This window comes from Macrotis lagotis, chromosome 4, assembly GCF_037893015.1.
Source record: "Macrotis lagotis isolate mMagLag1 chromosome 4, bilby.v1.9.chrom.fasta, whole genome shotgun sequence".
In the NCBI taxonomy this organism is placed as follows: domain Eukaryota; kingdom Metazoa; phylum Chordata; class Mammalia; order Peramelemorphia; family Peramelidae; genus Macrotis; species Macrotis lagotis.
The window spans coordinates 49,486,031-49,558,119 of record NC_133661.1 but is presented as its reverse complement, the minus strand read 5'-3'; the positions used below and the strand labels follow the sequence as shown (position 1 = coordinate 49,558,119).

Here is a 72,089-nt window from a genome sequence, read left to right as displayed (position 1 = left end):
CCTAAAGCAGGGAAACTATATACCTAATTCTGCAGCCCTTAGAAAACAGGGGTCTTTCTTTCCTCCCACCTTGTCCATCACGGTGATCGCTGGCTACCTTCCTGCTAGTGTGTCCCGTCATCCCATCTAGCCGGTGACCTCCCTAAGGAGTCAGAGGACTTAGAGCTGGAAGACACCCGACGCTCGGCCTAGGCTAATCCCCTCGTTTTACAGATAAAGACACTGGGGCTCCACGCGATTAGGCCACTTGCCCAAGGTCACACAGGTAATAACAAACCGAGCCAGGACGGGGGGCCAGGCCCCGGCTTCCCTGCCCGAGCTCCGCGGCGGCCCCCGCCTCCGCCTCCCCGGGGCTGCCCAGCCCGGGGCCGGACCCCAGGGCAGTTACATTGTAAACCTTTCTGGAAAGACTGCGCGGGGGCCCCGCGGCCGGGGCGCCCTCCGGCCCACGCAGGCCGGGCCCGAGCTGCCTCCCCCGCGCGTGCTCCGCGGGGAGGCCCGAGCCGGGCTCCCCGGGGCCGCAGGGGCCGAGGGGCGCGGGGCCGGGGCGCGGGGCGCGGGGCCGGGGCGCGGGGCCGCAGGGGCCGAGGCGCCCCGACGCGGGGCCGGGGCGCGGGGCCGGGGCGCGGGGCACGGGGCCGGGGCGCGGGGCGCGGGGCGCGGGGCCGGGGCGCGGGGCTCGGGCTGCTCGTGCATTAGATGCGTCCGGGTGGTGCCCCGGCTCCAAAGCCGGCCCGCGGGGCCCGCCGGACGCCCCCTCCCCCCCTCCGCCCCCCGGGCAGGGGCTGTCAGGCCCGGGGGCACGCGCGCAGGAACAGGGGGGGGTTGTAGGGAGAAGGCGCGGGGGGCCTGGCAGCGCCTCGGGCCCGGGCAGCCGCACGCAATGGGGGAGGGGGGCACCGCGCCAAGGGAGGAAGAGGAGGGAGGGATGCGGGAGAGGGGCGCCCGCAGCTTCTGCACCTGCTGCGGGCGCCGCCCCAGCCCCCTCCGGGGACCCCCCCGCCCAGGGCCAAGGTCACCGGGCTCTCTGCCGGGGGCAGGGGCCGGCCCCGCGCCCGCGCCCCGCCGCAGAGCCCGCACTCACCCCGAGCCGCTCCGCCGCAGCAGTGGGGCGGGGACCGGGAGCTGCCCCGCGGCGCGGCCAGGCCGGGCGGGCGGCAGGCGCGGGGGCTCCGCCGGCGGCTGCGGGCCCTGCTCCGCCTGCGGGGCGCCGAGGGGGCGGGAGGGGGCGAGCGCGCGCCCGCCGCAGCCTGCTCCGCGCGCCCGCGCCGCGCCCCCTCCTGCAGCAGAGCCTCTCGCGAGACCCCCCACCTGCTCCGGCTGTCGCGAGAGGCCCGACGCGGCTCCGCGGCGCTGTCCGAGGTGCTGCCTCCGCCGGGCCTGCAGGGCGCCGGGCCGCCGGCAGGGGGCGGCGCGGGGGCGGAGCCGAGGCCAATGACGAGGGGCCGAGTGGGAGGGAGAGACCGGCGGGGGGGGGGGGGGGGGGGGCGAGCTGTGGCGCACGCAGCCAAGTCAGTCCCGAAGGGGGGAGGGGGGGAGGGGAGAGAGGTGGAGAGAGAGATGGAGAGAGAGATGGAGAGGGGGAGGGAGGGAGGGAGGGGAGAGAGGTGGAGAGAGATGGAGAGAGAGATGGAGAGGGGGAGGGAGGGGAGAGAGGGAGGGAGGAGAGAGGTGGAGAGAGAGATGGAGAGGGGGAGGGAGGGGAGAGAGGGAGGGAGGGGAGAGAGGTGGAGAGAGAGATGGAGAGGGGGAGGGAGGGAGGGAGGGGAGAGAGGTGGAGAGAGATGGAGAGGGGGAGGGAGGGGAGAGAGGGAGGGAGGAGAGAGGTGGAGAGAGAGATGGAGAGGGGGGAGGGAGGGGGAGAGAGGGAGGGAGGGGAGAGAGGTGGAGAGAGAGATGGAGAGGGGGAGGGAGGGGAGAGAGAGATGGAGAGGGGGAGGGAGGGGAGAGAGGTGGAGAGAGAGATGGAGAGGGGGAGGGAGGGGAGAGAGAGATGGAGAGGGGGAGGGAGGGGAGAGAGGTGGAGAGAGAGATGGAGAGGGGGAGGGAGGGGAGAGAGGGAGGGAGGGGAGAGAGGTGGAGAGAGAGATGGAGAGGGGGAGGGAGGGGAGAGAGGGAGGGAGGGGAGAGAGGTGGAGAGAGAGATGGAGAGGGGGAGGGAGGGGAGAGAGAGATGGAGAGGGGGAGGGAGGGGAGAGAGGTGGAGAGAGAGATGGAGAGGGGGAGGGAGGGGAGAGAGGGAGGGAGGGGAGAGAGGTGGAGAGAGAGATGGAGAGGGGGAGGGAGGGGAGAGAGGTGGAGAGAGAGATGGAGAGGGGGAGGGAGGGGAGAGAGAGATGGAGAGGGGGAGGGAGGGGAGAGAGGTGGAGAGGGGGAGGGAGGGGAGAGAGATGGAGAGAGAGATGGAGAGGGGGAGGGAGGGGAGAGAGAGATGGAGAGGGGGAGGGAGGGGAGAGAGGTGGAGAGAGAGATGGAGAGGGGGAGGGAGGGGAGAGAGGGAGGGAGGGGAGAGAGGTGGAGAGAGAGATGGAGAGGGGGAGGGAGGGGAGAGAGGTGGAGAGAGAGATGGAGAGGGGGAGGGAGGGGAGAGAGGGAGGGAGGGGAGAGAGGTGGAGACAGAGATGGAGAGGGGGAGGGAGGGGAGAGAGGGAGGGAGGGGAGAGAGGTGGAGAGAGAGATGGAGAGGGGGAGGGAGGGGAGAGAGAGATGGAGAGGGGGAGGGAGGGGAGAGAGGTGGAGAGAGAGATGGAGAGGGGGAGGGAGGGGAGAGGGGGAGGGAGGGGAGAGAGGTGGAGAGAGAGATGGAGAGGGGGAGGGAGGGGAGAGAGGTGGAGAGAGAGATGGAGAGGGGGAGGGAGGGGAGAGAGGTGGAGAGAGAGATGGAGAGGGGGAGGGAGGGGAGAGAGGGAGGGAGGGGAGAGAGGTGGAGAGAGAGATGGAGAGGGGGAGGGAGGGAGGGGAGAGAGGGAGGGAGGGGAGAGATGGAGAGGGGGAGGGAGGGGAGAGAGGTGGAGAGAGAGATGGAGAGGGGGAGGGAGGGAGGGGAGAGAGGTGGAGAGAGAGATGGAGAGGGGGGAGGGAGGGAGGGGAGAGAGGTGGAGAGAGAGATGGAGGGGGGAGGGAGGGAGGGGAGAGAGGGAGGGAGGGGAGAGATGGAGAGGGGGAGGGAGGGAGGGGAGAGAGGTGGAGAGAGAGATGGAGAGGGGGAGGGAGGGGAGAGAGGGAGGGAGGGAAGGGAGAGATGGAGAGAGATGAGAGAGGGAGGGAGGGGAGAGATGAGGGAGGGAGGGGAGAGAGATGAGAGAGGGAGGGAGGGAGGAGAGAGATGAGGGAGGGAGGGAAGGAGGGAGGGAGGGGAGGGGAGAGATGAGGGAGGGGAGAGAGACGGAGAGAGATGAGAGAGGGAAGGAAGGAGGAAGGAGGAAGGAGAGAGATGAGAGAGGGAGGGAGGGAGGGAGGGGAGAGATGAGGGAGGGAAGGAGGGGAGGAGGGAGGAAGATGGAGGAAGGGGAGAGAGAGATGGAGAGATGGAAGGAAAAGAGAAAGGAAGGGAAAGAGAGAGGAGAGAAAGAGGAAGAGAGAGATAGAGGGAAGGAATGGAGAGAAAAGAGGGAGGGGAGGAGAGAGGGAACAGGGAGGGAGAGAGAGAGGGAGGAGAGAAAGAGGGGGAGGAGAGAGAAGAAGAGGGAGAGAGATAGAGGGAAGGAGGGAAGAGAGAGAGGACAGACAGCTGCAACAGAGAACAGAGACTATGACACACGAGCAGATAAATCAATCAAGAAAGAGGTACAGCAGAAAGGGAAGGAGAGAGGGAAAGAGAGAAATAGATGAGAGGGAAAGAGGGGTGATAGATGAAGGAGATATCCTAGGAAATCTCATAGAAATCTTAGCAAACATTGTGATGGAGATGAAGGGAAGAGAGAGAAAGAGAAGAAAGGGCATGCCTCTGGACTTCCATTTCCCCATCTGTAAAACAAGGAAGATGGATGAGATGATTTCTAAACTTTTTTTCCCCCCTCTAACATTCTTTAGCAAGAAAAGACTGATCCAGCAAAAAGCTGGGTGAGATGGGGCAGAAATAGTGACAGAAAAGGAGACAGGGAAACATGCAGAGACAGAACCTGGTAGACCACTGGGTGGGGATAGTGAGACAGAGACTGGAAAAACAGGCAAGTACAGAGAGAGGGGAAAAAACATGGAAAGACAGAGAGCAAGGGTTGATAGACACACAGAGATGCATAGAGAAAGCCCAAATAGTAGGCACATATCTGGGTGGTCGTTGTTTCTTATTTTAAATGGTATTTATATAGTATATAGATTGTCAGATTTCAGTCATCATCAGGGCAAATCACCCTGTTGCTCCTCATACACCCACTTTCAAACCCCTCTCTCAGGCCACCCACACAGTTCTGGGTCCTGAAAGGAAATTTTCTGGGGGAGGGAGACACTGAAAGGATTCTTTCCCAGGAATAAGGGCTAATTGTCTGGCTGAGGCCCTACCCAGATGGACCTTGATGCTTCTCTCTCACAGCTGCTTCAAAATGGAACAGTAGAGAGAAGGAACTCCTAGGGAGATTAGGATGGATAAAATCACCACAGAAGAGATGTAAATCTTTCCATTTTATCAGGAAAAGAAAAGAAAAAAAAGTAGGGAAGGGTAGCTGAACTTTTGGATTCTTATATTACGCTAAGATTTACCAGACATTTTGAAAAATGGCTGAGGACCAATAGATAGATCCAAGTTTCAACTCTGACTTGGATACTAACTTAAAATATCATTTCCTATCTCTGTGCCTCCATTTCCCCATCTATTAAATGAAATTCAGAATTGCTAAATGTTTTATTGGGGGGTTTTTTGGTCCAAAGCTGTAATTTCATCAGTATAGGAAGCCAAATGCAGATATAACTGTTACTTTACAGGTTTACTGGCCTGGTGTGCAGAGAAGTTCAGTGATTTGCATGTGGCCACACACCAACAAGTATCAGTCAGGACCAGCTCTTCATGACTCCCAGACTAGCATAATCGCTATGCTACCTCTCTGACTAGGAAAGTCAAATGAGATAATGAACCTGAAAGTGTTTTGTAAAGCATACTAAAGTCCTGGCGACATTAGTGAGAAAGCCCAGGGTGAGGGATTTTCAAGACTGTTTCTCCCTACTTCTAAGAATCAGTGGGGGACTCCCGACCACAAGCAAGCAATAAAAATCCTATACTGGCCATCAAAAGATGCCAGCAATCTTTGTCTTTCATGGGGAGGTAGGTGGGCAGAACTGTGTGTTAGCTCATTCTTGGCGTTTTAGAACTAGGACTTTTTAGTGGTGCTTTTTAGTAAAGCCTTTATTACATCAACCAGAAGACTGGAAAATTAACATAGTAATAGGAATACAAGAAAAGTCCTCACCAAACAGATCATATAACTTAGTGGCTAAGTCTAAGGTAGCGGAGCTTCTAAGTCACTGAAAGGTTGTGACTTGCCCAAGGTCATAAAGCTGATATTGCAGAGTACATGAAACTATAGATATTAGAATTCAGGTCATAATGTTTGCTAAGGTTTCTATGAGACTTCCTAGGATACAATAAAGAGATATTTGCTTTCTTTCAAGTGCCATTTTTGCTCTGGGGAATTAAAATTAACCTATTGCTTGCTGGAAAATATATACATACTATACACATTTATAAATATTTGCAATAATGAACAGCAGAGATAGAGCATCAGACCTGTAGTCAGGAAGACCTGAATTCAACTCTGGTCTCAGTTACTTCTTAGTTGGATATCTCTTGTCAAGTCACTTAACCCGTTTGCCTCAGTTTTTGTGAGGATCACTGGTAAAATATATGGAGAGCACAATATAGTGCTTAGAATACAGTGACAGTTACGCAAATGCTAGTAACTATAATTACAATTATTGTGATAATTATTATTAATGCCCCTTTTCCCAATAGGATCTTTGTATATTCAAAATATATCCTCCCTCCTCTATAAAATTTCAAAAGCAAATCTCTCCTCCTATTCTCTTTTTTAAATAATCCAAGACCACATCTTCACAATGATAAGGCAATTAAGAGACTGGACCTTCTGTCTTGTATACCTATGTAGATTTAAAGATTTCTCTCTTTCTTTTGCTTTCAATCCTAAAATGAACCAAGATCTCCCTTGTCTCCACAATTATAACTTTATGGATGATTGTCTGTCTGAGCCCAAATGGAGCCAGAATTTCTACAGTTATAGATAAGATCCTCTACATTCCCCTTGTTAGTCAACCTTGATTATACAAGGAACACTCCAATTTAATTTCTCTCATTTCCACATGCAGGAGGTAGATGAACATGAGTACTATAAATCTTGAGGATACATCTTCTCACTTGACAAAGTGATCACTGAGACCAAAGAAACATAGCTGCTGGGTTTTGTAAATGGTGCCCCTTAGGCTGTATTTTATTCCCTGACTTAATGGAAACAACAGGATGAGCTTGACTGATTCTATCTTGAAGGAGGCCTCTACCATTGTAGAGATTTACTGCCTACATGAGATATTCTGATAAAAACTAACCTCTGCAAAATGCATTTTCCCACTAGAACAAACCTGACCTTTTGCAACTTCTGTGTCCCCAGGGTTTGCGTATTTATCCATTTTCATTCTGCAGCAGAATGCCACTGATTGGCTGAATACTCTATAAATGTCCCTAAAAAGCTATAAAAACCCAATCTATAGTCTATGAAGTGGATGCTATTACCAGCCCAAGCATTCTTCCTTAGTGCACTAATAAATTTCTTTTTTCCTTTCTGTCTGGCTACTCACTTTTTGACCTCTAGTCTTATAGATTTCATAATAGTTGAGATTCTCTTTGGGTTCTCATGGAACCCAGACTGTGATACCCATCAAGCAGTTACAGTATTTAAAGACCCCAAAGCATAGATCTGGAAGTGGAAAAAACAGAGAATTCCTTGTTCCTTCTTTGTCAATCCTGAAGCCCCTGAAAAAGAGCATTCATCTATAACATGAGTCAGAGATTAAGAATTTTTGTATATCAAGGAGGAAACTTAAAAGAAAGGGAAGGAAGATATCTTGGAAACTGTCATACCACCACTCCAATATGGATGCAATGTGGAGGACCATAGCACTCCCTCCTATCTCCAGTATGCTTAAGACCTTTACTGTTATACACTAATATCTTTTAATAAGTGTCATTTATATATGTAAGTCTTCTCCTTTTCCTTCCTTCCATCTTCTTCCTCTTCCTCCTCCTCCTCCTCCTCCTTCTCTGGGTTAAGTGACTTATCCAGATTCACAGAGCTAGTAAGTGTCTGATGCTAGATTTTAACTCAGGTCCTCCCGACTCCAGAGTTGGTGCTCTATCCACTGAGCCACCTAGCTGCCCCTCTTTATACATGTAAGTCTTGTCTTTGTCTTTACTCTTTTTTCCTTCCCTGTTGTGGACACTGAGTTATCACACAGTCATTCATTTGGATAGTACTTTGATAGGAAAGGACTTTGATACTAAATTAAAATGGAAATCAAGACTCCTTATTTTAAGCCCTTAGAACTCACATAGAGCCCTCATTCAAATTGCTGCATTGGATAATCCTAATTCATCTTTTAAACTTCAGATAGACTTTAAACCCAGATCTTAAGAATTTTAAATCCAATACTCTATCTACTACTCCCACTCAGCCTCTCAACAAAAGCTTTAAAGATTGTGTTTTTCATCATGTCCACTATATAGCCTTCCATTGCAATTTGGGTTATTTGTAGTAAATGTATACTTTTGTATAATTTTGACTTACAAAGATCACCATTATTTTCAGCCATGTGGAGTAGCTTTTCCAGTAGCAAGTAGTTTGGAATCATTGATTCCTTATTATCATCCACATCATCCTAAATCTGATGCTTCCTCTGGTATCTCAACTAAGTCCAAAGGGCTTTTCTCATTTCTCATCCTCTCTTACTTGTCTCCAGCTTTTGATAGTTGACTGCTCCCAGCTTATGGATACTTTCTCCTTCCTTAGCTTCCTTAACATTGCCCTCCTTCTCATGCTTCTTCATACCTGTCTGACTGTGCTTTCTCAGACTCTTGCCCAGTCATCATGTATCTCTGAAGCATAGGTGTCCCCAAAGACTGCCTTCTATTTTTCTTTATTTATATTCTCTCTCAATAATCTTATCAAATCACCTCTAATGACCTCTGAGAACCTCAATTTTTTCATCTGTAAAATGGGAATAGTATGACAGTTTCTTCACAGAGATGTCATGAGGATCAAATGAGATAATGTATGTACATCATTTTGCCACATCTATTGTCCAAGGATAATCCTAGTTAAATGCAAAGAAACTCATCACTATAAAATTTGGGGGACTAAAAATTCATAAAGAACCATCTACCAAAGTGGTAAGAAGGTTGTAGTTTCCATACATAAGAGTAGTGCTCATATGAAGTCATGGCTTTTCCAAAGAATCCAAGTGATTTACAGGAATAAATTACTTAGTATTTCACATTATTTCAGCAGGGTTGGTGCTGTTTCTACCAGTTAAATTCAATTTAGCAAACATTTTACTTATATGCAAGGCACTACGTTGACACTAGCACAGATGGCAATCCCTCTGTAACTCAGTAGATAGGATTCAAGAGTTGCCACAAATAAAAACAAAATCATCACCCCAAAGCTAACTTGCCAACTAGACTCGCCAAAGTTAACTACATTTGTTCTTGTATAAGAGACACTTAGCTGCGGCGACTAGGTGGCACAGTGGATAGAGCACTGGCCCTGGAGTCGGGAGGACCTGAGTTCAAATCCAGCCTCAGACACTTAATAATTACCTAGCTGTGTGGCTTTGGGCAACCCACCTAACCCCATATGCCTAGCAAAAAACCTTAAAAAAAAAAAGAGCCAAATAGCCCATCACCAAGTCAGGACTTGAAGGCTTCCCAGACTATTAGGCTGCCCTACCAAAGCTTGTACTCCATCGCAATAACTCTCAAGAGCAAGAATCAACTCCATGCAATGATGAGCAATTTTTATTTATTTTAAATTATTTAGAGTAGTTTTATATTAATAAGTGTATAAATATATGTAGAGCTCTTTTCCTTTTTATCCAAGGATAAAAAGATTCTCATCGGTATAAGATTGACTACCAGGTGATTAATTATTTAAGATGAAAAAATGGGAATAGCAAAAATTACTAATATATCACATTTAGCGAACTCTTTAAGGTTTGCAAAGGACTTTACAAATGTTATATCTTATTCTATCCTCACAATAACTCCGAGACATTTGTAGCAAAAAAGTGGCAGCCAAGTAGATGCCTATTAATGGGAAAATAGCTAGTTATGCTACAAGAATGTAATGGAATATTACTGCATAGTAAAAAAAATGATGAATGTGAAAAATGCAGAAATTTGTGGGAAGAAACATGAAGTGATAGGAAGTGAAGGAAACAAAAGCAGGAAAACAAGATATACAAAAGCTACCATATTATAGGTAGCTAAGTGGCATAGTAGAGTATTGGGCCTGAATACAGGAACTCCTAAGTGTTACCTCATGCACTTACTAGTCTTGTGACCCTGGGCAAGTCACTTAATCTAATTGCCTCACTTACTCAACAATAAGAAAAACTGAAATTGAATCCTATGTAATTATTATGACTAGTATTAGCTCTGTGGAAGAAATATGAGTTAGTTTTTATCTCCTTTAGTTCTGATTCTTCTTTCACAACATGACTAAGTTATTAAAAATGATTTTGCATATACAACCTATTTCAGATGACTTGCTGCCAAGGGGAGGGGGCAAGAAAGGATTGCGGTGGAACTCAAAAACTTACAAAAAGATGAATATTGAAAAATATCTGTGTATATAATTGGAAAAATAAAATAAGAATAAGAATAAAATGGAAGCGATATGAAAGCATATCTTCTTTACTTGTTTGCTGATGTGAAAGATTATGGGTGTGTAACTATATATTTGACATGATTGATGTGTTGGTTAGTTTTGAAGAATTCTTTTTAAAAAATTTTTTTAATAAGGTTGACTCTGGGAGAAAGAGATATAAGTTGGAAAATAGTGGTGATATGAAAGGAAAAGATACCAATAAAATAATTATATTATTAAATATATATAAAATTTTAAAATAAATACTTTTCCAATAAAGTTGAAGCTCAGGAGAAAAAAATAACCCAAGGTTCAATAGAAGGAGCCTAATTGAAGCCTAATGAAAAGAGGTACTTCTTTAAATATTTCTAGCAAATAGAATTTCAATAACTCCCTTACAATCCCTTTTTTTTGTCTTTTGTCTCTGCTTCTTGCACCAAACCTCTGCTTTTCCAAACACATCAATACCACAGCAACCCTATACTGGTTATACAATATGAGAGGCAAGATGGTATGGAGGGAAAAATCAGAATCAGAAGCTCTGAGTTCATATGGCCCCTCTACCACTTTCCCATCTGTGTGGCCTTGGGTGAGCCACTTCCCTCAGTTTTCTGATCTGGAAAATGAGGAGGCTGAGTATCCAGTCCAACAAAACTCAGTCTATTGACCATTTATTGTCTTTCACTGACCTGTCAGGAGTCTCTTCTTTGCATTTGGATGCTTGTAATCATATGGGTACAATTATGCAGACCCATAAAAATAAAGCCAAAGAGGAAGGAGGAATGTTAAAATGTCCAAAATCCCCCCTCCCCCAACAGGGATTACCCAGGGCTTCAGGTATTATCACACATGCCTGGGGATTCAGCTAGAATGAACTGCCACATTCTCAATCCTCTCTTGGCATAGATGTTGTTTCCTAGCTATCACCAAAGAAACCAGCCAGCAATGGGAGTTATGAAAAGGCACCAGGATAATATTCAGTTCTTTTCACATTATGCTGTCCGTGGTCCTTGAACACAGGGAAAAACCTGTATAATTGAAAATCACAGATTATCACCAATTTCCATTTTTATTGTTTCAGCCTTCATTCCCTTTCTCAAAGGACACCAGTTCATCTGGAAACGAAGAGCTCTAAAAAATTGCCCTTCCCTTTTTTTTTTTCTACTCTTATTAGCCTCCTGGAGAAGTACAGAGATAGAAGAGGAAGAAGAGATATAGAGGGGCCTAGATAATCCACAAGTTGAATACAAGGCAGCCCCTCTTTGCCCTAACTAGGGTTGAAACAGCTCAGATTCATTCCAATTATTCTGAAAATCCTGGAAGATGGAAGGAAGGCCCTTTTAGAAAGATGTGATAGAACAAGAATACTCCTGCATAAAAACAGGGGGTTCCCTCTGAGAAGGTAGGATTTGAGGGTTTAACTCAAAAATCAGTCAGAGCAAACCAGATCCCAGGAAGCTAAGGAGGAGAAGAGAAGGAAATGGGAGAGCAGAGCCAAGAAGAGATGAAAAGTCTTGCAGTGGATGCGCATAGCATGACCTCAGTCAAGGAGAGAAAAAGAATTTTGAGCAAGAAGTGGGGTAGAATGAGGAACCCAATCCTATCCTGAACTCAAAAATCATCTTTTCTAGTAGAGTAAAAATAATGTGATTTCTGGAATCAGAATACTTGGATTTATATCCCACCTCTGATCTGTAATCTTGAATAATAACCAAAAAAACCAACAATAATAGTAATAATAACAATTAGAATCTTAAGGTTTACAAAGCATTTACAAATATCATCACATTTTACCCTCACAACAACTCCAGGAGATAAGGGCTGTTCGTTTGGTTTTTTTTTTTAGATTTTTTTGCAAGGTAACGGGGTTAAGTGGCTTGCCCAAGGCCACACAGCTAGGTAATTATTAAGTGTCTGAGGTCGGATTTGAACCCAGGTACTCCTGATTCCAAGGCCGGTGCTCTATCCACTGCGCCACCTAGCCACCCCCTATAAGGGCTATTCTTAACCTCATTTTATAGATAAGGAAAATGAAGCATATAAATATTATGCTACTAGCCCACATTCACAAAGCCGATATCTGAAGTCAAATATGAACTCAGATCTTCCTGAATCTAGGTTCACTACTCCAGCAACTACACTACCTTAAGCTCCACAGACCTCAGTTTCCTCAGTTTCCAATAAAATGAACCAGATGTATTGGTTGACCTCTAAGGTTTCTTCCAGTTCTAGACCTTTCTAAATGAATTCTGATAATTACTCAATTGTCTTGAACATAAGAAACACCTTTTTGTCCCAAGATTTGGCTTTCATAAAAATCCAAATCAGTCTCTTATAGGGCACGGGTGGGGAAACTTTTTTCTGCCAAGGGCCATTTGTATATTTATAATATCATTCATGAATCATACAAATTATCAACTTTAAAATTAGCCTACTATATCTGGTCAAACATTTAATTAATTCAACCCTAAAAAGCTCCTAGATTTATTGAATTTTTAAGACCCACCTGCAGATGCCTTGGCAACACCAGACCAAATGATTTCATTTTGCCTTATATGACCCAGGAGCCAGACATTCCCCACCTGCTCTGGGGATACAAACTTCTAGTGCAAGAAGGAGTTAGGAGATTGAGTCTGGAGGAAGTGAAACATGTATAAAATGTTTTACAAGTTTCAACATACTGTATAATTGTCACAAGATCATAGATTTAGAACTAGAGGGACCTTACTGACCAGAGACTCTAATCCAATCATTTTATAGATAAGGAAACTGAGACAGAAAAGAAGTAAAATGATGTCTCCATGAACAAACCATAAAACCAACCTACATTCAAATTTTAGTTTGATTCAGACCACCTGGAATCATCCAAATCGCCAAACTGAGAGACAGTGTGGTATTATGGTAGAATGAGTCTTGGATTTGGAGTGAGCCAAGATCTAGATTTGATTTCCCATCACTTTTACTCCTTACTAACTGTATGACACAGGTGAAACATCTTACCTATTTATCTATCTGTCTATCTATCTATCTGTCTGTCTGTCTGTCTGTCTATCTATCAGTTTTCTTATCTCTAAAATGGGAGTGGGGAACAATACCTGTCATGCTTACTTTTTCAGGTTAGAATCAAATGAAATAATACATATAAAAGAATTTGTGAATCTTAAAATACTATATTGTTGTTCATCCTTTGTTTTTGTTTGTTTGTTTGTTTTTTGTTTTTTTGCAAGGCAAACGGGGTTAAGTGGGTTGCCCAAGGCCACACAGCTAGGTAATTATTAAGTGTCTGAGACCAGATTTGAACCCAGGTACTCCTGACTCCAGGGCCCGTGCTCTATCCACTGTGCCACCTAGCCACCCATCCTTTGTTTTTGAAGAGGATCCATGCCATCATGGGTGATGTCTTGACTTAAGAGGGAATTGGATTTAAATGAGGGAGAGCTACACAAAGCTATCAGTTTTACTCTCTTCCATAGTCACTGAATTCTAGTGGCAGAACAAAAATCAAAGCAGCCCAGGAGACAGTGAATGACCTTGGCATCTTTGAAGTCTGACCAAGTTCTAAGACATCTATAGTGCCTGCTTCAGCCACTTTAATGGCTATTGAAACAAATGTTCTCAATTGATCATTCAACCAGGGGAAGTCTTTTATCATTTTAATGGGTATTCTTGGCAAAAATACTGGAGTGGTTTGTCATTTCTTTCTCCAGTGGATCACCTTTGACAAGAACTCTTAACCATGACCAATCCATCTTAGATAATACTAAATGACATGGCTCATGGTTTCCCTGAGTTAGGCAAGCCCATCTGCTACAATAAGGTGGTGATCAGGAGGGAGGCACATAGTAGATCTTATAAAAATACTAGATATGATTATCATTTTTATTACATATGTTTCATTTTACACCCTGATACCTTGACTTCTCTGTTAGGAGATAGAAAACATACTTCATCATTGGTCCTCTGGAATCATCGTAGTCGCTACATTTCTTAGAGTTCTTAAGTCTTTCAAAACTTTTGTCTTTTTAACATTGTTTTTATTATATTAATTGTCCTCCTGGTTCTGCTCACTTCACTCCATATCAGTTTATTCAAGTCGTTTCAGGTTTCTTTTGAAACAGGTATGAAGAGGCTATCCCAGAGTCCATTTGCTTCACCTCTCTCTGAGAGAGGTACCCTTTGAGATTTAGGGTATCTTTTCTCTAATTCCATCAGCTTAAACCTATAGGCCGATTGTATTTCTCCCACACACACTAGTAAGCAGCAGGTTCTAGCATCCCAGTTCCACGTAATCAATTAATGCCAACTTCTAGAATGCAGTGGTAAATTTGAAGATATAGTAATAACTGAAGTAATCAACCCCTCTAATACCTCAAGTATATGTTCTGTCCTATAATATCCTAGGTTCTAGGAAGAATAGGCTCAAATTTGGTGGAGTTTCTACATATCCCTGGCCATATGGAGTTCTCTTCCAAATTGGGAAGAGACCCAAAGGTACTCCCTTACTCCTTGGGAGCATTTATACTAAACTGGTTGAAAAACCTGGATGCTAGGATCTTGAGATAAGACACCCAGAGGTTAACTGTCCTGAGTCTCAAATGCCTTCACCTAAAATGGAAAAAGAACAATTGAAAAGCAAAGGATCAAGGTATGTTTCATGCTGATCACATTACATGCTGATCACAGAGGGGAGAGGTCAAAGTCTGATTATTACAACTTTAGCTTTCACTGAATGTCATCTGCAAGAGTTAAACCAAGAGAGAACTGTCAAAGAGAATGAACAAAGTTCTGGTTGCCTGTGAATTTTGAAGACATTCCTCCAGTTATTGCCATGATCAAAAAGGCTTTTCCTAACCACTTGGTTAGCAAAATGAAACCATTTAATAAATGTCTTCTATTACACTTCATAGCTCTCCTGGTAGCAAACTCCCCAGTTTTTTCCACATGAATGGTAGCTGTCAGAGATGTCTTGCACATATGTCAGTCTCCTGTTGCACTCCAAAACCATCCCCTTTATCATTTCTTACAGCACAATAATATTCCTTTGCATTTGTATTCCATAATTTGTTCAGCCATTCTTCAAAAGATGGGCACTGCTAGTTTCCAGTAATTTGCCACAATAAAAGAGCTGCCATAAATATTTTCATAATATGGGTCCTTCTCTCTTTTTTTAAATCTCTTTAGCATATAAGCCTAGTAACAGTATCAAATGTCAAGGGAAATGCATAAATTAGTAACTTTAGGGCATCCAAATGGTTTTCCAGAACTGTTGAAACTATAACATCTTCACAAGTATTGTACTATGACTATTTTTTCATAGTCCCTAACATTTATCATTCTCCTTTGCCATCTTTGCTGATCTTATATCAATATCTCAAAGTTACTTTAATTTACATTTTTCTAGTGATTTGGAGCATCTTTTCATATGTTGATAAATTGGATTTCTTCTTTTGAAAAATACTTGTTCATTTGGAACTAAGCCCAAAGGGTAATAAAAATGTGCATACCCTTTGATCCAGTAATGCCACTGCTGTGTCTATACCTTGAAGAGATGATGTAAAAGGGTAAAAACATCACTTGTACAAAAATATTCATAGCAGCCCTGTTTGTGGTGGCAAAGAATTGGAAATCAAATAAATGTCCTTCAATTGAGGAATGGCTTAGCAAACTGTAGTATATGTATGTCATGAAACACTATTGTTCTATTAGAAACCAGGAGGGAGGGGCGGCTGAGTGAGATGAGCAGAACCAGAAAAACACTGTATACCCTAACAGCAACATGGGGGTGATGATCAACCCTGATGGACTTGCTCATCCCTTCAGCACAACAACCAGGGACAACTTTGAGCTATCTCTGATGGAGAATAATCCAGAGAAAGAATTATGGAGTTTGAACAAAGACCAAGGACTATTCCCTTTAATTTAGGAAAAAACCTTATCTCTTATTGTCTGATCTTGCTATCTCTTATACTTTATGTTTCTTCCTTAAGGATATGATTTCTCTCTCATCACATTCAATTTGGATCAATGTATACCAAGGAAACAATGTAAAGACTGGCAAACTGTCTTCTGTTGGGGGGGTAGGGGAAGGGAAGTATGATTAAGGGAAAAATTATAAAACTCAAAACAAATAAAAGCCTGGAAGGATTTGCATGAACTGATGCTGAGTGAGATGAGCAGAACCAGAAAAACACTGTACATCCTAACAGCAACATGGGAGTGATGATCAACCATGATGGGCTTGCTCATCCTTCAGTGCAACAACCAGGGACAATTTTGAGCTACCTACAATGGAAAATACCATCTGTATCCAGAGAAAGAATTGTGAACTTTGAACAAAGACCAAAGACTATTACCTTTAAATTAGAAAAAAAAAAAGCATTATATCATTATGTAATTTTACTATCTCATACTTTATATTTCTTCCTTAAATATATGATTTCTCTGTCATCACATTCAACTGAGATCAATATATAACATGGAACCAATGTAAACACTAACAGAATGCCTTCTGTGGGGGGGGGTGTAAGAATGGGGGGTAAATTGTAAAACTCAAAATAAATAAAATCTTTCTCTAAAAAAAAGAGAGTTGTCCAACATTCTCCTGGTACCAGAGTAGACAGAGTACTTGGAAGATGACCCCTGGGTACTAGTTATAAAGTGTATTAAGGGAGGAGTTTGTGTGAACAGAGGACAAGGAGTGTGCCGGAGCAGTCAGAATGAGAAATTAGTGAAAAGCACCCTGTGTGAGCTGAAGAAATGTGAGTAGGTCACTGCTTGTAAGAGAGAAGCGTGGGCTTTAGGAGTAGGCGCCTAGGCTATTGGAAGATGGATATGGATCCCTAAAAATCTTCTAGAGTACTTCCATTTATAAAGCATGAAGACGATGAGGCAGAACACACAGGGTGGCTACTTCAAACCTGCATCCAGGCTCAAATTTGAGGTATTCTGAGTCCCAAGTCAGGATCCCAGAATTCCAAGTTGAAAGATTTCCACTGAAGAGTAACTTTACTGGGTGTGGCTAGGTGGTGCAATGGATAGAGCACTGACCCTGGAGTCAGGAGTACCTGAGTTCAAATCTGACCTCAGACACTTAATAATTACCTAGCTGTGTGGCCTTGGGCAAGCCACTTAATCCCATTGCCTTGCAAAAACTAAAAAAAAAAAAAAAAATTTAATTCAGTGAGGCAGCTTAGTGGTTCAGTGGATAGAGCAAGGGCTTTGGTTTAGGACCTGAGTTCAAACCTGGACTCAGACACTTGTTAGTTATATGACCCTGGGCAAGTTACTTAATCCCAATTAAAAATTAATGTGGAAAAAACTCAAAATCCTTAGAGTTAAAAGGAACTTGAGCACCTGTCCCAACCTTCCATCAAAGATAATAATCCTTGTTAGGCAGTCATCCAGTCTCTACTTGACTACTTTGGGGAATGGAAAGTTCACTACTTCCCAAAGCAACTTGTGTATATATAGAGTACTCCATTGTCAAGACCAAATCTATGTGGAGCCAAAATCTCCCACTCAGTACCTTCTGTCTTAATGATGTTTTTTCGGTGCTCTTCAGTCACATGGAACATATCAAATGTTTCATCTTCAAGATTGGCTTATCATGTTTCTACCTGTGGAGATCTTTCCCTTTCTTTACTTTACATCGTAATTTATCTTGCATCTTTTTAATGCACTTAATCATGTACTATGCTATAATATATTCATCCATATTTATGGCTTATCTCCCTTCTTAGATATCAATTTCATAAACTCAAGTATTAAGTCTTAGCTAAACTTTCTATTTCTGCAGTACTTTTCCTACAATATTTCTGCAATGTAATAAGTATGTTCTGGGCTAATTATGCCTAAGTCAGGGTGTTATATCTTCCCAACAGGGCCTAAAGGGTTTCCTGGAGTGGTTTTACGATGCCTGTCTAATGCTATCAGCTGAATCGTCATTCAAGATATGCCCCCCATTAGCCACCAGTGATTAGCATCTCATTTTCATTTAATCAATTAGCATCAATTAGCTTTGACAAAAGGATATTTACTTCAAAGATATGGTGGAAACAAAAGTACAAATATATCCTCAACTATCTTAGAACTATACTGTCCTCTATATACTAGTGTGTTGAAATCAGTTCAAGTGTCCATTGTTAATGAATGCTTCAGTGAGCATTTATATTTCAGAAATGAGCATACTCTACAAATCAGGGCTTAATTTCTTATTTTGTTGTCTTAAGGAAGTTTTTGTAGAAAACATAATAGAGATCAAATTTTAAAATCTGTCATTTTGTTTTTAGAAAATCAGTTGCTAAATATTTCTCTGAACAATCCTGGTCACATGTCAGCCTCAGAGGTGAAAGACAACATGAAGGAATCAAACCAAAAGTGGAGGAATAGAGAAAAAGTCAAAATGAAGAAAAATTCCAATGCTTAATAAGGTCTTTGAAGTCCCCTCTTAACTCTACAACTGTTGTCACTCAAAAAGGTTTGTGTCTAACAGACAAAACAGGCCAGAACCATTTACAGACTATTTATAATGCTGCTGCTTAGAATTACAATTCTATAACAATCCAATTAAATAAAATATTAACTCTAGAAAACAGGAAATAGGTAAAAGTATTGACGTTGACTTTGATTACCAACATTTCCAAGAGATGTATAGATGATATAAAATAGTTGCCACAAGGATTCCAAGAGAGCACTGGAAAAAACCTAGATCAGCATATTGCCATGATAGAAGTCATGGCAGGCAAAGGAAATACTAGCTCATTTATAAAATATTACAGAAGAAGATAATGGAAGTTTTGAGTAGTTTCATTTCATAAACAATAAAAAGGAATTGAAGGGGAAAAAAATGAGCCTTCAGAAAGTTTGACCAAATCATATCACCTGAAGGCATTTGTAAGCAGAGACTGAAAAGAAAAGAACAAATAGGCATGAAATTGAATTGGTTTGCCAGAATTTCTATAGTAATCACATCTCTCTATCATAGATAATAATGGAACCTCTATATTTGGTTTCAACCACTTCAGTATCCAAGATGTTAAAATCAATGTAATGAATTAAGAATGAGTGGAAAGTTCAAGTTAGAGAACATGACAGACATCCTAGTCTGCCTTCCTACTTAGTGGGTAGGAATAAGTATTTAGCCTAACTCAGCTTTACCCATTAATTGACCAATTTTCCACCCAAATGTAGTCTCCTCTCCTCCTCACTCCCCATCCCTGAGCCCTGCTTCCTCTCAATCTTTCTTGGCTTTCAATATTTTTTGAGGTCTACAGTTGCCTATAGCATGAACTCGTGGCTTTCTCTCCTGAAGCCACTAGGGGGCAGCAAGGCCTACTGTCTCCACATGCTAAACCCATACAAGAGCTCCAGCTTGTTGGATCTGGAGGTAGGCTCAGCCCCTCAGCTGTCATTCACAACCTGCTCCTGCTTCCAGAAGACCCAGACAGAGGTCACCAGATCCCACCTGCCACAAACCGATCCCCTTACACTCAGCCTGAATACTACCAGATACACGGGCACAGGAGAAGAAATAAGGAATCGTGCCTGGAGTTCTGGACTTTAATCTTAAAAGACCCTAGTTCAAATTTTGCTTCTAAAAGTTCCCATTTGAAACAGCCTGGTCAATCATTTATACCTCTTTGAGCCTCCATTTCCTTATCTGTCAGATAAGGTTGAGGAATTAGGTGACACAGTGAATAGAGTACCAGGCTGGAGTCAGGAAGACCTGAGTTCAAGTTACTTGACCCCATTTGCCTCAGTTTCCTCATCTGTAAAATGAGCCAGTGAAGGAAATGACAAAATACTCTAGTATCTTAGCCAAGAAAACCATAATTGGAGTAACAAAGAAGAGGAAATGACTGAAAACAACTGAATGTCAACAAAATAAGGGTTGGATCTAATGATCTTTTAAGACCCAGTTCAAGAATTTTGATCCCATTACTGACCACAATCTTAACAATAGATTGATTTCTAATCATGATGAGTTTCACCCCTTTAAACCAATCAGAGATTGACTTCTCTCTTTTAAAAGTCTGTACTAGGAGCAGCTAGGTGGTGTAGTGGATGAAGTACTGGCCCTGGAGTCAGGAGTCTCTGAGTTCAAATCCAGCCTCAAACACTAGCTGTGTGGCCTTGGGCAAGCCCCTTAACCCCATTTGCCTTGCAAAGAATTAAAAAAAAAAGGCTATACTAACTACTTAAAACTATATATATATATTTAGATTTTTTTCAAGGCAATGGGGTTAAGTGGCTTGCCCAAAGCCACATGGCTAGGTAATTATTAAGTGTCTGAGTTCGGATTTGAACCCAGGTACTCCTGACTCCAAGACCCGTGCTCTATCCACTGAGCCACCTCAGCACCCCTAAAACCATATTTTAAAAAATTGTCCACAGATTGACTACTAATCCTGGCTAAAAAATGGCCCCAATTGTGGGTATAAATGGATTCCTGACCTTAGTTATAAACTGACCACCACTAACTCTGTTTTAGCAGCAAGCCAATTAATGACAGTAACTCTTACTGACTCTCTCTCTCTCTCTTTTTTTTTTTTTTTTTTTTTTTTTTTTTTAGTGTTTTGCTAGGCAATGGGGTTAAGTGGCTTGCCCAAGGCCACACAGCTAGGTAATTATTAAGTGTCTGAGGTTGGATTTGAACCCAGGTACTCCTGGCTCCGGGGCTGGTGTTCTATCCACTGCGCCACCTAGCTGCCCCTCTTACTGACTCTTAATCCTGGCCACAGACTGAGTCCTAATCACAGACACAGACTGCTCATATTCCCCTTTACTCTGGTTTTGATTGACTTTTTCATTTATTTATTTATTTGTTTGCTTATTTATTTATTTGCTTGTTTATTTATTTTAGTTTTTGCAAGGTAATGGGGTTAAGTGGTTTGCCCAAGGCCACACAGCTAGGTAATTAGTAAGTGTCTGAGGCCCCATTTGAACTCAGATACTCCTGACTCCAGGGCCCATGTTCTATCAACTTGTACCACCTACCTGCCTTGATTGACTTTTGTTGGGGTTTTTTGTTTGTTTGTTTGTTTGTTTCATGTTTTTGCAAGGCAAATGGGGTTAAGTGGCTTGCCCAAGGCCACACAGCTAGGTAATCATTAAGTGTCTGAGGTCTGATTTGAACCCAGGTCTTGATTGACTTTTAAATAGGCTTTAACCCTAACTCTGATCAAGGACTGGTCCACTATTCTTGCCATAGATTGACCTTGAACCTGCACTGAAAACTGCCTCCAAAACCTTGGTCACAGATTAACCCTGAATCCCAGGTTCATATTGAATCTTAATACCATCCACAGACTAACTTCTACTCATAGCCACAAAATGATTCTACCATGGCTACCAAATGGTACCTAATTCTGGCCACACATTGAGGACATACACCAGCTCCCTAACTCAGGTCATAAGTAGACATTTCTTCCTCCCTACAGATTAACCTCATAACCCCATAACCTTCCTAGAAATTAATCCCAAAACCCACATTGAGGACAAACACCAGCTCCCCAAATCGAGTCATAAGTAGACATTTCTTCCTCCCTACAGATTAACCCCGTAACCCCATTCTGCCCAGAACTTGACACCAGGGTTGATCCCAGACTAACCCCTGATCCTGGCCTCCTTCTTTACTAAAATCATTTACTTAGCCTTTTATTCAGTCAAGATCGACCCACAATTGGCAAAGAATTGGAAATCAATGTCCTTCAATTGAGGAATGGCTTAGCAAACTGTGGTATATGTATGTCATGGAACACTATTGTTCTATTAGAAACCAGGAGGGATGGGAATTCAGGGAAGATTGGAGGGATTTGCATGAACTGATGCTGAGCGAAATGAGCAGAACCAGAAAGACAGTGTACACCCTAACAGCAACATGGGGGTGATGATCCACCTTGAAGCACTTGCTCATTCCATCAATGCAGCAATCAGGGACAATTTGGGGCTGTCTGCGATGGAGAATACCATCATACAAAGGCCAAGGACTATTAACTTTAATTTAGAAAAACAAAACCTGATATCTCATTGTCTGATCTTGCTATCGCTTATACTTTATGTTTCTTCCTTCAGGATATGATTTCTGTCTCATCAAACGCAATTTGGATCAATGTATACCATGGAAACAATGTAAAGACCAACAAATTGCTTTCTGTGAGGGGGTGGGGAGAGGGAAGTAAGATTGGGGGTATAATTGTAAAATTCAAAATAAATAAAATCTCTAATTAAAAAAAAATTGACCCACAATCCCAGCCACAGTGATTCCTTCTCTTAACACAGATTGTCTCTTACCTTGAATATAGACTGACCTCTAACCTCTACCTCAAACTGAATCCTAATGCTCCTGGCAGACTAACTTCTTCCTGTGGTCATAATATGACACCTAGTCATAGATAATGATTGGCTTTGATTCTTTTGTTTATTGTTTTATGGTTAAAGAAATTATTAATGTAATCTTAGGAGAGTTTTTTTTATTTTAAGCATTTCTTTTTTGGAGAAAGAAATAAATACCTGTCTGATCCTTGATACTTTCTACTTTCTATCTTTTCTAAAAGGGACTCTGGTAAAGCATTTTGGAGGAGATCCAAAATATGAGCCATATCTAAACTTTGTTTTAGATGATATAGTGAGCCAAAAAGTAAAATAAAAGCCTGACTTACATCTTTGTGTTTAGACCACCCCCAATATGAATTCAGGTTCCACATGAGACCAGAGCAGTAGTTGCTACTCTGGGAGAGGGCCCCTTCCCAGGGTCAGGGGTCACACTTTATATCATTGTATTTATCTTGATAGATAGATATAGATATAGATATAGATATAGATAGATATAGATATAGATATAGATATAGATATAGATATAGATATAGATATAGATATAGATAGATATATTTATATTGTTTTCCACAGTAAAATGTAAGCTCCTTGAAGGCAGACTTTTGATTTTTGTCATTGTATCCTCAGTGCCTAATTTAATGTATTATAATTAGCAGATTTTATTTTTTTCCTTGGTTTTTGCAAGGCAATGGGGGTTAAGTGACTTGTCCAAGGTCACACAGTTAAGTAAGTATTAAGTTTCTGAGGTCAAATTGGAAGTCAGGCCCTCCTGACTCCAGGGTTGGTGCTCCATCCACTGTGCTACCTAGCTGCCCCCAATTAGCAGATTCTCAAAAGACTTTAGAATCAAACTGAAGGGATCATAGAACCCTAAGATTATCAATTTAGACTTTAAAAAGGATATCCAAAGTCATCTAGTACAACACCTTCATTTGACAGAGGAAGTTTTAGATGAAGTGACTTGCTTTGGGTCAGAAGGTAGAGCCAGGTTATAAGTCCAGTTCCTCTGACTTCAGATGGAGCATTCTTTCCACACCACACCAAAAGGGACCTTAGAACATAGAACTTAAAAGACCTGCAAGATGATTCGATGTGAATTCCTCATTTGACAGATGAGAAATCTAACTCGAATCCTGAGTCTGGCCTTAGACTAGCTTCAGAAAAGTCAGTACCTTCAACCTTTTTTTTTTCTTTTTTTCTCTTTATTTATTCTTCATCTTCTTTCAGTCTAGCTAATGAACTTCCCAGACCAGGGCATCCTAGGAACTGTTGCTCCATGCTACATTTGAGTCTAACTCGAATCCCCACCTGAACCTATGTCTGAGGCAACTGCCTTGTCCTGCCCCTGCTCCTTCCTCCTCACTTTCAGCGAACTTCCAATGGACCCACCCAGCCATAAACAAAGTTTGAAATCAAGTTGGCATCTACCCTCACATTGTTAAGGCTTCTCCCACAATCCATCTTGCCCAAAGCATTGAAGGCCTAACAGAATGTCCAGACCCCTCCTTTGAAGTGGACCCTTCCATGTTAAAGTGACTGAGATGCTGGATTTGAAACCAAAGAACCCCCATTTGAATACCAGTTTTAGCAGTTTTATGTGATCTTAGTCAATTCAATTGATCTTTCTCTTTCCCAACTTTCTTATCGAGAAAATGAGGGAGTTTGGACTAAATGATTTCCAAGGTCCCTTCCAGTTCCAAATCTGTGCTATTATTTGGTGAGTGTGAACTTATCAGACAAGGTTGCTAATTCCTCTAGTGGGGGGGGGAGGGGACAGACAAGGTGGGGAAGGGACTGGGTGCTTTCCCCCTCAAAGGGATTGACAAGGAAGGATCCTATAGACAACATCCAATGAGATGAATAAGGGAATGTTAGCCTTAAATGAAATTTCTGGGCAAAGGACTTTTTCCTATTTCTCATACCAAAACCTGTAGGTGGTTACTTACTCTGCCTATGTATACATGGTAGAGGACATAAGAATGTGAAGTAGCCACCAAGAGAAAATAGCCTGGTCACCTTGGAAATAGGCAGTAGGGATGGGGTGGGGAGGGGGAATGGATTCTGTTCTCTCATGGTTGCTCTCTGATCCTTTATTTCCACTCTCTATCCTCCATCCCCATCTGGACAAACTCCAGAGAAGTAGAGTCACCGAAGCTCCTGCTGCTTGTTCTCTTCTGCCCTGTCCTCTCCTGTCCCCTGGCACTCCTTTCCCTGGTCTCATATGGCTTCCTCCTCTCCCTCTTCCAGGCCACAGCTCCTCTGAATGTTAAGCAGTTTAATTTCACGCAAGATTAACGAGCATATTATCACCAAATGAAGTCCCTCTCTTCTGTCTCCACTGCCACCCACTTACTCCTTCAGCAGGAGACCCCTTAGGAAAGCCCCAGGGATGGGAGAGTAAGGTAGGAGGGAGAGAAGATGAGGAGGGTCCTTAGGGACATTGGTCAATGCAGTGACTTTGGCACTCAGGCTCTACATTTTCATCCCTAGCAAAATTGAGAGGAAAAGACAAGCCAGAAGGGATGATGTTTATAAGCTAGCCAAGAGCTGAGACAAAGATGCAACCAGACAGCCATAGGAAAGGAAAGAGAAAAGAGAGATAGACAGAAGCAAGGGGAGTGGGGTAGTGAAGGAAGGAAGGGAAGAAGGAGATAGGAAGGGAGGGGGCAGGAATGGAGGGATCAAGGGGGGGAGGGTAGAAAACCTACAAGAACCCTAAAACAAATGGTACCAGAATGATGACTCCAGCTATCCTCCTCAAGCACAATTCTCTTTTACACCTTGTCAGAAGGCCAGAGTTTCTGCAACAACTGCCATCCTAGAGGGAAGAGTAGACCTCAAATAGGATGCATCACATAATCAGCAGGAATCCTTATATATGGGTACAGAGATACTCACAAGGCTTAAATGACTTTACCAAGGGAACACAGGTAGTATGTGCAAGTGCTGGTCCTTGAGTAGACCTCTTCTGAATTTTTGCCTAGAAAAGACTAGCAAACTATATTGAATAAAAACACATCCATCCTGGACATCTGGCTGAGTTAACCACGTTCTGCCCCTGCCCAGATAAGTAAGATAAAGGAAACCAGACTTCTCAAAATACTATGGATACTTCCAAACTTTACTGTGGAATCTAGTTCTTTCTCTCTTTTTCAGTCACTCAGCTAAAGTCTTTGCTAAATCAGAATGATGAAAGGGTAGTTCTATCTCCAAAAGCCTGCCTTACCATCCCAACCTCCCAACCCTGTAAGTAATTCCACTCAATTGTATTAGATTGTGCGCAGTTATATTTGGGACTACCAAGGTTCACACAGTGAGCAATGGTCTCAGATCCATTTTCATCCATTGAACCTTCATCCTCTACTAGGAAGTTGCCAATACCCTTTCTATTCCATTTCCCTGTCGTTTCCCTAAACTTATTTTCTCCAAGAAGCCAACCCTAATTATGCAGCACCTTGGTCTTGGTGATCAATAACTCTTTACTAAGCCACCTTCCTCCTTTGATTCTCCTTCCCACAGAAGTTTTGCCTAAGAATATCTATGAAGCTCTTTGATGTTAGGATATGCACAGATTGCTCCCAATTTTCTGCTCTAATGGACTGTACAAAATCATGGTGAAACCCCAAAATCATTTCTATGGACAGCATAGGATCAATTTGATTAAATAAATATTTAATAAGAACCTACTGTATACAGGATCTAAAATAAACACTAGGAGCACAAAACCAAAAATGAAATAGCTCCTGCCCTTAAAGAGCTTGCATTCTACTAGAATATAACTCAACAGCCAAATACACAGATAAATACAAAATATATAAAAAAATCTTTCTTTTTCAATTTAAGAGGGAACAAGCCCGAAGAAACAGGACAGAGGTTCTTAACCTAGGGCCTGCCAATTTGTTTTGTTAATTTTTTTATATTTTTATATTTATATTTTTATATTTTTTTATATTTTTGCAAGGCAATGGGGTTAAATGGTTTGCCCAAGGCCACACAGCTAGGTAATTAGTAAGTGTCTGAGACACTCCTGACTCCAGGGCCAGTGTTCTGTCCACTGTGCCACCTAGCTGCCCTGTTTTGTTATTTTTTTTATAACAATATGTCAATATAATTGGTTTTCATATAATCTTATATGTTTTGCTTTATGCATTAAGAGATATTATTCTGAGTTTCATCAGGCTTCCAAAGGGGTCATCAATGCAAAAAAAAAAAAATGTTAAGAATCCTTGATCTAAGGACTAGTTTACCTGTCAGATCTATGGAAAGTGAAGCACTTTATGACTAAGGAAGAGATGGAGAACATCACTAAAAACAAACTAGATGATTTCGATTACATCAAATTAAAAAGTTTTATGCAGATAAAACCACTGTAACCAAGATCAAAAGAAATGTAATAAACTGGGAAACAATCTTTACAACTAATGTTTCTGACAAAGGACTCATTTCTAAAATATACAGAGAGAGGGCGGAGCCAAGATGGCCACAAGAAGGGATCCAGTCTTAGGAGCTCTCTGACAAAACTCATAAGCTAAGGACTCTAACTAAACTTTCGAGAGACAGAACCCACAAAGGGACCCAGTGTGGCAGTTCTCCTACTCAAGGTAACCTGGAAAAGAGCAGAAAGGCTCTGCTCCCCGGGATTGGAGAGGCGGCCTGCCAGAGGGGTGGCCCGCCAGAGCCAAAGAACCTCAGCCTCCTGGAGGCAGCCCCAGGGCGCTGGGGGTCTCAGCTCACAGCAGTGGGGGAGTCTCCTGAGCTGCACCCCGAGGAGCACTGGGCAAAAAGTGGGGGAACAGTGGGGGACCTCTGCCAGAGTGAGCACATGGAACCCAGCCCTCAGGGAACACAGAAATCAGCATCCTCTTTTCCCAGCCCTGATCCAGGAAACAGAAGCAGGTGGAGCCGGTAAGCAGGAGCCCCCAGGGCATGAGCCCATTGAGCTGAGGGAGGGGAGTGAAGAGAGAGAGAGACTGCAGAGCTCTGTCCTCTGCCCCTGAAACAGGACTCTGGGGCTCTGACCACATTCAGATTCTGACCACATTCAGATCCTGATCACAGTCTAGGCCCCCCCATAGAACAGCAGCCCCCCCCCCCCCACATCAGCTCCTTGGCAGAGGGGGGCACTTATGGTCATTCACAGACCAGGAGGGAGGACAGAGCTGCACACACTGAGACCCTTGTGGGAGTGTCCCAAAAGCTCAAGAAACACCCCAAACCAGGCCCAGGCTGGGAAAATGAGCAAGCAGAGAAACAAAAAGAAGACTATTGAGAAATATTTTGCAAATGAGCCCAAGAAGGATCAAAATACTCAGTCTGAAGATGAGGAAGCACAAGCTCCTGCATCTAAAGACTCCAAGAAAAACAGAAATTGGGCTCAGGCTATGACAGAGCTCAAAAAAGACTTTGAAAATCAAATGAGGGAGTTGGAAGAAAAACTGGGAAAAGAAAGGAGAGAGATGCAGGAAAAACATGAAAATGAAGTCAGCAGCTTAGTCAAGGAAATCCAAAAAAATGCTGAAGAAAATAGCATGCTAAAAACCAGCTTAGGTCAAATGGATAAAACAGTTCAAAAAGTTAGTGAGGAGAAGAATGCTTTAAGAAGCAAAATTGGCCAGATGGAAAAAGAGATAAGAAAACTCTCTGAGGAGAACAAATCCTTCAGACAAAGAATAGAATTCAGGGAGATTGATGAATTTAACAGAAATCAGGAATCAATACTTCAAAACCAAAAAAATGAAAAATTAGAAGAAAATGTGAAATATCTCATTGAAAAAACAACTGATATGGAAAACAGACTTAGGAAAGATAATTTAAAAATTATTGGAATACCTGAAAGTCATGATCAGGAAAAGAGCCTTGACATCATTTTCAAAGAATTACTACAGGAAAATTGCCCTGATATTCTAGAAGCAGAGGGCAAAATAGAAATGGAGAGAATCCACCGATCCCCCAGAGAAAGAGATCCCAAAAAACCAACCCCTAGGAATATTATAGCCAAGTTCCAGAACTCCCAAGTCAAAGAGAAAAATATTACAAGCAGCCAGAAGGACACAGTTCAAATATCGTGGAGCTGCAGTCAGGATCACACAGGACTTAGCAGCAGCTACATTGGAAGCTCGTAGGGCTTGGAATACAATATACCGGAAGGCAAGAGAGCTTAGAATGCAGCCAAGAATGAACTACCCAACAAGGCTGAATGTCCTCTTCCAGGGAAAAAGATGGACTTTCAATGAACCAGGGGAATTTCAAAGGTTCCTTTTGGAATGGCCAGAGCTGAACAGAAGGTTTGATCTTCAGATACAGGACTCAGGTGAAGCATGGAGATTGGAGGAGAGGGGGGAAATATGAGGGACTTAATGAGGATGAACTGCATGTATTCCTGCACAGAAAAATGACACTGATAATACTCATATGAACCTTCTCAGTTAATAGAGCAGGCAGAGAGAGCTTTTATAGTTGAAGCACAGGAGAAAGCTGAATTCGAAGATAAAATATGGTGTAAAAATGGAGTCAATAGAAAAAAAGGGAAATGGAAGGGGAGAAAGAAAAAGGAGAGGGGGAATAGTCCAAGATATTTCACATAAGATTTTTTTTATTACAATGAGCTATTGCAATGATATGGAAGGGGGGAGGCAAGGGGGAATGAGGGAACCTTTGCTCTCATCAGAGATGGCTAGGAGAGGAAACAGCAAATATACTCAATGGGGTATAGACATCTGGAGTAAGAAGGAGGGGGGAGCAGGGGGAAGGGGTGGGGATGTGAATACAGGAGGAGAGGATGGACCATGGCGGGAGAGTGGCCAGATATAACACATTTTCTTTCTTCTTGCAAGGGGCTGGGAATGGAAGGCCTGCCCAGGACCACAGGGCCAGGTGGATTCTGGGCCTAAGGGGTGGTATGGGGGCTCAGGGCTTCTTGGCCCCGGGACCAGGGATCTGTCTGCTGTGCCACTCAGCAACCCTACAGCAGAGTCATAGTGGAAGGAGAGAGAAAATAGAGTACATGGTAGTGGAGAAATAAGAAAGGAGGGAGTTGCAATCAGCAATGGCAATGGTGGAAAAATATGGAAATAACTTTTGTGATGGACTTATCATAAAGAATGAGAATCACCCATGACAGAGTTGTTGGTGTTGGAACAAAGACTCAAGCACATTTTTTGTTATGATTATTTGGGGGAGGGTGCAGGGCAAATGGGGCTGGGTGGCCTGCCTGGGGCCACATAGCAGGGTGATCTTTGGGTGTCTGGGACCAGATTTGGACCCAGGTGCTCCTGGCTCAAGCGCTGATGCTCTGTCTGCCACCCAGCCACCCCTACTATTATTACTATTTTATTTTATTTTGGGTCTTTTTTTTTGGTTTTTGCAGGGCAGTGGGGATCAGGTGGCTTGCATGTCACACGGCTCGGTGATTGTTGGGTTTATGAGGCTGGATGTGGACTCGGGTGCTCGTGGCTCCAGGGCTGTTGCTTCATCCATTGTGCCACCTGGCCATACCTACAATTATTACTATTATTATTTTTTATTTTAATTTTTTCTCTCCCCTTTACTTTTTTCGCCCAAACAAGTCTATCTATATTCATGGGGGAGGAGGGGTATTTTGTTTACTTGTAAACAAAAATATTTTATTAATGTAAAAAAACATTTGTACAAAATGAGAATAAAAAATAAATTTAAAAAAAATATACAGAGAACTGAGTCAAATTTTTAAAATAAAAGGCCATTCCCCAATTGACAAATGGTCAAAGGATATGCAAAGGCAATTTACAGATGAAGAGATCAAAGCAATCCAAAGTCATATGAAAAATTGCTCTAAATCAATACTTGTTAGAGAAATGCAAATCAAAGCTTCTCTGAGGTACCACCTCACACCTCTCAGATTGGCCAATATGACCAGAAAAGACAATGATCATTGTTGGAAGAGTTGTGGGGAATCTGGGACACTATTATATTGTTAGTGGAGCTGTGAACTCATCCAACTTTTCTGGAGAGAAATTTGGAACTACACCCAAAGGGCAACAAAAATGTGCATACTCTTTGATCCAGCAATGCCACTACTGGATCAATACTCTGAAGAGATGATGAAAAAGGGCAAAAACATCACTTGTAAAAAATATTCTGTTTGTGGTGGCAAAGAATTGGAAATCAAGTAAATGTCTTTCAATTAGGGAATGGCTTAGCAAACTGTGGTATATGTACATCATGGAACACTATTGTTCTATTAGAAACCAGGGGGGATGGGGATTCAAGGAAGCCTGAAAGGATTTGCATGAACTGATGCTGAGTGAGATGAGCAGAACCAGAAAAATACTGTGCACCCTAACAGCAACATGGGGGTGATGATCAACCTTGATGGAGTCACTCATTCCATCAGTGAAACAGTGAGGGACAATTTTGGGCTGTCTGCAATGGAAAATACCATCTGTATCCAGAGAAAGAACTGTGAAGTTTGAACAAAGACCAAGGACTATTCCCTTTACTTTAGGGAAAAAAAAAACCTGATCTCTTATTGTCTGATCTTGCTATCTCTTATACTTTATGTTTCTTCCTTAAGGATATGATTTCTCTCTCATCACATTCAATTTGGATCAATGTATACCATGGAAACAACGTAAAGATTGGCAAATTGCCTTCTGTGGGGGGTGGGGGAGAGAAGTAAGATTAGGGGAAAAATTGTAAAACAAAATAAATAAAATCTTTAAAAAAAAAGAATCCTAAATCTAGGGTGATAAAGAAAGGCCTTGGTCCTAATCTCAAAAGATAGCATCTGACTTACACTTAGAATGGAAGGAGTGATTCCAGAAGGTAGCAGTGATAAGGGAATGCATTCCAAACCTGGGCAGACTACCTAAGCAAGATGGAATGTCATCTATATGGAACAGCTAGCAGGACAATTTGGTTATATGCATATAGGTACATGTGTGTGTGCATATGTGTGTTTGTATGTATAAAATGGGGAACTAGTCAATTAAGATTTAGTCCTCAGAGCATTTAAAATATTCACTCCAACACAGGGAACTATGGGGAGCCTTCTTTTAGACAGAAATGATTGAATACTATATGATAAGAAATTTTTGGGTTGGCTCAAGAGTCTGAAGGGCAGATGATAGAACTGGGACTATTTGATTGATAACCTTCCATCATCCCTTTTTGTGCTTCTCTCTTCACTGAAGACTTTTGAGTGGGGAGAATTGCAGTGAGTCACAGGTGAGGAAGGGACAGTGGGTCCTATGTCCCACTCAACCTGAATTTGTCCATAAACACAAGGTGTCTTTTATCTTTAATAATCCCTTATGGTTCTTCTTTCCTGATCTTAGGTAAATGGGTATGCAGAGGTCAAGCAAACTAGATTATGACCTTGTGAGCTTTGAAAAGTTGAAAGAACCAACAGAAATTCCCTCAGAAACCAGAAACACCAGCAGAGAAGGAAAGAATTGGGAGTAGCAGTAGCTGAGTCCAACCCTGAGGAGTGACTTGCCTGACCCCTCCCAGCAGTAGTTCAGTAAGATAACAGAGATACTACATCCTTCAAGGGTCTAGCCCAGAAGACAAAGGGAACAACCCATCCATTAGAGAAACTATACACAGAAGTGACTGATCTTGGTGGGTACTCCACAAAAATTGGACAGGACTCCCAAGACCAGAAAGTATCTCTCAGCCATGTGTGTTATCCTCATGGCTTCTTCAGTACCACATATGCTTCAAGTTTGGGTTCACTCTCTCTAAGGACAGAATATGTGGAAAGGAGAGTGCTCTTAGTTTAGTGGGGTGGGAGTGAGGTGGCAGGTTGGTAACATCTATTTTTGCTAAACCTTTTCAGTTAATATTTCTTTGTAAAAATTAATTATTAACTGGTTAATCAATATTATGTGGGAGCATATTGGATGTGGGCTCATGAGCAATAATAGAAAGCACAATATCTCAGTTACCCCCAGAACCCTAAAGCAAGTTGAAGTCAACTGCCTTCTGGGAACCCAACCTGCAAGTTTCAGTCAAAGTTGGGAGAAGTGGTACAATTAGAACAAAGAACAGGGGAAGGGGAGTAATAGAAATAAGACTAGCAACATATATGGAAGTCATATTATGGAGGTTTTGAACATTCAAGACTAAGGATTTGATATTTCATCCTAGAAGCAATAGGAAGTCAATGACGATTTCTGAGTAGCAAAGTAACATGATCAGACCTGTATTTTAAAAATGTCAATTGTGTCAGTTAATTTTTCAGAAGTGGGTCATAAGGGGTGGCTGGGTGGCTAGATGGAGCAATGGAAAGAACATCAGCCCTGGAGTCAGGAGTACCTGAGTTCAAATCCGGCCTCAGATATTTAATAATTACCTAGCTGTATGGCCTTGGGCAAGCCACTTAACCCCATTGCCTTACAAAAAAAAAAAAAAAACCCTAAAAAAAGAAGTGGGTCATAGCCATCTATTTTGACAAATCTAGAGGTATAATTGAAATATGGAACTGGACACACTAAGACCAATGGAAAGAAAAATCCCACCATTCCTTTACTTAAATCCTTTGGAAAGTTGTTGAGACCTTATGATTGATAACCTAGTCCCTCCCATTCCTAAAAGAGGATCATAGGGAGGAGAGAGGAGATACATAAGGGGGAAGGGCATTTGGGGGTGGGGGACAAATCTAAAGGAGAGAAGGAAGAAGGAAATGGGGAAAGGAATGGAGGAGAAACAAAAAAGAAAGGAAATAGGAAGCTGCAGGCCAAGCTCAAGCTCTAGCAACAGTAATGATTACCCTGATAAAGATACACACCCTGAGAAGACAATAAACTACTCTGTTGTTGTCATGGAAACAAATAAATACTTCTGTTCCCCTTAGTTGGAAATCTCCAACCTCAAATAGGTTTCTCTTCTTAATCTGTTACTGAAAGATCACCCACCCTACAGCACCTGTGAGTCGTCATCATCACTCCTTGGAGGACAGGCAGCTGGTTCCTCTTCAGCAAGAGACTTATATTTGTTTCTTTTTTTGAGTTGCTGAGTTATTTTTCAGGCATGTCTGATTCTTTGTGACCCCTTTTGAGATTTTCATGGCAAAGATACTGAAGTGGCTTGCAATTTCCTTGGCAAAGATGTCAGAATGTTTTGTTGTTTTCATTTCCATTTTACAGACAAGAAAACTGAGGCAAAGAGGGTTAAGTTAGTTGGCCAGGGGTCACATAGCTAGTAAGTGTCTGAGACCACATTTGAACTCAGGAGGAAGAGTCTTCCTTCCTCTATCAATCTGTACACATTTTTTTTTAATCTATGTTATTTTTTATTTTATTTATTTTTTAGGTTTTTGCAAGGCAAATAGGGTTAAGTGGCTTGCCCAAGGCCACACAGCTAGGTAATTATTAAATGTCTGAGACTGGATTTGAACCCAGGTACTCCTGACTCCAAGGCTGGTGCTTTATCCACTACGCCACCTAGCCACCCCTAAATCTATGTTAAATGACATTTTTTAAGTCCTCCATGTGATATTCTTCCAATCTCCAACTTTGTGACATGGGTCAGAATTCTATAACTCTTCAGTTTTTTTTTTTCCTCTTCTTGGTCTTCATACTGGATGCCTAATTCCAAGGTAGAACAATTACGAGTGAGAGTCAAGTATTTGAATATTTCTTTTGATAGCTAAAATGAAGTAAAGAAGAAAGTCATGAGAACTGAAAAGTTTCATGAACTGTAAGACCAGGGTATTTGAGGTGATATCAACATGGATATTATTAGAGATCTAAAATAAGATGAGAGAGAGATTGGGTTGGAAATAAAGATCCATGCACTGAAATCCTTGAGAAATGAGGAAAATTGGCTTGGAAACCAGTAGATAATCATTTCAAAGACTTAGTCTGGATGATAAAGGTAGATAGTAACTTTTGACACAAAGCTTATTTGCATAAGACTTTGCTCAATGGTGGATTGATTAATCAAGGCTCTAAGTCTTCATGAAGGGTAGTATGAGTGAGGTGTTAAGAGAAAAGAAATTCTTGTTTTCAGATTTCCAGATTCAAGATAAAAGGTATATAGTTTTAGATTCTCTTAAGGTCCCTGAAAGGAGAAAAAGACTCCAAAAGAAAGCTGACACATAGAAGAACCAGTATTTCAACCATATTTCTATCCCCACCTTACTATATTAGAGATTTCTGGGAATTTTCTTTTGGGTGAAATCTGAAATTATCTTCTCTTGGTTGACTTGAGTTATCACACTCCCAGTAGGAGAGTTTATTCATTCTCTATTATTGTGTACAGTCTGCATTGTATTGTAAGGTAAATTCTCATATATGTACCTTCTCTGATTTCTGTTTTACTATCAACTTGTATGAATGGGTTTATTAACTATTTCCTCTTTCTGTTCTTTATGGGACTGGCATTTTGTGAGAAGGAGTCAAGCCTTGGATCTATAGCTTGGACATTATTCATTCATATACATACATATATACATATATATGTATATGTATGTGTGTGTGTGTGTGTGTGTGTGTGTATCCCTATTAAGGGATAGTGCTAGATGGTACAGTGGATAGAGCAAGTGCCCTGGAGTCAGGAGGACTTGAGTTCAAATCTAACCTCAGACACTTAATATTTGCCTAGCTGTGTGGCCTTGGAAAAGTCACTTAACCCCGTTGCCTTGCCAAAAAAAGAAAAAGAGAAAGAAGACTGGGGAGAGGAAACTTTAGAGGCATGTGTTTTTGCCTCCATGTGGGCCATATCTAGACAGACCCATGTAGACATACATAACCAGCATGAATACCTAACATACCCATACATTTCTTATATTTCTTTTCAGGTTTCCAGTTTTAAGATAGTTTTAGATTCTCTTAAGGTCTCTGAAAGGGGAAAAAGACTCCAAAGAAAGCTGACAAATAGAAGAACCAGTATTTCAACCATATTTCTATCCTCACCTTACCATATTAGAGATTTCTGGGAATTTTCTTTTGGGTGAAATCTGAAATTATCTTCTCTTGGTTGAGTTGAGTTATCACAGGAAGATTTCTTGGGGATGATAGCAAAGGAGCAGAAGGTGGAAGTGGGGTGAGGATCAAAAATTGTTTGCTCCTTCTTGTGGCTCATTGTTTCAGGTAAGAAAGGGTATTGAAGATTCCGTGTCCAGTGATGCAATGTCTTCTTGGGGAAGTTAAGTTTCCATTAGCATAAGTCAATGGAACAAGGTGACATAAAAACAACCAATGTCAAGGAGGAGTTTGTTAACAATTGAGTGAGAATTTCAGTTGGAGGAAGAAAATTGGAGGGTAGATTTCACATCTACACACATATGTACACATATACACACATATGGACACACATGTACACACTCACTTGCATACACACCAGCAAGGCAGTAGGGAAGGCAATCCTGAGGCAAACTGATTTGAGGTTGAAGAAGATAGCTGGCCCAGAGGTAAAAATTTCAAGACTAGACAGAGAGCATTTGCTCACTAATTGGGCTCAGAGAAGTGTCCCACACGTACTTGGGAGAGCTAACAATCTTATGCCTATAAGGGTACAATTTAGTCCAATCTAATTAGTGTTTATTAAGGTCCTGTGTGAGCAGGACTGTATAACCATACAGTTTACCCTCTGAAAGAAACTGGAGGGAAAGGAAACATGGTATCTAAACTCTGGGAGCTTCCAGCCTCAGTGGGGTGGCAATAATAACAACCAGGGAATGAAGAGAGAACCATACAGGACAGGATGTGACTTGATTGAATATAATTAAACATCAGAATATATTACTCCATTGAGTTCTGTGAATGACTGAGGGTGGGGAAGTCTAACTTCTCAATAGGGACATAAGTAGGCACTTTCCCCCCAATTTCAGTGTTCCAAGGCATGTTGCCATTTATAATATTGTTGCTCGTGCCTCTTGTCTGAGATTTCCCAAAAAAGGGAGAGGGAGGTATTTTTCTCTTTAATATGAATGTTCAAGCATAAGTCACATTTAGAACAGGTTATCTATTCCTTCACATAAAGGGAAATAATGCTAAGCAATCAAGAGTGATGGGATGATTACAACTAGATCCAATGACTGGCCATGACTGGAGGTTAATAGCCCAATGGGTTTGTTGGGACACAAGTGATTTTTCCAAGTTTGCTGATTAGCCTACTGACAATTCACCTCCACAGAGCAGTCTAAAAAAAAAAACAAAAACAAAAACGAAATAGAATCTTCTCTCCAAAGGCCTCTAGCAAATGCTGACCCTTTTCTGGTCACAAACCTGCTCCTGTTGCTGTAATCCCACCTATTCAAGGTAGTCCTCATCCCTGTCAACACCATTCACAAGTCATCTAAAATATTTCTGTGTTCGTGAAGTAGTAGATGCTAGAGAAAATGTAACGGAAAGGGACAGTCAAAGTAGCCTGGGGTCTCCAGGCCCAAAACACACTTCACATGAGGAATGGGGACTAAGGTCCCAAGCCTCCACCATTGTGCACAAAAGGGAAGGAACCATCTTTCTTCTATTCCCCAACTAGAGTCATTCCTTTTATTCTTAAAAGCTGACTCTAAGAAATGTGCTACAGAGAAGAGACTTCTTTTCCTACCAAGTGTAACACCCCCATGTCATCAGTTTATCTGGTTCAGTAACCAATTGTGAGAACTCAACCTAATGATAGTCATAAATAGTTGGAAGCATATGCTAGGGGTTGGGGATGGGAGAAGCAATCTGTTCTATTTTGACACTACCTTCATTTCTGAATATATCCTTCCTCTCTCTCCTCTCCTCTGAGAGTCAAAAAATAATTAAGGAAAGGGGAGAAAAAAAAGTCATTCAGCAAAACTAACATTAACAAACAAAAATCACATTAACCAGACCTGATGTACATTCAGTGAGCCACATGCAAAGTCCTACTACCCCCCCCCCCCCAAAGAAGGAAGCTAAAGTACATTTTCTACTATTCTTTAGGACCAAATTTAGCCATCAAGATTACCCAGGAAGGGATATGGCTAGATGGTGCAGTAGATAGAGCACTGGCCCTGGAGTCAGGATGACCTGAATTCAAATTTGACCTCAGACACTTAATTACCTAGCTGTGGGACCTTGGGCAAGTCACTTAAACCCATTGCCTTGCAAAAACCAAAGAGAGAGAGAGAAAGAGAGAGAGAGAGAGAGAGAGAGAAGAGAGAGAGAAGTAATAAGAGGAAACAGAAAAGTAAGAGGGTCATGATAAGGATTGTAGAGGTCTTTGGATTTTATTCTTATTTGAAAATAGAGGCTCAATCATCATAATATTCTACATTATAATATTAATATTTACAATGAAAATTAATATAAACTTTATTTTATTTAGAATAATAAAAATGAGCCAGCATGGGTTACCAGATAAAGAGCAGGACTCAATCAAGACCTCAACTTCTGCCACATACTAGCTGTGGGGCCCTAAATAAGTCACTTAAGCAAATCTCTAAGCTTCTAAATTGTAGTCTTTGCTTATATTCTCTAGGAGAGAGGATTTTCTTATCCAGATTCCCTATACCAATAAAAACCAAATCCCATCAATAAATCAGGAATTCAATCAATAAATTTAAAAAAGATTACAGTATTCAGTTTGTGATTTTTTTCCTTTTCACCTCTTATTATAGTCTTTTTTATATTATTTTCCTTCTTACTGCTTACTTCACTTTGTATCATTTATATCTTCAGCATTTTGTTTAACCATTCCCCAAGTGATGGACACCTAATTTGTTTCCAGTTTTTTGCTACTATGAAAAGTGTTACTATAAATATTTCGTTGCTTTTGAGGTCTTTCTTTTTGTCATGAACCTACTTCGGTTATATGACTAGTGGTAGAATCTTGGGGTTAAAGGCTATAGACATTTCAATTACATTCTTCAAAAAAAAATCCCAAATTGCTTTTCATAATAGTTGGACCAATTTACAATTCCACAAACAATACATTTTTGAGATTTGCTGAAAACTTATGTTTTTGTATCTTTTTTTAATGGTTGGCATAGGTTTTTAAAAATAAACACACACACACACACACACAGATATACACAGGGGCAACTAGGTAGCCAGTGGATAGAGTACCAGCCCTGGAGTCAGAAGGACCAGAGTTCAAATTCTACAGCAGACCCTTAATAATTACCCACTCCTTGGGCAAGCCATTTAAGCCCACTGCCTGACAAAAAAAAAAAAATTATATACAAAGTGCTACATGATTGATGTTTAGATTTAGATTGGAGTTTCAGTCATCCAACTGAAGTTTCCTTGATCTCTGGCTTCTTGGTTCTTTCATTTTTAAATATAGCTTCCTTCTTCAATTTCTTCAGCTTCTGTGCCTCCTAGAAAACTCAAATTCAAAAAAATTTCAGAACCAACCAGTGGTAGACTTGAGTAGTTTGGAGTAAAGAAGGGAAAATGAGACCTCAATCCCCACTTCCTTACAAGTCTGTTCAATATACGGAAATGGATCTTCTGTGAGTTCATGCCTGCCTTGTTTCTGTAGTTCCATAGTCCATAGTCACAAATCTCCACAATCCCTAGTTAACTTGAACCTCAAGGTAAGCAGTTTTAGAAGAAGTTTTCCCGAGTTTGTCATGATCTCTTTATCTTCATCTTATCCTTCTGGTTAGCCATGCTCACAGATAAGAGTTTTTTCACATTATCAACCTTGACAGTTCCTGGGACATTTAGAGAAGGGCAGATTGGTGGCCAAGTGAATAGAATGACAGACCTAGAATCAGGAAAATCTTAATTCAAACCTGGCTGCACATACTTACTATGTGACCTTGAGCAAGTCACTTAACCTCTGTTTGCCTCAGTTTCCTCATCTGTATAATGATCTGGTGAAGGAAATGAAAAACCACTCCAGTATCTTTGCCAAGGAAACCCCAAATGGGGTCATAACTGGAATGAATGAACAACAGCAAAGGTTGTTCATCTGACTGAGCTGAGTTGGCCCAGGCTGGCCAACTATGCTTGGAGAGCCCTGAAGAATAGGCATCCTCTTCTCTTCTTCATTAGCTCTGCCAGTCTGTGTTCTCTTAACAACTCTCCTTAGTATCTTTAGAATTGTGTGCCTTCTCTTGTGTACATTTGCTCAAGGCCAGTCATTCATCACTACAACATCCTCTTCCATGCCATTTCAACTTCTTATTTTATCACACAAGTTACCAAAGCAAAAGAGTACAAGGAATAGCAGGGTGATCCTTCAATCAGAGATGAGAAGAGGTAACTATCATAATGCAGGCCAATCTGTTTCATTTGCACCTATTTGTTGTCCTAGTTACATCTATAAATGCTCTTGGTCATCCGGCTTAGCTGGGTCTCATTTTACAGGACCATCTCCCTTTTCATTGCCTTTTATTGCTTTGTGGGACCATACAGTCCATAACCTATCATTCTTTTCCATTTCTTTTCTTTGAAAATTAAGTAGTACAATTTACAGGATGACTGAAACTTTGAAATACTACATGATTCTGACCAAGCCATTGATCACTTAGGACTTCAACTGACTGATGCTGATGAATTATGGTTCCCCCCACTCCTAGAAGAAAGGTACAAAAGGAAATGGGCATTTTTCGACAATGTGTTGATTTGTTTCATTGCCTGTGCTCATTTGTTCCAAGAATGGAATGAGTTATGACTAATGATAGTGTTATAAAGAAAAAAAGGGAAAGAGCAGCAACAAAACAGTTTAAAATCTCCAAAAGAAAATGTAAAAATTCACAAGGTAAATACAAACCAGGCACGCTTATTACTACCATCTTAAATTGAATATACACTTACAATTTTTACAGAACAGAAATATATGGTTTCTTTTTGGTTCTTCCTTGTATATGAAAATGTTCATTTTGATATTTCAGTTTAAAATAAAAAACTTCTTTAAATACTAAATGACTTCTACTTCCCTATTCTACCTCCCCTTATGCATTTCTCCCTAACCTTCTTCTTATATTTGTATATAATGAGAGGTTGCCCTTAGCTATCATACCATCTTCTTCTGCTTAGCAAGGTCAAATATTTGCTGCATCAGGCAGTTTCTAGGCACCTGATCTTCTTGCAGAGGTAATTGTTTTGAAAATATTGTATTTCTTTAAGAAATGATGCTAATCTCTGAGATACCACCTCACACCTCTCAGACTGGCCAATATTACCAGAAAGAACAATGATCAATGTTGGAAGGGATGCAGGAAATCTGGGACACTAATACATTGTTGATGGAGCTGTGAACTCATCCAACTTTTCTGGAGAGCAATTTGGGATTATACCTAATGGGTAATAAAAACGTGCATACCCTTTGATCCAGCAATACCACTACTGGGTCTATACCCTGAAGAGATGATGAAAAGGGATAAAAACATCACTTGTACAAAAATATTCATAGCAGCCCTGTTTGTGGTGGCAAAAAATTGGAAATTAAGTGAATGTCCTTCAAATGGGAATGGCTTAACAAACTGTGGTCTATGTATGTCATGGAACACTATTGTTCTATTAGAAACCAGGAGGGATGAGAATTCAGGGAAGACTGGAAGGATTTGCATGAACTGCTGCTGAGTGAGATGAGCAGAACCAGAAAAACACTGTATACCCTAACAGCAACATGGGGGTGATGATCAACCTTGATTGGACTTGCTCATTCCATCAGTGCAATGACCAGGGACACTTTTAGGCTGTGTGCAATGGAGAATACCATCTGTATCCAGAGAAAGAACTGTGGACTTTGAACAAAAACCAGACTATTACCTTCAAATTAGGGGGGAAAAAAACATTATCTTATGTAATTTTACTATCTCATACTTTATTTTTCTTCCTTAAGGATATGATTTCTCTGTCATCACATTCAACTGAGATCAATGTATACCATGGAACCAATGTAAAGACTAACAGAATGCCTTCTGTGGGGGGGGGAGGGAAGCAAGAATGGGGGAAAAATTCTAAAACAAAATTAAAATCTTTCCAAAAAAAAAAGAAAAGAAAAAAGAAAAGAAATGAGGCTAATAAGTGTCAAAGTTGACCAATAAGTTTATTGGAACCCTACTAATTCTCTTCCAGCCCTGGTACAATTAAATTTCATTACCCACTGGTCTCCATCCCAGGAACATCTTGATTGAAGCAGCCAGGAGTGTGCTGAAGCCACTCAAACAGCCTTTCTAGAGTTGATTGTTAAATATTCAGTGCAAGCATTTATACTTTGGAAACTGGCAAATGCAACGGGCTTGATTTATTGTTTTATTGATTTCTAGACTTTAAAAAATGGAGAAAATGTTAAACAATGCAGATTGAATTTAAAAATATGTGCAGGGTTTGTATCTTCCCCCTGACTTTCCAGAAAGCCAGTTGTTAAAACATTTACCAGCATACCACTGGTAGACATTCAGACCAAATGGATCAATTAATCTCATATGCATAAAGCTACCCATCTATTCCAGAAGGAAAGCTATTGACTCTGTGGTTTCCCTTCTCCCATCATTTCCATTTGGGGCATAATGTTTATATCAGATTTCTAGACTGTTTTAGTCACATTCTTGCAGGTCAAGCTTCAAGTTTCCAGATTTAAATGAATTGGTGAAAATGAAGCCAAATGTTATAATGACCGCTATATGAGAATATATCTTCCTATTGCTTCTTTAAGGAAGTGGGGGACCATGGGTGTGGAACACTATATTTAATGTCAGGTTTATTTTGATATGTTGATTAGTTTTACTGAACATTTTTTCTTTTCTCTTTAAATTTTTTATTACAAAGGTTGACTGAGAGGAATTGGGGATAAGATGTGGTGGGAAATAATTCAATAAGTTAATCAATAAAGATTTAAACACCTAGTATGTTTTCAGACCTAAGTTAGGTACTAGAAATAATAGGTCCTGGGTCAAGCCCCACTTGTTTGGGCCCCTGATGGTTAAGAGTGGCAAATAAAAATTGTTTCTGCTTTGGCCAGAAATCTTGAAGTTCTTCCCTTCCATTTTTTTTTTAACTAAGTATTCTTTGCTTTATTTCCTACCTAGCCTAGATCACTGAATGGGATTACATCAAAGATCTTAGCTTAAAAAGCCCAAGGTTTCCCATTGCATCCAGGGTCATTTCTAGTTCTCCTGATCTATATCTGACCACTAAATCCAGATGGTTCTGGAGAAGAAAGTGAGGTTGGCAACTTTGCCTCCCTTCCTTAAATCCAATTCACTTGCATGTCATGGCTTCCTGTTGTCATGATCCTCATCCAAAAAGAACAAAGAATGACAGAATTACAAAGAAAAGCAAAACACAATTCCTTCCCTTAAGGAGCTCATAGTTTAATAGAAACATGGGTAATATAAAAATAAAAGATGCTCATAAAATTTATTTTTAAAACAGATTTACCTTTCTGGAGCATATCTTTTTCACCAGATGACCAGGAAGAAAGAATACAAGAAGCAAATCCTATGGCAAAGCTTTTAATATTCTATTTCCTACTTTTAGACTAATGAGGCTGTCTTATCATAGACTTACAATAATTAGACAGTCCGCTTTCCAAGACATGCTCTTTTATATGACTTGTGTTTTTCTTTTTCCTTTGCACTTTCCCTATATACTATATTCCTTTCAATCAACTACTTCAGAGAGTTAGTGACTACCCAGAGTGACCTGCAGTTTGACTTAAAAGTAGACAAAGAACCAACAAACAAAACGGGATGGCTACTATCACAAGTGCTAAAGCCAGGTCAAAACACATGGGAGAGTCAATTATAAAATGTTCAGTGCAAGCATTTACAACTCGGAAATTAGCAAATACCACAAATCAGGACTTGATTTGTTGTTTTGTTGGTTGCATATACTAAAGAGAATAATGGGGAAATATTAATAAAGCTGATTAAATTTAAAATATTTTTAAGAGAGTCAGTTGTTAAACATTAATCCCCGAGCATCTCTCCCTGAAAGGAGACTTCTTTGCCATTTGAATAGTTAGTCTTTTTTTTTCTTAGGATTTTGCAAAGCAAATGGGGCTAAGTGGCTTGCCCAAGGCCACACAGCTAGGTAATTATTAAGTGTGTGAGACCGGATTTGAACTCAGGTATTCCTGACTCCAGGGCCGGTGCTTTATCCACTGCGCCACCTAGCCGTGCTGAATAGTTAGTCTGATCAACAATCATCCGCTACTACAAGGGTGTTGGCACTTTTTCCTTATAAATGGCTCATCTCAGACATCTAAATCCTAAACCACTCTATTTATTGTAAACAGAGGAAAAATACATTGTTCAGATTGTCCTTGAATTACAGAGGCAATGGACCTACTTCAAGTACCCAATGGAACAGTTTAGGTATGAGGGGAAGACATGGAGGCCAGACTATAACAAACACATCCCCACTTTGAAAGGAATCTGCCACTAAAGCCATTTCAGGTCAGTTAAGAACAAAATATTAGCTTTTGGAGAATCAGATTGAGTCAGACAAATGGTCAACTCCCTGGCTCTCTCTTTGAATTTCATCTTCCTAATCTTGTTTGGCCTCTCTCAGCTCTGAATGTCTGCCCTGAAGTCTTTCTGCCCATCTCAAATTTGGAATATTGGCACTCTGCAAGATAGCTTAGTATGAACGCAGCCTCTCCTTCCAACTGTCATAGCCCCCAGAACCCCTGGAGAATTGCTTAATTATTGGCACGTGTTGGCCTGCCCCAGGTGGGAAGCAAAACCACTCATAGCAGATGCTCGGTAAATGCTATGACTGACAGCTGTTGCCTCCCTAGGTATCTCTTTCCCCTGTCTCTGTTGTTCCTTTCTCTCTAACCCTCTCTTCTCTCATGTCCCTATTCCCTCTAAAGCTTCGGCTCTCAATGTCTTGCCCTTTCTCTCATCTATTCCCCTCTCCTCTTCCTTTTCCTCCCTAATCATTCTTGCTTAGGTCCCTCTATTCTATTTTTTCCTCCATTTCTTGTCCTCTCTTTTTTTCCTTTTCCTCCCAAGTTTCTCTAGCTTGCTTTTCTTTTACTTTCCCCCCTTTCTCTTTCCTACCCCAGCCAGTTTTCCCTTTTCTGCATTTTCCCCTTTTTCATCCCTGCCCTTCAATCCCCTCCAACAGCCTCTTCTCTCTTCTCTCTTCTCCTCTCCATGAGCTCATGCCCCCATTTCCACAGTGCGGTACCAAAGAACCGCTCTGTTGTCCTCCAACAAATAAGCTGACATGGTAATGAATGGCTTCAGATGGTAATTAGTGATGGAGCTGCTAATAATGAAATTCATTTACATTTTAAGTACTGCAGAGGGAGCTGGGAGAAAAAAGGCAGGGAGGGAGAGGCAGTCTGGGGCCTTTTCAACCCTCCCTCCTTTTCTGCTCCCCCGCTTCCACCCAGCCTGGCGGAGATGAAGGTTGTTCTGTACCAATCAGTGTTACTGATGTGGAAACTATTTAACATGATTGCCTCCTCATCTTCCCCATTTAGGAAACTGTGTGAGGAGAGCTGGTTAAGCGGTGATTAGATGGTACACGCTGGCTTGGATTTAAATGCCCAATCAGGAGCACACAATGGAAGAGGCAGCCCGGCAGGGCTGGAAAAGAGCAGAATTAAAGCAAAAATGTGTGCTAGCAAAGCTTCTGTCCAAACAGCTTGGAGCCCATCCCCCACCCCTCCCCTCCTACATTCCCCCCAATTCCAATTGTGGAACAGATCTCTAAGCTTCCCACCACCGGAAAAAGGGATCCAACAGACCTTTCTTCTCTAAGGGGAGGGAGACAATCTAGAGGGGGACTTTGCCCAGACTTTGATTCCCATCATGCAGGTAAACATGTGTTGTATAAGTATGAGTCAGGATGGAAAAGAGGACATGGCTACTGGGGGGGCATTATCTGTGGCCCCCTACAACATAGATTGCCCATCTCAGACCTTGAAAGGACATCAGAGATTATTTGATCTAGTCCCATTTTATTGATGAGGGAACTGAGGGTCAGAACAAAGAAATGACTTGTCCAAAGTCAAACAGTGAGGAATCTAGATTGGAATCCAGATTTCCTAACTAGCTTTGCAGAGTCTTTTGCATTGGCCCCTAGTGAATACACAATTGGATTCATAATGACATAGCTAGAGAAAATAATTATTATGTATTTTAAAATGAATGCCTTGTTTCCTTCTCCCTCCCATCTAGATTCTGGAGGAGAACAATCTGTTTGTACCTGGGAACTCAAAAGAATGGGAAGGTTACCACTAGGATTTATTTATTTCCTTTTCTATACACATCTCCACCAGATAGGAAAAGAGAGGAAATAGACTTAATGTGTAGCAAGAAGAGTTGAAGCTGGACATCAGGAAGAACCTCTCAAAGTACAAATGCATATTAGCAGCAAAAGAATTAACTGTAGGGGCCACTAGGTGGTGCAGTGAATAGAGCACTGGCCTTGGAGTCAGGAGTACCTGGGTTCAAATCTGACCTCAGACACTAGATAATTACCTAGCCGGGTGGCCTTGGGCAAGCCACTTAACTCCATTGGCCTTGCAAAAATCTAAAAAATAAAAAAATAAAAAAAAGAATTAACTGTAGGATCTCCTAGTGAGCAAGGTAAAGTCAGACATACCAAGGTGGTAGGTTGGGAAGGGTGGAGGAGGGTAGCAGGGAGGGGCAGATGATTGTGCCATTGATACTTTGGAGAATTTGTTTTTGTATTTCATTCAACACACCCATGTACTTGGGTGGGTGGGTTTCCACCATCAAGAGCTCACTGACAGGGAGGATGAGACAACTCAAGAGAAAACTGAGCACAAGTTAGAAACAAGTTCATGTTTTGGGTCAGTCAAAGCTACTGTCTTGCCCCTATTTCTTAGGAGAGTGGGGAGAAGCTTGGAGAGGTTAAGGATTCAATTGGTAGCTGTGGTAGGTTGTGGGGGGGGAGGAAGAGACTTGGATGAATACTATGCAAAAGTTCATTGACTCTTGGGCAGTTAGGTGGTACAGTGGATTAGAGCACAGAACAGGCCCTGGAGTCAGCAGGACTGAGTTCAAAAATGAAAACAAACACCCCCCCCCATCCTTCAATTTTTGTGAAATTGCTTTCAGCAATCAGACAAAAGGGGTGAATTTATATTCTGGAGAGACAGTCAGGCTAAGAGAAAGGGAAGGCAGACCTGGAGGTAATAAAAATTGAATTTAGAAGAAGTATTACAGAGATCACCTAGTCTGACCCCCTTATTTTCCAGAGATATGAAATGACTTGTTCAAGGTCACCCCTAAAGTATAGCAGAGCTGAAATTTGAAGCTAGTTCCTTTGACTCCAAAGCTAGGGTTCTTCCCACTCCACCTCATTGCCCATAAATAGAAAAAGATGGCATGAACAGACAGAAACAGTGGTCCAGAGAGAGAAGAAAGACATAAAGATAGAGATAAAGGGAAACGGGGGAAGGAAAGAAACAGAAAAGAGAGAGACAAATGGAGTGATTGAAAGAGAGAATCATGGTGCTCCAAAGTTTGCATGGCTTAACATTTGAGAGAAAGTCAGATAGAGAGAGACAGAGAGATAGAGACAGGCAGGCAGAGAAAGACAAAAAGAGGCAGAAACAAAGACACAGAGGCAGAGAAGGGGGTGAGAGAGAGAGAGAGAGAGAGAGGTGAAGAGAGGTTAAAAGAAGATGAGTTGAGATGTGAGGGGCCAATGAGAGTGGTTCAACCACAAGTGAGGAAGGAAGTACCAAGGCCCTTATACAACGGAGCCAAGCTCTTACAGAAGTGGCAGGGTGAGAAGGGTAAGGTCCTGTCACCAGGACCAGCTTCCACAAACATCCTCCCCCCCCCCCAACCAGAGCAAATAGGGCGGGAGAACTTGCACCTCAGTAAATGGCTATTGATCCGATTTCCCTTCCAGGGGAGCCGTTTTTCTTCCTAGTGACTTAGCTGCAGAGGTCACTAGATTCCTTCCTTGCTGCTGCTTTGCCTTCAGAGCAGCTTTCTACCTTCTCTTCTTCTCATCCCCACCCAGGATGAAGAACATATTCTTGACGCTGGATTTGGGGCTACGAAGGAGACGGGGGCCATGTCTCATTCTCAGGGCTCCAGGCTACTCCATTCAGAAGAGAAGGCCTTAGCTGGGTGAGAGGGTGTGAAAATGGGGTTTCCTCTGCATGTTCATTCCTTCTGGGCATCCTTCCCCCTTCTCTCCATCTGTCCTGTTCCCTTCCCACTCTTTTCCTCTCTCCCTTCTTCCTGGTTTTTCCTACACATAGAGAACATCCAATTTCCCTCCCCCATTTCTCTTTCTCTCTCTCCTTTCTATCCCTGGGACCAAATGAAAGAAGGCTGGTCTACAGGGTGTCCTCAGTCTCTGAGCTGGACACCCTGTGGGAAGGTTAATTCATCAAACAGAACTTCCAGGAGGACTCAAGATATTTCTCCCAGTATTGGGCCTCTCTCTTTTTCAGTCTCTGAATTCTACCTTATGGATCCCCTGGGGGATCTAGCTTTACCCCTAGGGCTAGTTGCCTCCTTAGCAAAACTTTCTCCTCTTATCAAAATCACAGCTCTAAGGAAATCTTTTGGGTTCTACGCTGTAACTAAGCACCTTAGAACTGCGATTGTTTTTCCCTTTCTATCTCCACTGACCCTTCCCACCTTCTTACCTACTGGGAGTCTTCTTTATATCCTTCCATAATTTCTCCACCATCCCACAAGTCATTCTAGAAACACTGCGGAAGTCCATCCACGATCGCCTGCCTGCCACCTGCTTAGCTCCTTTTCCATCACTCTGATGTAGTCTTTTCCCAAAGGCAGACATTTCGGGGGGGTGGTGAGATAAAGCCATAAGGCTGGGCTTTGAGTTATCCTTTCTGTCCGACTCTTCCCCTCCAAAACAGTCAATTTCCCAGAGTCAGAGGACCCTCGGGCTGCATTTCAGTGATTCTTTTGCACTTGAGGAAGGTAGGGCAAGGCAGATATAATGATGGCCATTTCACTGATGAGGACACTGAGGCTCAGAAAGACCAAGTGGTCAACCCAGTGCAGAACAACTGAGTAACTGAGAGAGGCGGGCGGCCTGTTCGGGACAGCTGGCTTCTTGCCCTGCATCTGGATAAGGTGTTGCCTCCCCTGCCTAGCACCTGGGCTCTTTGGTCCGCATTTCCCCTCTCCCCCCTCTGACTTGCCTCCCAGGGCTGTGGGCGCGGGCAGAATCACAGCAGCAGGAGAGTGGAGAACTCCGGTCCCTCGGGAGCCCAGACGCTCCCAGCAGTCTGACTCCAATTTCCCTTCCCCAAGAGGGGGGAGGCCGTCAGCTGGATAGAGCCTTCGTTGCTGCCTCGGCTCCTGCACTTTGCTGACGAGAGCAGATACCGTCCTTGAGCTAGAGAGAAGTCGCCCGGGAACTGGGAGACTCGGGCGTGGGGCTGGCTCCAGAAAGAAGGGAAGGAAGAAAACTCCATCGAGATCCTCTCCCTCCCCCCCGCCCCCCCCGGCCATCTCCTCATCGCCCCTCCCCAGGTGGGAACCGCTGCTTTCGGGACGCCGGCCGGCCGGGGGGAGAGAGTTGGGGAAAGCCAGAGAGAGAAGTCGGGGTCTGGGGTGGGAGAGTGGGGGCGGGGGAAGGAGGGGAACGGCGGGGGCGGGACCAAGGCGGGGCTGAGGGAGGGCCGGCTCCAGCGGTGAAAGGAGCTGGGCGCCTGGGCAGCCTCCAAGTCTCCAAAGAGGAGCCTGGCTGGAGCGGACCGGCCGGGGGAGAAGCGCAGCCCAGAGGCCGGTCCGCCCCGTCCGACCCCCGAGCCCGAGCCGCTTCGCGTCCGGGCGGTCCCCGCCGGCGCCCCGGGCCCGCTCCGAGGGGCGCCCCGGCGGGGCGGCGGGGGGCGCGAGGTCGGGCCCCCCTCCCCGTGGCCCATGGAGGGCCCCGGCGGAGACGGCCCCTTGCCCACGCTGCCTCCCGGTTGCGCATGGAGAACTTCAGGAAGGTGCGCACGGAGGAGGCGGACGCGGAGGCGGAGAGCCCGGGGCCCTTCGCCGACCTGGCCCCCGGCGCCGTGGAGATGAAGGTGAAGGAGGGCAGCAAGATCCGCAACTTGCTGGGCTTCGCCGCGGCGCGCATGGAGCAGCCGGCCACCCGCACCATCGTCTTCAGCGGCTGCGGCCGCGCCGTCACCAAGACCGTCACCTGCGTGGAGATTCTCAAGCGGCGCCTGGCCGGCCTGCACCAGGTCACCCGGCTGCGCTACCGGAGCCTCCGCGAGGTCTGGGAGAGCCGCCCGCCGCCGCCCGGCCGGCCCGGCCCCAGCCTCAGCGTGCACAAGAACGTGCCGGCCCTCTCCATCCTCCTCTCCAAGGACGCCCTGGACCCCGGCCAGCCCGGCTACCAGCCCCCCGAGCCCCGGCCCGACGCGCAGACCTGGCCGCCGCCCGCCGCCCCCCGGCTCAAGCGGGGCCCCGGCTCGCCCGCCGCCGAGGAGAGGGCCAGCAAGAGGCTGCAGGGCCGCCGGAGGCCGGCCGCCGAGGGGGAGGGGAGCCGGGACGGGACCGGCTGACAGCCATCGGCGGGCCGGCGGGCTCCCCTTTCCTCCAGCACGGGTTTCGGACCCCACCCGCATCCCTGCCCTTCCTTGGACCGGACCCCGGCATGACCCTTCCCTGAATCCCCGGAAGAAAAAAGAAAAGCTCTGCGTTCCGAGTGGACCCCCCTACCCCTCGCCGTCCTAAACGCGATCTTCGGAGTGTTGGAAACCAGTTAGCGGAGCCTCGAAGCAGCCGCTGCCTACAGTCCCTCTGACTTCGCGTTCCAGTCTCGTTGCTCCCCGCCCCTTTCTCCAATGGACCCCCCACCCCACCCCGCGTGTCCTGCAGGAGTGCGCGGAGGACGCTCTCTCTGGGGCTAGCTGTCCGAGAAAGGGGATGTGGCCGTCAGGTCACTTAGCTATCACTCCTTCAGACCTTGGGGAGGGAGAGCACCGGGGCGTTCTTGTGAAGGTAAAACAGGATTTCTTGGGAATCCCCCATACAGTTGAGGATATTGTTTCTGGCCTTGGTTGTCTCCCGCTACGCGGCAGATCTCAGGGGTGGACTTCGGGTCGCCCAATCGACATTCCCAACCCCATCCAACAGTTATTTCTGTTCACTCCGTCCTGACTCAGACAAATCCATAGGCCAATGGGAGATGAGATCCTGAAAGATGCGGAGAGATCTCTTAGTCTGGATTCTCTATCCTGGCCTTCTGGGGAAGTTAAAGGTAAGGTAGTGGGGGTGGGGGACGCCGTAGAGAGAAGCACACAGGATGCGTAGAAGAGATCTGATAGGCAGTCTGGGACCTATTCCCCGAATATACACTTTTTCTTCTTTTTAGTCTGTTGCCTTTGTGAAGAAATCTTGAGATCACATCTTGGGTTTGGGAGAAGAGAGTTCCCTTCTAAATCTAGATGGGGGAGGGGAAGAAGGGGAAGAGAGGAGGGGGTGAGTGATATTAACTCTAAGGAAGAGATATGGGGTAAGGGAAGAGAAGACTTAGGTTCTGCTGACTCCCCTTGATTCCCAAGCTTTGTCCAACCCCAAAAGGAAAAGGGAACTCCCTACCCTCATACCCCTCACATCAAAGTCAGTTTATAAGGACAAACCCAGAAGCTAGAATGAGGGGAGAGGTGTCTCCTTTTTCTGCCTGGGTCTGAAGGGTGGAGAGCCGTGAAAATTCTTTATTCATACATAAGGCCCCTAAAAAGCTTACCTGGGAGACACTGAGTAATGGGAAGGACACTGGGAGGGAAGGAAGAAGAGGGGAGGATGGGTAGACAATAAGAGGAGCTGAATGGACCTTGAGAAAAATGTGTGCTATATTGCTGGCTGCAGGAACACCTTCATCTGGGAGACCTTTCAATCACCCCAGAGAGACACTGTCAGTGTTATTAATGGTAGTTCCAGTGACTTGTGGCTCCTAGTTCCTTTGGAATGAAACACATCAACAAGAAGATAGGGGTGTTTGTTCTAGGATGATTCCCCCACTCCTTGCCATCTTTCACAGGGTAACACTCCTATCTCCCAGCTTCAAGAAGTGGATAGAAGGGAGGCCTCCTCCCAGACTTAGTATTCTTTCTGGGGGGGAACCTGCCAGATCTGGAGGTCTGCTGTGTCGACTGGTACTCCTGCAGTTTTTTAAACAAGGATCTCAAAGGAAATGTTCTCTGCCTCTACTTCCCAAAAAGGTGGTGACTGGTCCAGGTTGGGGGTTGAGGGAGGGTACTTGTGAAAATGTTGGGCTAAAAATCCAAAGAATGACCCTGCTTCCCTTCCGGTCCTAACATCCGCCCCTCCCTTGTAACCCAATCTCAAAATCTCAAATGCAGAAGTCATTGAGGGTCTGAACAAAAGATAAATGGCAACCGATACCTACTCTAGATGTCTCACAAATTTTCTGGCTTTGGTTTCCAGTGTCTTCCCTACCCCCACCTCCAGTGCTAGCTCCTAGGAAGGGCTGCAATTCTAGTAAATGGAAATGGTACTAATTCTCCCCCCAAGAGGAAAGGGAAGTCAGAGCCCAGGATCTAGCAAGCTTCTGGCTTTTCCTGAACCCCCACGGTTCCCTTCTTCCACTTCTTAGTGGGTATGTCCCTGGAAGGCCAGAAACAGCCCTCCTGAAGCCAAACTCCCAGTCTTTTCTGAAAAGGGTTTCTTTTGTTCTATTCTCCAGTCCATTACATCAGGGGTCAAGGTGTCCTTTTGGAGACTTTCACTTTCCCTCCTGACCAAAAAGCCCAGACTCCTACTGGGGTAGTCACACTAAGTAAGCCCTCTCTCTGGGAGAACTAGAGAGAATATCTTGCCCAGCCTCCACTCTTAAATCCTGTCTCAAACCCCTTTGTGTCTAGAAGGACCAAGGACAACCTATGGATGGAAGGAGAGTGAGGGAACAAGCCCAAACTCACTGCTGGAAATTAATATTCAATTACAGAAGCTCCCGAGAAAGCCAAGGAATCAGTGTGGGCCCCGGGCTGATAAGTAGCTTGCCTCTAGCTTGGGAACAGCTGCCTGCTGAGAGATAAGAAGCCTTCCTAAGCCTGTCTTTCCCCCCCTCGCCTGCCTATTTTCTCTTCCTACTTGCACAATTCACATCTGTAGCTGAAATCTGGTATCTTTTTTTACTGGGTGCTACAATCTGAAAGGGGGAAAACTAAAGTAAGCAAAAAGCCTTGACCCTCCACCTGCTCCATGATGGTCCCCTGTCCTTATTCCAACCCTCATCTGGTATCTGGGCACAAGTTCCAGAGTTCCTGTGCCCCTTTTTAGGCAGACCCATGGTTATAGAATCCTGTTTAGAAAGGAAGAGAGATAAAGAGGAGGGAGGGGGGGGGAAGATGGGAAGGACATTTATATCTCACAGAGGCTTGGGGCTGACAGAACCAGTTAATGGATCTTACCGCCTTGATAGGAAAAGCTGGAAAGTGACTTGCTAGCTGTGACTTGAGGGGCACTGAGAAGCCTCTCCCCTGCCCCCTTCCACACCAAAATGCTCTCCCTAGACAGTTTATCATAAGTCTTGCCTAACATTTTCCTATTACAGCTTCTTCCCTTTGGGCTCAGCATGACCACCCATGTCCCTCTCTTAGACTGCAGATCTTCCCTTCTCTGCTTCAGCTCCCCAGTACATTGAGGTCTGCATATTCTAGAATAACTGAGAATCTTTGAGGTGGGGGAGGGAAGGCTGGGATCACCTCATTTTCCTTAAGGGACTGAGAAGGGGGTGGGGGATATTAAAAAAAATTTCACTAGAGACTAATGCTGAACAAAAGAAAAAAAAGATTAGTCAAAATTGTTATCCACTCCACAGCCCCTCCCAACTCCCCAAGGTGCCCTGAATAGAATATCTGGCAGAAGGGTTGGGCACCTTGGTGCACAAGGATCAGATAGAGAAGTTGGGGATGTTTAATCTCGACTCTTCATTTCCTCCGGGATTACTGTCTTTCAATCATTTGCTGCACAAAGAGTAGGAAGCAGTATGAGATTTGTTCTCTTTGGCCCCAGAGAACAGAGCTAGTAATAGCATCAACGGGAAGGATGCAGGTTTCTATTCAATATAAGCGGTTTCTAAAAATCCACTAAGCAAAAACTGGAATACACTGCCTTAGGAATTAGTGAGCTCCCCAACACCAGTATTCAAGCAAACTGATTAACTCCTCTATCGGAGTGGAATAAGATAGAAGGATCTTCTTGGTGAGTTTTAATACATAGAGGGAGAACAGTCAATAAACATTTATTAACTCTGGAATTAGAGAACCCTAGTGCAAATACTGCCTCTGACTCATATCACATGTGTGAACATGGAAGTCTCAGATTCCTTAGGTAAAAGGAACCTGGCACTTTTAGGTTTGTAAGCACTTTAGAGAGATGTCCTCACGACAAGCCCCGGAGACAAGTTCTGTTATTATTATTCCTGTCTTATAGATGAGAAGGGTGAAAAAGTCCAGAGGAGAGTGACTGAGCATTAAATGAAAATGCCTGGCCAGGGTAAGTTCTAGAAGGAGTTCTCCACCCTCCAAAAAGAGGGAGGGATTACACAGGCAGAGGGTACTGCTGAGGTCTGTGTTCTAGAGCTAAAGAAACCTTTGAGGATGAAGGGGCCATGATGGTAAAGTCCAGAGGAGCCTAGGCAACAGGGACATGAATGTAAAGATTATCTGGCCAGGATACTTTCCTTAAATGGAGGTTCTGCAAGGAGCTCTCCAACCTCCAATCAAACAAGGGGACACAGGGCAGAGCATGGCCATGAAGCTTATCTTGAAGAATAATAAATAGGATTGAGGCTGGCTACCTAACCAGTCATAGTCGCTGCCCTCCAGAAGCCTAGGATTTCTATATAGTTTCACAGTTCCTAGCAAGAAGATAGGGTGATTTCTATATAGTTTCACAGTCTTAGTCCCAAGTTGCTCTCTGTGACATCCTTTTCACGTCCACATTGTACTGGTAATTTGGCGATGGGCAGTTAGGTGGTGTAGTAGATTGGTGTAGTACAGTGCTAGATCTGCTGTGTTCCAATCTGGCCCCAGATTCTTACTAGCTGGTGACCCTGGGCAAGTCCTTTAACCCTGTTTGCTTCAGTTTCCTCATCTATAAAATAAGCTGGAGAAGGAAATAACCAACAACTCCAGTGTCTCTGCCAAGAAAACCTCAAATGAGGTCATGACAGGTTGGACATGACTGAACCAACTGAACAACAGTATGGCCATGACTCAAAATCTAATAGCTGAGTATGGATGCATGTTGTTAAAAACCTCCTTCTTAGTTCAACTGAAGATATTAAGGAGAAAACAAAGACATTTATTGAGTCTAAAGTCCTTACCAGACTTCGCTGAAAGATGGAAACTTCACCAATATTCAATAAAATATCTCAGGAAACAATACCCTTCCCTAAAATCCTTCTTCCCCTCATCTTTTCTTAGGCCTAGGAGACCTAAGGTCAAGACAGAAAGCAAAACTTCTAGAAAATGGACTGGAGGAATATATAACCAGACTTAGAGAAAGGCTTCATGTCCCGTTAAGATCATTTCCTTCTACAGTGAGAAACATTTGTCCTCCCCTCCATTTCTCCTCAGCCCAATGAGCCCCAGACAGCATTCATCATGTATGTGTGCATTTCTAACCACTTTGGCCAGGCTGTCATCCCTATTGACACTATTTGTAGTGCTCAAAACATAGTATCCAACCTGATGGTCAGATTCCAAGCGACAAGACCATTGGCAGAGGAAATGGCTCCTTCAACCCCTTTTTCAGTGAAAGTTCCCTGGGGCCATGTTAAGTTCCTACTTCACCAGCTCTTTGATCCTGAGCAATGATCACTGGCAAGGAAGATGCCACCAATCACTATGCCCATGGGCATAGATCTATTGGCAAGGCAATCATCAACCTGGCTCTGGACAAGTTTCAGAAGTTTGCTGATTAATGCACAGGTCTTCAATGGTTTTCCACCATTTTGATAGACTAGCTCTGGTTTTCTCTCTTGTCTTATCTATTGATTCTATCAAGAAGACCAAGCTGGAATTCTTCACTTAACTTGGTCCTTCAGTTTTCCACAGTTGTAGTTGAGGCTATGACAATTAAACAAGTTCCTACACCCAAAGGGCAACAAAAATGTGCATACCCTTTAATCCAGCAATACCACTACTGGGTCTATATCCTGAAGAGATGATGAAAAAGGGTAAAAGCATTACTTGTACAAAAATATTCATAGCAGCCCTGTTTGTGGTGGCAAAGAATTGGAAATCAAGTAAATGTCCTTCAATTGGGGGAATGGCTTAGCAAATGTGGTATATGTATGTCATGGAACACTATTGTTCTATTAGAAACCAGGAGAGATGGGAATTCAGGGAAGCCTAGAGGGATTTGCACAAACTGATGCTGAAAGAGATGAGCAGAACCAGAAAGACACTACACCCTAACAGCAACATGGGGGCAATGATCAACTTTGATGGACTTGCTCATTCCATCAGCGCAACAATCAGGGACAATTTGGGGGCTATCTGCAATGGAGAATGCCATCTGTATCCAAGAAAGGACTGTGGAGTTTGAACAAAGACCAAGGACTATTACCTTAAATTTAGAAAAAAAACTGATATCTTATTGTTTGATCTTGCTATTTCTTATACTTTATGTTTCTTCCTTCAGGATATGATTTCTCTCTCATCACACTCAATTTGGATCAATGTATACCATGGAAACAATGTAAAGACTGGCAAATTGCCTTCTGGGGGGGGGGAGAAGTAAGATTAGGGGAAAAATTATAAAACTCAAAATAAATAAAATCTTTAATTAAAAAAATTTAAACAAATTCCAAGAGACATAGCTTCTGGATAATTTAATCATTTTATTAATTGTGCCAGCATTTTAATAAAAGAATGTTCATTTGGCCTTCTCTCTTAGACCAATGCTTCATATGCCCTTTGAAGAGTAGTGTTCCTGAAGGTGAAAATCAATTCTGATTAGTTAATAAATATGAGAGAATGAATATTACTATGAGAAGTGAACTGTATTACAATGAGAGTCTTGGAATATGTTAATTGGGTCACCCAAATCTTATCACCTGTCTGACAAAAGGGAGGATCCACATTTTCACAGACCTGTCTGAACAAATTCAATGAGCAGGACTATACCCATTAGCCCAAATTTAGAATTTCTTTTACTGTCTAATTAGACAGTGAACCTGACCTGGGTAAATCTCTGTCTAATATTTCCCATGCTGGTTGATTTCTGAATGAGGAAGTAGAAAAAAAGAAATAATCATTTCTCACAAGCCCTACAGTCTGATCACTCACATCATCCTGGATTGTGCCTGCATGATAGACAATGAGGCTATTGAATGTCCAACCTATTCTAATCTGAATTGCCTTAGTAGACAAATTATGTCCTCTGTCAGTCTCTGATTTGATAGTACCCTGAATGTTGAATCTAACAGAATTCCAGACCAGCTTAGTTCCCTATCCCCTTATCTACTCTCCTCTAGTCAGTCAAATTGGCTGAAAAGGCCAACCAAAAGAGCTGCCTGTAGCAAAGATCACCAATGGTTGCTTTGGGCCAACCAATGAGATAATGAAGTGTGACTCTCGCCATAGTAAACACATGGCTTGCTGTTTGTTATATTATGGCAATGTGGTTCCCAAAGATGTCATTGCAGCCATTGCCGCCATCAACACAAAGAGCAGTATCCAGTTTGTGAATTGGTATCCAATTGGCTTCCAGATTGGCATAAATTACCAGCCTCCACTGTGGTTTCCAGTGGTAACCTGGCCGAGATATAATGAGTTGAGTGCATGTTGAGCAATTCCACAGTTGTTGCTGATGTCTGGGCTCTTTTGGACCACAAGTTTGATCTGTTGAATACCAAGCATGTCTTTGTTCATTGGTGTGTTGGGGACAGGATGGCAGAAGAAGAGTTCTCTGAGGCATGGGTGAATATGACTGCCTTGGAGAATTATAAGAATGAAGCATATAGTACTAAGGGGTAAGCTGAAGGTAAGGGATATTATGTTATATGCTATCTTTTTCAGATTAGGTCTCTTTTATTTGTTCTATGGTCATTAAAAATCAATAGAGTGTGATACTTGCAACCAAAAAAACGATCATTTTCTTCCACCCTAAAGAGAAAAGTGTATTGATCAGAGGAAAGAGATTTTTTTTTTGATTACTTCAATTCATCTGGGACAAGGTAGAGAGAGAGAGAGAGAGAGAGAGAGGCAAGAGAGCCCTTGAGGGGAATAGCCAAAGAGTGATTGAATGGTTTAAGGAGAAAGAACTCCCTTCCAGAATTAAGTGATTATTATTCTATATCGATGAAATAAAATGTTAACCTTACCAAAAATCTAGTTGTATAATTATGTTTTATTCTATAAAAAAATTTTTTTGTTCAAGAATCCTGACAATTTTTATTTTAAAATGTCTTGGCTTAAACAGATGACCAAAGACACTATAAAGACAAATGTCTATTTGATTATTTCTTTCTATAATAGAAATACCTGGATTTAGGATAATGATTAGAGGTAACCAGGTGGCTCAGTAGATAGAGTTCTGGGTTTATAGTCAGAAACACTTGTTCAAATCTAACCTCAGATACTTATTAGCCATATAATGATGGGCAAGTCATGTAACTTCGTTTTCTTTCATCCTCATCTGTAAAATAATCTGGAGAAGGAAATGATAAATCACTCCAGTACCTTTGCCAGGAAAACCCCAAATGGCGTTACACAAATTTGGACATGATTAAGCAACAATAAATGGAAATTGTTTGGACAGGTTTGGACCTAAAATGTGAACACAGTATTAATGTTTCCTTCAATATGAGATAATTTTCAATTACTTTTGGTAATAAGTATTTAAGCACAGGTAACTAAAACATAGGCTATAGCATAAATTTCATTTTACCTAATGATTTAGATCTCCTATCTTTATCTCTAAAAAACTTCAATCAGTCAAGCAATAATAATTTATTAAGCATCTATTGTATAGGTCAATCACTGTGGTAGGTAATGATGATAAAAAAAAACAAAGGAAAAAAATTCCAATTTGAAAGAGGCTTTCATTTTCATGGGGAAGATAATTATTACATATGAAAGCATGTACAAAACAAATATAAAATAAATAAGTACAAAACTGTTTTCGAAAAAAATAGAGCAGTTTAGAAAGGAATCACTAGAAGTTAGGAGAACTTGGAAAGGTTTCCTGTAGAAAATGATGCTCCATGTGGAGCTGCAATTGTGGAATAGCAGGAAAAAGTGCAACTAAATTCTCACAATTCTTTACAAAGATGTAGACCAAGACCTGATTAGAAAAGCCAAGAAAAACTTACGATGCATTATTTTTATGGTATAGGGAGTCAGAGAGGTCTGTGGACGGGGGAATGAAGTCTAGTCAACACTAGTCAGCTGGAGCATTCCAGGGTAGAGATGGAAAGAGGACTACAACTGAGTACTGGAGCAAAAAAGAAAGTCCCAGACCCAAATAAAAGGACAAGACTTCATTCAAGTTGTAGGAATAGGTGTCAATTAAGCAGTTTAGTCATTTATTTCCAGTTCCAGGTCACAGAATAAAGGTAGCCCCATGAAAGGTCCTGCTTATAAAGGTGGTATTGCAGGATAAGGAATGTTTAGGGGTCTAGGCTGTGTACTAAGAGAAAAATAAGCCCCAAAACATGCAGTAATTGTGTGGTTCTGATCCTAGGTGGGCAACAGGATCTTAGTTCCATTTAACAATTAATTCTGTCTCTCTGAACCAAACAAACTTTCCAACTGAGTAAAAGTGACTGAGTCAAACAACAGTATAAGAAGCTCCAACAAGGGACAAGTCTACAGATGTGTTGCTCAGACCAAATATAGATTAAGAGTTTGTAGAGATCAGACCAGGAAAGCAGTAATCAGATATTGTCCTAGATCACTGGGAGTCCTGAAAGTTTGCAGGTTCCCCAGACTAAGCTGTCCCTGAGATCCTGAAATAATCTGGCACTCAATAAACACTCTCAAAGAAAACAGCCCCAGGACCCAAGGGGACAAAAATTCATCCTAAACATTGCCTTCAGAAGGCTGCAAAACCTAACCCAACAAAAAATCCGAAATCATGAAGTAAGCTCAAAGAAAGATCAAACCAAAAAGCATACCACCATAAAATGACAGTTGGGACATAAACTCAGAAAAAGAGAATGGTTCCCAAATATCTATAAGCAAAACCTCAAAGAAAAATATGACTTGCACACAAGCGCAATTGAAATTCCTGGAAGAGAGGAAGCAAAAAAGAATTTAAGAGTTAAAAATCTCTTCATAACTTAAATGAAAGTACTAGGGGATAAAAATAGAAAAGAAATAAGAACTATGGAAGAAAGAATTGAAAAGAATTAACAGGGGCAATTAGATGTGGTGGTAGATAGAGCACAGGCCCTGGAGTCAGGAGGACCTGAGTTCAAATGTGTCTGAAGCTATCTTATGCACTAGTGATAGCTACAAAGACAAAAATTAAGCAGTTGCTGTCTTGAAGGAGTTTACATTCTAACAAGGGACATAATAAGTATCTTTGAGAGTACATAAGTATATTTTGATTCTCTAATCTCTAAGGGGTATACTTTAAGATTGTTTCTTAGACCAAGTGAAAAAAGACTCAACAAATTGTGACAAAAGAATGTAATGGAATATTCTGTACCATATGAAATGAAGAAAAATTATTTCAGAGCATCCTGGGTAGTATGAACTAACATAGAACATTGTGAACAGAACCAGAAGAAACTCTATTTGAGGATAGAAACATTGCATAGAAAAACTTTGAAACTCTTAAAATCTTGGATCAATACAATGACTAGCCAAATTATCCACTTTCCTGTCAAAGAAGTGATGGATACAAGGTAGAGAAGCCTACTTTTTTGGACATGGACACTATATGGATCTGTTTGGCCATACTTATTACAATTTTTTTTCTCTTTCTCTTAGTCATTTGTTTCTTTGTTTATTTCTCTCTGTGTGTGTGTGTGTGTGTGTGTGTGTGTGTGTGTGTGTGTGTGTGTGTTTGTGTGCGTGTGTGTTCTTACTTTCACCAGTTCAGATGAAAATGAGGTTCACATATCATCTACTCTCCTTACCCTTTCTTCTACATACAGGCTTCAATTTATGGCACTTGGATTATATTCTTCCAGGCTTCCTCCTTCTTTCCTCCTTCGTGTTCCTCTTCTTTTTTTTTTTAGGTTTTTGCAAGGCAATGGGGTTAAGTGGCTTGCCCAAGGCCACACAGCTAGGTAATTCTTAAGTGTCTGAGATTGGATGTGAACCCAGGTCCTCCTGACTTCAGGGCCGGTGTTTAATCCACTGTGCCACCTAGACACCCCTCATGTTCCTCTTCTCCTATAACTAGTGCATAAGACAGCTTCAGACACAAAGAAAGTGCTTAGTAAATACATATTGATTGATAAAAGTCTGATGTCTAGCATTCTCTAAAGCCGACATTGCCCAATGGATTCCAGGATCCTGGATTCCAGGACCATGATGCTCAAGAGATCTTCCCTTTATCCAGGGAGTTAGGGTGTAGGAACTCCATACTCTTCTGGAGCTCTCTTTCCTCTAGCTAGGAGCCTAAAATTCAAAAACCCTTGCTGTTCAGACCATTGAATCTTTATTTCCATGGTTACCACATGGTTGAGAGGGTTACACTATTAACCCACCAAAGCATAAAGGGCTAGAAACTTGAAGTCTAAATAGTTACTCTCCTCTTAGGCTATGTGGAAGAGTGCATTGTTGCCTCTGCCAAGAGCTTCTGTCTTAAGGCTGGAGTTATTGTCTTCAGATAGGAACCCAATTCTACCCTTAAATTCTGTTGTTTTTTCAGGATCTCTGGTAAAAAAAAAAAAGTGAGAGGGGTGGGGAAAGGAGGAGGCCAGACCAAGGCAGCACAAAGGGGTGTGATCTCCTACTACTATTCCTGTCATATAAGAGTCTCTGTAATCACATTGAGACATCTTCCAATAGATGTCGATGTATACATTCATACTTTCCTTAAGAAGATGCAGCCAAAACTCTGTGAAAATACTAATGCATTGTTGGTGGAATTGTGAACTGATCCTACCATTCTAGAGAGCAATTTGGAATTATGCCCAACATACCCTTTGATCCAGCTATGCCAATATTAGGTCTGTAACCCAAAGAGATCAAAGACTCACATGTACAAGAATAGCAGCTCTTCTTGTGGTGGCAAAGAATTGGAAATTGAGGGGATGCCCATCAATTGGGGAATGATTGAATAGATTGTGATATGTGATTTTTAATGAAATATTATTGCTGTACAAGAAAGGATGAGCAGGCAGATTACAGAAAATCCTGGACTTATATGAACTGATGCTAAGTGAAGTGAGAAGAACCAGGAGAAGATCATAGACTTCTACAGCAACATTGTATGATGATCAACTATAATAGACTTCTCAGCAATATAACAAAGACAATTCCAAAAACCATGTGATGGAAACTGCCACCTTATCAAAGAAAAAATTATGGAACCTGAATGTAGATCAAAGCATACTATTTTCACTTCTCAAAAATGTTTTTTTTGTTTTTTTCCTTCTCATGAAGGTTTTTCTCTTTTTGTTCTGATTCTTCTCTCATGGCTTGACTAATATAGAAATGTGTGTCACCTGGATGTATATGTATAACCTCTATCAGATTACCTGCTATCCCAGGGTGGGGGGAGGGAATGGTGGAAGGGAGAAAATGTTATAAAAATGAACTTTGAAAATCATCTTTACATATAATTAGAAAAAGAAACTAACAAAAAGTCCCAGAAACTCAACAATTTGTAAACTCATCAGTTCACTTGATCAACTCCATAAACATGCAAATGTATACATTCTAAAATTAGTCAATAGTCAATAAATATTTATTAAGCATCTATTATGTGCCAGGCTATGGTACTGTGCTAAATACTGGGGGTATAAATACAAATAAGGACAGTTAGTCCCTGTCCTCAAAAAATTTACAACCTAATAGGGGAAGAAACAAAAGGAAATGAAGGAGATGGAGAAGATGGAAAAGGGAAGAGTCCAGGGCCCTGATGGAAACATCCAAAGAAGTCCAGAAGCAATGGAGCTAGTGGGAAATCAGGAGAAGACAATGCTGGGAGCTCTGCATCAGAGAAGCAGGTAGGCACACTAAGATCTGGCATTAGCAATAGCTTGCTACACGTTAGTGCTATGCATTGCACATTGTTTAGGATAGGATTTAGCACATTGTAGGCATTTAACATGCATTTCTTGACTACTTAAAAGTCATAAATAAGCATATACTTAAACTAGCCTGTAGTTTAGACTTTTCATTAATTGTCTTTTTCCATTTATTACTGCATTCAGAACAGCAATTTTATTGTTGGCAGAAATGCAGAAAAGAAAAAAATGCTGCTTCTGGCTTGCTTCTCCAGCCTTGATAATTGCCCAAGCAACTAGTGGTATAGGAATCAAAGGAATTTTCTCACCCTAAACCCAATTGGAATTGAACTTCAGAGTAAAAGAAACAATTTCCAGGCACAAACTATGCCTGACACTTTGCTATTTGGTCAATATATGCTTGGTGCCTATTGACCATTGTTTATAATGAATACATTTGCATTTATAAAGGGTTGATCAGGTGAACCAATGAGTTTACAGGTCACTGAACTTATGGGACTTTTGTCTCCATTTTCCTATGGAAAATAGACATACCCATTTAACATCTCTTGAGAAGGAAGGGATTCTAGAGCCAGCAGGGATCACATCACTACAGAATTAAATTGTCTTCTAAACTAAAGTTCTAAAACTAAGGAGCTGAAATCCAGTTAGAGGAAATTAAGGGTCAAAGCTGCTGATTGCATCTGAAGATTAATAGAGTAGGAATACTAGTGAAGAAGCTGCATTGCACATAAAGGCCAGCAGATAGCAGAAGAGAGCAGAGATAGCTTGGTCTAGCTACTTTGAAGGCATCACATAGGAGAGAACTGTTCTACGACATCACCAGAGAGTACTGACTATTCTTTAGTTTCAGAAGTCCATGACCCTGCTTGAACCATAACCATGACATGGAACCTTTCATGTTAGTCCCTAGGCTCATGTGTTCTCTATGCATTTGTCCCTTGATGGCAGTGTGGAAAATTATAAAAGAGTTATCCCTAAATGTGTCAGAATTTTCATAATCACTGATTTTTTTTTTTAGGTTTTTGCAAGGCAATGAGGTTAAGTGGCTTGCCCAAGGCCACACAGCTAGGTAATTATTGAGTGTCTGAGGCTGGATTTGAACTCAAGTACTCCTGACTCCAGGGCCCATGTTCTATCCACTGTGCCACCTAGCTGCCCCTATCATTGATCTTTTTTATGTCATTTCATTAAATGATCTTTTTTTTTAATCAATGTGTCCTTTGGTTGTTCTGGTTGATGATAGAGCTTACAATCCATGTTTTTGAGTGGATGCTGACCTTGAACTTGGAAGAGCTTTTTTGTTTCAAATTTTTTTCTTCTCTCTGTCCTTTTCCCAACCAACAAAGGTAAGAAATATAATAACAGGGTAGATTTTTTAAAATTGTCTTAATTTTGAGGTAGCTTTCTAAAGGTTCATGTGGTGTAAGGATACAAGTACAACTTATAAATTCATAAAGTTTTACATATTTGCTCTTTGACAATACCGATTCTACCCTGATAGAATCTTCTTTCTCTCCTTATATGACCCAAAAAGAAGGTGGCTTGTTCATATAGGACAAGTAAAAAAAACAAGAGTTGGACACTTAGTTTTCCAATGATAAATCTGGAGAATTATAAAAATCAGAAGTAGGCCTCCAGAGTGTTAAGAGATTCCTCAGAGAATTTATGAAAGATATAGACAGAAAAAGCACAAGATGAGAAGTTGCAAAGGGAACACAACCTTCACCCACAGTGACATCAGGATCTTTCTCAGTACAAAGGCAGCAAAGCAAGTGTTAGAGAGGAAGGGAATCTTTGGGATTATATATTTTAACTTTTCTCTCAAATAAGATCACTGAAGTCCCAGGGAGAAAAAGACTTGTCCAAGATCAAAAAACAAATTTGACAAGAATGAACACAGAGGGGTGTGTGTGTGTGTGTGTGTGTGTGTGTGTGTGTGTCTGTGTGTCTGTGTGTCTGTGTGTCTGTGTGTCTGTGTGTGTATCTGTGTCTGTGTCTGTGTTAGGGGTACGTCCACAGATGAAGATTATTATATGTATGTACAGATTAGTTTATGTTGGTTTTGATTTTTTCTTATAAAATTTTTTTTGTTATAATGATTCTATGGAAGGAGAAAAATATAGGAGTAAAGTTAAGTGATAGAAAAAAACAAAAGATGTCAATAAAACTTTTATAAGCAAATTTAGTGAATGTAGAAGAAAATTCTGTATTTTGTTTTTGAATCAAGCCTGTCAGAAACAATTTTTATTAAGTTTTCTTATTCTAATCCAAGCAGTCAGTGAATAAGCACTTAAATATCAATTTATATTCCAGGCAATTTACATTTAAATGTGGAAGCTGGGGCAGCTAGGTAGCACAGTAGATAGAACACCAACCCTGGAGTCAGGAGGACCTGAGTTCAAATCCAGCCCTAGAGACTTACTAACTATGGGTCCTAGGCAAGTCATTTAATCCCAACTGCCTCAACCCCCAAAAATCAATATGGAGGCAACAAATGATATGTGCATAATATCTGAACTTCAGAAATATCAAGAAAGATCTGCAGAAGGTGGGAATTGGGCTGAATTTTGAAGGATACCAAGGAGGCCAAAAGGTGAAGGTAAGAAGAAAAAGGATTCCAGGCATGGAGAAGAATCAGGGTAAAGGCAAAAAAAGAAAGATGGGAGATGGAGCATTGTCTTTAAGAAATTTTAAGTAGGCCAATATAGCTGTATGACAGAGAAGGAATAAGGGATAAGAGGAATAGAAAAGGACCAGATTATGAAGACCTTAAATGCCAGAGTTTATATTTGATTCTAGAGATAATAGGGAACCACTAGAATGTTTTGGATACCATGGTTGGAAAATTTTCCTTGGCAACTGACTGTAAAATGGATTAGAGTAGGAAGAGACTTGAGGTAGGGAGAATGACTGGAAAATGGTAGTATTAATTTATGTGAGAGGTGATGACAACTTGAATTAGGGTTGTGGTTACATGAGGAAAAAAAGAGAGATATGGTTAAAATGCTGAGGATGACAAAGAGGTGACTGGGAAGACAGTGATGTACTCAGTAGTAATTGTTTAGTTGGTTATTTGGTTATTGTCCTTGTTCTTGAAGAGGATCAAAAAACATCACTGTGTTAGAGTCAAATTGCAGTGTATCCAACTAGACTGATCAGATCAACATGAGCTAGGAATGCTCCATTCAGGACTTCCACCTCTGCCCTACCTAAAACCCCAAGGAGTCCCTCTTCCGGGCCAAGGGCAAGTTCAAACTGATCTGGCCCAGCTCCAAGACCACTTCCAATGCCCGTGCTACCTAGGCTGGCATGGGGAGAGCTACCAGCACAGCCAAAAAGCCCCAAAGAGGGGCTCTTCCAGTGACCCATGGGGTCTTGTAGCCCTGCTGGCCCTGGGTCTCTTGGTCCTCCCCCAAATATAGTAGACAACCATTATGGGGGCTGCAAGGAAGGAGTCAGTGAATATAGGTCGATGTTAGGGGTCTTGGGAACTCAGAGCAGAAGGATCTCTGCCCAGCTAAGGGCAGAAGAGCCCTATAGTTGATGTAATAAAAGAGAATTTCAGAAGTAGGAAGATTTCTTTTTTTTTTTTTAACAAGGTAATGGAGTTAAGTGGCTTGCCCAAGGCCACACAGCTAGGTAATTATTAAGTGTCTGAGACCAGATTTGAACCCAGGTACTCCCAACTCCAAGGCCAGTGCTTTATCCACTACACCACCTAGCCACCCCTGTAGGAAGATTTCTTGCAAAAGATAAAGAATTCCATTTTGGACTTGCAAACTTTGAGAACCTATGGGACCAAACATCTGGGAATCATTGACATAGAAATGATAATTGAATCCATAGCAGCTGATAAAATAGTCTACAGAGATAATAGACAATGAAATGGAAAGGGGACTTAGGAAACAGTCTTGGGGTTCATAGTTAAAAGGCATAATATGAATAAAGAACCAACTAGAAGTGATCAGATCGATCTGGAGAATCAGAAAATGGAAAACTAGGAGATACATGTCATGAAAACCTAAGGAAGAGAGACTATGAGGAAGGATCAGATCAACCTGGAGTATCAGGAATTAAAAACCAGGAGAGAGTCATGTCATGAAAACCTAAGGAAGAGAGACTATGAGGTGAGGAAGATGATCAACAGTATAAAATACTTTAGAGAGGGCAAGAAGGATGATGATTTAGAAAAGGCCATTGGATCTGGCAATTAAGAGATCTTTGGGACTTAGCAGGGGGCGGAGCCAAGATGGCCACAAGAAGGGATCCAGTCTTAGGAGCTCTCTGATAAAATTCATCAGCTAAGGACTCTAACAAAATTTTCGAGAGACAGAACCCACAAAGGGACCCAGTGTGGCAGTTCTCCTACTCAAGGTAACCTGGAAAAGAGCAGAAAGGCTCTGCTCCCTGGGGTAGGAGAGGCTGCCCGCCAGAGGGGTGGCCCACCAGAGCCAAAGAACCTCAGCCTCCTGGAGGCAGCTCCAGGGCGCTGGGGGTCTCAGCTCACAGCAGCAGGGGAGTCTCCTGAGCTGCACCCCGAGGAGCACTGGGCACAAAGTGGGGGAACAGCGGGGGACCTCTGCCAGAGCGAGCACGTGGAGCCCAGCCCTCAGGGAACACAGCAAGCAGCATCCTCTTTCCCCAGCCCTGATGCAGCAAACAGAAGCAGGCAGAGCCAGTAAGCAGGAACCCCCAGGGCATGAGCCCATGGAGCTGAGGGAGGGGAGTGGAGAGAGAGAGACTGCAGAGCTCTGTCCTCTGCCCCTGAAACAGGACTCTGGGGCTCTGACCACATTCAGATCCTGATCACAGTCTAGGCCCCCCCATAGAACAGCAGGCCCCCCCCCCACATCAGCCCCTTGGCAGAGGGGGGCACTTATGGTCATTCACAGACCATGAGGGAGGACAGAGCTGCACACACTGAGACCCTTGTGGGAGTGTCCCAAAAGCTCAAGAAACACCCCAAACCAGGCACAGGCTGGGAAAATGAGCAAGCAGAGAAACAAAAAGACTATTGAGAAATATTTTGCAAATGAGCCCAAGAAGGATCAAAATACTCAGTCTGAAGATGAGGAAGCACAAGCTCCTGCATCTAAAGACTCCAAGAAAAACAGAAATTGGGCTCAGGCTATGATAGAACTCAAAAAAGACTTTGAAAATCAAATGAGGGAGTTGGAAGAAAAACTGGGAAAAGAAAGGAGAGAGATGCAGGAAAAACATGAAAATGAAGTCAGCAGCTTAGTCAAGGAAATCCAAAAAAATGCTGAAGAAAATAGCATGCTAAAAACCAGCTTAGGTCAAATGGATAAAACAGTTCAAAAAGTTATTGAGGAGAAGAATGCTTTAAAAAGCAAAATTGGCCAGATGGAAAAAGAGATAAGAAAACTCTCTGAGGAGAACAAATCCTTCAGACAAAGAATAGAATTCAGGGAGATTGATGAATTTAACAAAAATCAGGAATCAATACTTCAAAACCAAAAAAATGAAAAATTAGAAGAAAATGTGAAATAGCTCATTGAAAAAACAACTGATATGGAAAACAGACTTAGGAAAGATAATTTAAAAATTATTGGAATACCTGAAAGTCATGATCAGGAAAAGAGCCTTGACATCATTTTCAAAGAATTACTACAGGAAAATTGCCCTGATATTCTAGAAGCAGAGGGCAAAATAGAAATGGAGAGAATCCACCGATCCCCGAGAGAAAGAGATCCCAAAAAACCAACCCCTAGGAATATTATAGCCAAGTTCCAGAACTCCCAAGTCAAAGAGAAAATATTACAAGCAGCCAGAAGGACACAATTCAAATATCATGGAGCTGCAGTCAGGATCACACAGGACTTAGCAGCAGCTACACTGGAAGCTCGTAGGGCTTGGAATACAATATGCCGGAAGGCAAGAGAGCTTAGAATGCAGCCAAGAATGAACTACCCAGCAAGGCTGAATGTCCTCTTCCAGGGAAAAAGATGGACTTTCAATGAACCAGGGGAATTTCAAAGGTTCCTTTTGGAATGGCCAGAGCTGAACAGAAGGTTTGATCTTCAGATCTCAGGTGAAGCATGGAGATTGGAGGAGAGGGGGGAAATATGAGGGACTTAATGAGGATGAACTGCTTGTATTCCTGCATAGAAAAATGACACTGATAATACTCATGTGAACCTTCTCAGTTAATAGAGCAGGTAGAGAGAGCTTTTATAGTTGAAGCACAGGAGAAAGCTGAATTCGAAGATAAAATACGGTGTAAAAATGGAGTCAATAGAAAAAAAAGGGAAATGGAATGGGAGAAAGAAAAAGGAGAGGGGGAATAGTCCAAGATATTTCACATAAGATTTTTTTTTATTACAATGAGCTATTGCAATGATATGGAAGGGGGAGGCAAGGGGGAATGAGGGAAACTTTGCTCTCATCAGAGATGGCTAGGAGAGGAAACAGCAATGGGGTATAGACATCTGGAGTAAGAAGGACGGGGGAGCAGGGGGAAGGGGTGGGGATGTGAATACAGGTGGAGAGGATGGACCATGGGGGGAGAGTGGCCAGATATAACACATTTTCTTTCTTCTTGCAAGGGGCTGGGAATGGAAGGCCTGCCCAGGACCACAGGGCCAGGTGGATTCTGGGCCTAAGGGGTGGTATGGGGGCTCAGGGCTTCTTGGCCCCAGGACCAGGGATCTGTCTTCTGTGCCACTCAGTGACCCTACAGCAGAGTCAGAGTGAAAGGAGAGAGAAAATAGAGTACATGGTAGTGGAGAAATACGAAAGGAGGGAGTTGTGATCAGCAATGGCAATGGTGGAAAAATATGGAAATAAATTTTGTGATGGACTTATCATAAAGAATGAGATCCACCCATGACAGAGTTGTTGGTGTTGGAACAAGCACATTTTTTGTTATGATTATTTGGGGGAGGGTGCAGGGCAAATGGGGCTGGGTGGCCTGCCTGGGGCCACATAGCAGGGTGATCTTTGGGTGTCTGGGGCCGGATTTGGACCCAGGTGCTCCTGGCTCAAGGGCCAGTGCTCTGTCTGCCACCCAGCCACCCCTACTATTATTACTATTTTATTTTATTTTGGCTCTTTTTTTTCTTTCTTTTTTTTTTTTTTTTTGGATTTTGCAGGGCAGTGGGGATCAGGTGGCTTGCATGTCACACGGCTGGGTGATTGTTGGGTTTATGAGGCTGGATGTGGACTCGGGTGCTCGTGGCTCCAGGGCTGTTGCTTCATCCATTGCGCCACCTGGCCATACCTATAATTATTACTATTATTATTTTTTTATTTTAATTTTTTTCCTCTCCCCTTTACTTTTTTCACCCAAACAAGTCTATCTATATTCATGGAGGAGGAGGAGGGGTATTTTGTTTACTTGTAAACAAGAATATTTTGTTAATGTAAAAAAAAACATTTGTACAAAATGAGAATAAAAAAATAAATTTAAAAGAAAAAAAATCACTTAGCAGCAAGTGAAAAAAAATAAGGGTCTTTTAAAAAAATTCATTTATTTAAGATAATGGCATTAAGTGACTTTCCCAAGGCCACACAGGCAATTATTAAGTATCTGAGAGCAGATTTGAACTTGGATCCTCCTGTCTCCAGGGCCCATGCTCTATCCACTGCACCACTTAGCTGCCTCTCAGAATAAAGGTCTAAAATACATAAAATAAATCCCAGAGAATGACCAAAGAAATCAATTGTATTGAAACATAATTATTAAAATACTTTTAAAAAGAAAAAAGAGATCTTTGGAATTTTACATAGAGCAGTTTCAGTTTCAATTGAGCAATGAGATTGGAAGTTAGATTGCATAAGGCTAAAATCAGATGAGAGAAGAGGAAAAAGAAGTACAGATTACAAACTTCACTCTCAAGAAGTATAGTCACAGAGGGAAGGGGAGAAATAGGTGACTAGTTGGCAGGGGTCAAATCATGTAATAATTTTTAAAGAAGCAGGTGTCATGTTTGCTGGCATAAGGACAGGAACCAAAAAATGGGAGATCAGATAACATAAATTTGTCATGGGTCCAGATAGCATGTTTTCATTTCCTCCAGTTCTATTCAAGGAAATTGTAAATATAGGAGTGAAGAGGAAGAGGAAGCGGTGGGAGTAATCCAGGAATGGGGCTTGGTAAATCATTATTAGTAATATTACAAGGGAAAAGGAAATTGAATATGGAGTATAGAATTGATAATGTAACATTGAGTTAATTCACCAAGGGATCAGAATAGGGAAGAAAAACAATGTAGTCAGTCTGGATTTTCACACGTGGGAAAGAATCAAGGGGTAAAGGGAATGCTGGTCATGAAGAAGAGGAAGAACAGAATTTGGGGCAGCGGTGATCAGCAGAGGGAGCAATGAAAATGATAGAAAAGTATAAATACATAAAAGAATTTTGTAGTTTTTGAAAAATAAGAAGGATAGAGAGGTAAAGAGTATAAATATCTCCGTATATCTATATCTATGGATATAGAGTGAAGTGGAAGAGATTGCTCAAGGGAATTAAGTAAATTGAGAACTTAGAATATTAGATGATTTGTGGGAGAATCAATATAATTTGCTAGTATAAGGATAGAAGAGGGGGGAAAAGGGAAAGATTGTGAGCCAGGTACTGAGCTCATTGAGGGAGGAAGGATGATGTTCTATAGCATCTATAGATAATTGTACCAGAATCTGAATTGGATGAGAAGTTTAAATAGTGTGAACCACAAAAGAGAAAAGGTTGCCTAGTGAATGCAGTAAAAGGAGGGTCTTGACGTAGTAAGGGGAAGCAAGGAATGATCTGCCTCCCTCACCATAAGTCAGTAGTCAATAATGGAAAGGTTGTCATCATGTCTCATTGAGGTCTGAAAGCTAGGAAAGAGAAATAATGAGGTTTAAGATGAAAGGAAATTTGGATCAGGCATTTTGGAGGGCAAAAGAGGCATACAGATCTAAAATGGAGAAATGGGGGGGGTGAGAAAGAACACAGATGGCTAAGTCTGAAGATGAAGAGTTGAAAAATGGAAAAATGGATTTGAAATCAGCCACTGAGGGTTCAGAATAACCAAAAGAAAGTGAATATTAGCAGATAGGCATATACTAACTATTGAGGAATAAGTTTAGACAGAATATCAGTGATTGAAGAAGCCTATTAAGAGAGGTATGAGATTATATGATTTATTTGTATAAGAATAAAGGTCATTTGGTAAGGCTAGGTAGCACAGTAGATAGAGTACTGGCCCTGGAGTCAGGAGTACCTGAGTTCAAATCCAGCCTCACACACTTAATAATTACCTAGCTGTGTGGCCTTGGACAAGCCACTTAACCCCATTGCCTTGTAAAAATCCTAAAAAAAAAAAAAAAAAAGAATAAAGGTCATTTTGTGGCAACAACATGGCGCAGTGGATAGAGCACTGGCCTTAGAGTCAAGAGGGCCTGAGTTCAGATCTAACTTCAGATGCTTAATAATTATCTAGCTGTGTGACTTTAGACAAGTCACTTAACCCCATTACCTTGCAAAAAACAAAACAAAAGAATAAAAATCATTCAACTGAAAAATGGTCAAAGGATATGAACAAGCAGTTCTTATGGGAAGAAATTCAAGATTGGGCCAAGATGGTAGAGAGAAGTCAGGCACTGTTTTGAACTCTCCTGGCTTTACCTCAGAACTAATATAAACCAAGCCTCTTAACAGATTTTGGATCAACAGAACCCATAAAAGAGCAAAGGGGACATCTTCCAACAATGTCTGTCACAGTGTGGGTGAGCCCAGGGCAGAGAGCAGAGACCTAGAGTACCGATAACAGGGTGAGGCAAGGGACTTATCTGAGCCAGTGGGAATGGAAGCCTTGGTTGTAAGCGTGGTGGGCAGCCTGGGAGAGCTCCAGGACACTGACAGAGT

The 72,089-nt window shown here is 42.3% G+C and overlaps 2 protein-coding genes and 1 pseudogene across 2 annotated transcripts in view; 2 read left to right on the top strand and 1 right to left on the bottom strand.

The window, feature by feature from the left end:
- The window catches only part of SCAMP5 (secretory carrier membrane protein 5), a 35,809-nt gene extending 34,617 nt beyond the window's left edge, over positions 1 to 1,192 (bottom strand). The window contains exon 1 of the mRNA XM_074232736.1: positions 1,085 to 1,192. The gene's annotated coding sequence lies outside the window, so the exon portion shown is untranslated. The remainder of the gene's footprint in view (positions 1 to 1,084) is intronic.
- A 47,815-nt stretch (positions 1,193 to 49,007) lies between these two features.
- RPP25 (ribonuclease P/MRP subunit p25) lies at positions 49,008 to 49,592 on the top strand. The gene has a single exon (XM_074236370.1). It carries the CDS (start codon positions 49,008 to 49,010, stop codon positions 49,590 to 49,592), a length of 585 nt encoding a protein of 194 aa, XP_074092471.1.
- A 6,783-nt stretch (positions 49,593 to 56,375) lies between these two features.
- On the top strand, positions 56,376 to 57,044 carry LOC141522649 (tubulin alpha-8 chain-like; annotated as a pseudogene).
- Positions 57,045 to 72,089: the final 15,045 nt, after the last annotated feature.

What these genes read in the sequence shown, in the direction of transcription:
- RPP25 (XM_074236370.1), top strand. Translation starts at nt 49,008, where the DNA reads ATGGAGAACTTCAGGAAGGTGCGCACGGAGGAGGCGGACGCGGAGGCG.